The 60,948-nt window shown below is 43.9% G+C and overlaps 1 protein-coding gene across 2 annotated transcripts; it reads right to left on the bottom strand.

Moving 5' to 3' along the window:
* Nucleotides 1–379: 379 nt before the first annotated feature.
* On the bottom strand, nt 380–20,544 carry LOC103091739 (gonadotropin-releasing hormone II receptor). 2 transcript variants are annotated; one of them, XM_032946977.2, is made up of 4 exons: nt 20,235–20,544; nt 12,610–13,235; nt 11,055–11,259; nt 380–6,392 (listed from the first exon to the last, which is right to left on the bottom strand). In XM_032946977.2, the coding sequence occupies exons 2-4, from the start codon at nt 13,162–13,164 to the stop codon at nt 5,770–5,772; spliced, it is 1,383 nt and encodes a 460-aa protein (XP_032802868.1). In that variant the 5' UTR covers nt 13,165–13,235; nt 20,235–20,544; the 3' UTR covers nt 380–5,769. The 2 variants fall into 2 exon arrangements, with proteins under 2 accessions (XP_032802868.1, XP_032802858.1); XM_032946967.2 differs by having other exon boundaries at nt 12,610–13,202.
* Nucleotides 20,545–60,948: the final 40,404 nt, after the last annotated feature.

The raw sequence follows: 60,948 nt of genomic DNA, 5'->3' as shown, positions 1-60,948 counted from the left end.
GAGCAGCAACGTGGCTGGCTTGAATTAATTAATGTATTGCCTGTTATATCTGGATGAAGAATTAACATTTTTTTACCACTAAATCCGAGAGTTGAACTTAATGTGATAACAGGTGCGCTGTTACTGTTAATTATGAAGCAACTAGATACATTTACTGGAAAATACTGGAATTATAAATATATATTTTACAATGCAGATCATTTTTTAAATCTCGGATCGTAGTTATGAATGATGCCACAAATAATCTCTGCATTAGGTAACAAAATGTCTCTTGGGTCTCCTGAAATGAGCTGGCTGTAGTCGTAAATGAGCCGTGCACACTTGCTCAATGCAAGCCATTCGCACGAGTAAATGGTCTATGCATGAATACAAAACAACGTTGCAGGAATTTTGGTTCAATTTATTCGAGCAAAACACAATTGAAATGTGAACAAAATAACGGGAACATTCGAGAAATGATGTGTATAAGCTAAGCTCTGGACTTAGGTTTACGCATTTAACACGTATGTGCATTTGCACCAAGAGCTTCTTGCAAAGCCTAAATGGGTGGAAAACCACAATGTAAGCATATCACATACAGCAAATCTTCCCATTTCAACTTAGTGTCAGTTGCAAACAGACCACTTGTGCAGAGGCTTTAAGTTACCTTGGGTTGTCCGTTTTTTACCTTTTGGTTTAGGTTGGCATGATGTAGCTGCCAAGGACGTGATTTACATGTTGAGGCAAAATGAATATTTTGGCCTGAATTGCTGCTAGACCAAATTCAGTGTCGTGTGTGCTGGGCTTTTTCTTTTGGGTCCATTTTGTACTTTATAGTGACATGGATTAGTTTGCCAGTGTTGGATCAGGATAGATGATCATTTAAAATAAATGAATGTCAAATAAATTCAGACTAAATGGAAGGAAACAAGCCAGGTAAGGGCTCTTTCAATGCACATTACCTCTAGTCCATCATGATATTGGACAAACAGATATACACCAAATACTACCATCATGACCAACATCTCAATTAAAGTGTATGTGTCAATATACAATATATTTTCAACATTAAAGCTAAAAACAATCCATTAACGAAAGCATAACAGGCCTGATTCACATTTGGAAAATATCAATGTAATCAGATTTGTCTAAATTGTGTCATACCAATTACCAACGATGTAAAATTGCGAAAGAAATGTGTGGAAGATATTTCATTGAGATGTAAATCAGACCCATACTGCAATTAACTCGATACATTATATTCCACATATTGGACGAGTGACAGGATGATTATAACTACTTATTGATGATTACAATTCAGAAACCATTGTATGAGGTCGGCTGCTCGGATTTTCTTAATGCCAAGTAATTTACATCAATATTCTGTTCCTCTTCTCTGATTATAAATACTGTGATATAACTAAATAGGTACATCTAATTGAAAGAAAAGGCGCGTGTGACAAAGTTATATACGAATTCTCAGCCACTGCACGAATAAAATACAGGACAGAATTCATTCGTTTTGGACTTGGTATCACCAAAGGAATGGGATTTCCATCGCTGGCTCAGGGCCGCCAAGCAAAAATGAGCACAACCCCACCTCTTGTTGGATGAGCAAGGTGACATTTTAGCTTCACATTCACATTACTACCCTACTGCAGTTTAGGGATTCATTTAATAGCGCAATATTTACACGCACAACGAGGTTCATTCCATCAAAGTAACCACAGACACGTTCGCAGCAGCAGACGCAAAGGTGCCGATGACTGAAGCACACACTCGTGACGTAACGCCGTGCACGACTAACTCCGGAATGACCAAATCACTCGGAATGCACCCGATGCTGTCTCAGTGTGGGTTGAGCCATTCTTCTTGCCTCTTGGTGTCCCTGTATATGTATTTCTGCTACCTTGTACCTCGTATTTGTTCACCCTGTCTATGCTGGTGTGTTCAACCCAGAGGATGAACACGAAATTTAGCACTCTTCTGAAATTCGTAGTCCGCCAGGCAAGTGCCTAACTGTGTTGTTGGCCGACTGGTTTTGCATCACGTAATTTTTTCTTAGGTTTGTTGAATTCTTGTCTCTCATCTTCTTGTTGTATTTACCTCCGTGCAGTTTAACGCTCTCTGTGTTGCGTTGATGTCACCCTATGTGCTCCCTCGCTATTTTGTTTTTTTACACCTGATGAAGATCGCTTGTGTTGCGGTCGAAACGTCGTGATTTATTTTAATATAATTTTATTGTATTTCTACATACGTGACTTTACCGAAAAAAAACAATGAGTAATTTGCATAGTCACGAAATCTTAAATTCTTCATTGAGCCAATCTTTCCCACCACCCGATTCTTCTGGCGCATCTCCGATCAGCACGATTGGCAACGTACTGTGTGAAAGAAGTTCAACATACGTACATACGAGCCTGGGTAGTGCTTGCATGGGTGACCACGCAAAAAAAATTGTTCTTGTAGGCTGCTGCGAGCCTCCACTCTCACCGCCTTCACCAATCCGTTATGACCAGCGTGGTGAAGTATGGTCAAATAACGTGCGGTTGCGAAAGAAGTACAACATACATACATGGATAGCCGATGATCGTGGTGGTGGGGGGGTGGGGGGGGGCTCTCTGCGTGCAAAGTTGTGTTTTGCTCTAGGAAACGGGACAAAGTTTCGAACGTGGCGTGCCGCGCATGATGACATTTTTGCTCAACCACCCTTCCTCTCCATCCCGACAAGTGTGGAGCAGCACGCGACGTGCTAGAGCCACACGGGGGGGGGGGGGGGGGGTTCACATCCGGCAGCTGCAGTGGCGTTTCCAATTTTTTTTGTTATTTAAATTACGTACACCAATTCATTTTGTACACACGTGCCTGGCACGTGCACTGAAATCCTGCGTACAATTCCTAAGGTTATATCCAACGTGGTTCAAATCATGATTGCATTGTGGGAGGGGAGTTAATTTTCTCTTCATCGATTTTGCAAAAAATAATTCGCGTGTTTTAAGCTTGCGGTATGTTGGCAGATAGTTTTTAAGTCTACTTTTAAAATTATATTTTAAAAAAATGTAAAGCCGACAATTAATTTCAATACTGCTTTAAGTCCTCATTACGTTGCGTTGATAACGGGGCGGAGGGGGACGATACACAGGGATGGGTTTCAGATATTACTCTGCCATTCATGTTAACCGTGGCGAGGAGTTCAACTCAGCTTGCCGGGTTTCTTAGTACAGTGGCGAAAACCACTGCACTGCAGCTGCACGACATTTACACTTCCACTATTAAGTTTAAGAGTTCCAAGTTTATTTTTGTTTAACCAAGTGAGAACCTAAGAATGGCCTGGGGCAATAGTCTGCCAGTAAGGGGCTATGTTATAGTTCCAATTAAATACAGTAATTTGTGGGTAGTTCTCAAATTTGGACTCAGTGGCCTACTGTTGCATATTACATCAGGGCATCTCGAACATCCATTGCAAAGCATATGGCGCTTATTGTGATTATTACATGCGCAGTATTAACCCGTGCTGCCGTTGGGACTCAAACCCATGGACTTCTGCAAGAAAGAGTGAATGCACTACTGCTAGGCCGTGTAATTGCCTCATGCGGACACATTAATGCAATGACAATCACACGTGACAGAACTGAAATCTATTTTAGCGGTAACAATTGGCACCCATACTCTTTGGTTATATTCGGTAAAGTCACGTAGGTAAAAAATAAAACAACAAAAATCTAGAATTGGCACCTAATTTGCATGCCATTAATGCACCGTTCAGCTATTCATTCCAGGTGATGTGGGTGTTATTACCTGATACAATGCTCGACTGCAATTTTAATTTTCGCTTCCAAAAAAACCCGAATCATTCATGCTTATTGGGTTTCTTCTTTCACAATGGCAAAGGGGGATCGCTACGATATGGCAATACTTTGATATCTTATGTGATGTAAGATCCACGATATTTGTATCGGCCATTTCGTATAGTATGTCGTGATTATCGTTCTCTCATTTTAAATATCAGTTCCTGACAAAGTATAATTATTAAAGTTCTAAATGAAAAATAGCTGTTACCAATTAAATTAGTGACGTACAACGTTTCTCGATGAGCATTGCAGTTTGCAAAGTTATCACGATCAGAAAAACTCACGACTGGCTCGTGTTGACTGACCTGCAAATTGAATAACTTTTAAACCAATCTCTATTCGGAATTGAAGTACATCAAAGCACAACATGGGGATGTAAACAATGTGAAAGGCAATTACAAAGTGGTTGGAATCTGATAGTGTCACAGTCGTCATGTAGTAAAGCTTAATATCGTTTTGTGAAAAATGATATCGCGGCAATCTTAGCGCAAATACATTTTTATTTTTTATCTGTGTGAAAATTGTACAAAGGTGCTGTGCGTCAGCAGCACACACACGAGTTGGCATTATTGATCCACCGAAAAGTGATGAGTTTTGGATTTTAAAAAAACCTAAGTTTTTATTTATTTCCAAAGGACAATTTATAATTTAAATAAAAAAATGTAGATAATTTACAGGATTTGAATAAACAGCGTCTTAATTTGCTAACAAAAGAGACGTCCAATAGCACGTACCCACTTGGAACTCATGGCGGGAGAAGCACTCACGTGACTTATGATGCGTGATGTCATTTTTGTTTCGGATCATCCTACATTTCGTTTTTCTGCACCCTGATTTTCTGATATATTATTTGATTGATCCCAAAAAATTGCAACACGTCCCTAATATGCACTTATTGTAAACTGCAAAACCTATATATATTTTTTAGCAACTCGAGAGCAATTTATAAACAGAGAGTGCAGGTTTTAATAATCTAATTGTTATAAAAAAATCTCCGTGAAAAATCGATGTTTTATCTTGCACTGTTTTTTTTTAGATGCGTGCCATCAAAACGTGTTATTTAATATCATAGCAATTCAGCTGTCAAACCACACTTCATATATAAAAAAAAAGGTGGCACAGATTGATTATATTAAGTTGGCTTGATAACTTAAAAACTATACAACCTTCAGGCGAGACAAATATACTATACTGCGGTGACATATACAAATGCAAACTGCCTAGCTTATATATTTATTATTTTTTCTATGGCACTAATACGGAGTCTAAATGATGAAACTACATGTTGTAGTTTACATTCTCACATAATCGCTTACATTAAACCTAATTTTGTGCAGTACTCCACTCGAAGTTGAATGTCGAAGAGTTTCTTTACTTGGTGCGCCACGATGGCTGCTGAATAGCTGAACAGTTGTTTTTGATTCACAATTGACATATTTCTATTGCAGTGTTTATCATTATAAAATACCTTTGCTCATTAACTTCAGATAATATACTTTTGAGGAAACATAGTAAATTGTTCATTGATTCATTTCTTTTGATTTCATATAATGTAATATCTTAGATATCACATTTATTTGTAATGTTTTTTTTATTATACTGTATGCTGTGCATGGAAACACATTAAGAAAAATATTTGTAATATATTTACGTATGGTGTCAAGGCATACACAGTGCAATAAAACATAACTATAAATTACTAACATACAGCTTCCATAAATATATTTTTAACTCGCAGTGTCGTGCGTTATTCTCACTAGAAAACAATAACGAAGCTCACTAAGGGGAGGAATGCTACCCACAGATTACATACACAACTACGCAAGTAGTGGCCATGAACTCAAACTTTCAAACCCATCGTGCGTTCTCACGAAATTAACTATCGCAAACACACACACACACTTCTAATAGGCACCACACCACCACCACCACCACCCAGTCAGATGCAGCTTTCAGGACATACGAGAGTTTTCTCAGTGCACCCTTCGCCTCCTCCTCCGCCACCACCAGCGCCACCACCACTGGCATCACAGAACGCCTTCGCACCAGCGGCCATCCCGGCTGCCGCTCTGTTCACGGGGACCCCCGCGACTAAGCAGCCCCTCTGCAGCAGCCTCGTGGCGGGTGTGGGGTGCGCGCCGGTGGCCTCGGGCTGCTCCCCGCACGCGAAGGGCACCCGGCGACTCCGCACGGACGAGGCCGAGTAGCGAAAGGAGCCCGTGACGGGCGTGGATGACGAGTCTCTGTCATGCGCCGCAGTCCGGGGCCAGCGGCAGCAGCGGCGCACCTCGCGGCGAACGTGCGCCGCGAACACGCCGTAGATGACGGGGTCCAGGCACGCGTTCAGCAGCCCGAACGTCAGGGACATCTCCTCGACGAAGTGCGGCACGACCTTGCGTGACACAATGCTCCGGTCGAACCAGTACCAGATGCCGAGGACGTAGTAGGGCGTCCAGCAGACCACGAAGGAGCTGACGATGGCGATGCTCATCTTGAGGGTGCGCATGCGGGCCTTGGGGATGTTGTTGTTTGAGCGGCGAAGGCGGATCTCTTTGGATGAAACTGTCGTGAGCGAAAGGATCGTGTTTTAGAAGCGGTGGATAAAATAAGATTAATAATAACAGCACGTGTGTGACATTGAATAAACTTGAATATGTTTTTTTTGTTATAATGGTTGGTGGGTAGAATATTTGTTTTCTCGTTTTATTCTACCACACTTGTGACGAACATGGAACAGAAGCTGAAAAGTGTACAAAAAAGCACGGAGAGGTGCATAAGAGATAGAAAGAAGAACATGTGGAGAACTTGGTTGGCTGGGGGCAGAGCACAATGCAAAAAGGGTTGATGGCTAAGACGGTTGATGGAGTGGCAGCTAGTGGAGGGTGAGGCTGACCACCAGAAGATGGAGCCATGAGATCCAGCTCGCGTGCAGTAATAATTGATTATCTCGTGTACAGGAATTAAATGGATTGTTGTGGGATGACAACAGTTTTTGGAAGGCTTCTATGCCACATTGAATAGAACATAGATGAGGGTGATATGGATTTTGTGTCTGTGTACCAATGCTGATAAATGAAATAGCTTGCTAAATCTAAGACGTCGTATATTCGTGCACGTGCAGATATATTCGCCATTCCAATGTTGAGTGAGGGCTTCCCCACGCCGTGAATTTTGTGGGAATTGTGTGACCATACTTCTCCACGCTGGTCAATACAGGTTGGCAAAGGTGGAGAGCATAGATGCGGACATATCGAACCACAGTACAATGGTGGATTATGCTGCACTGACCTCTGCTAGCAAAGTGGTCTTGATAATGATTGCTGTGTGGGGCGACTAATTTTATCCTTGCCCGAGGACCCTCTGGAATCCATAAAATCATTAAGCGCACTTGACTTAATTATGGCTTTTGCTATACCTAGACTGATCCCTAAATTTTTCCATATTGACATTTAGAGCATCACATTGCAGTATAATTATTCTCACTTCCTTGGCACTCAAAGATAAAATTGCACCCTTGTAATATTATTGCTCACACTACTGCTGTTGGCAGGGCCTCCACTAGAAGTAGCAACAGGAAGCCCCTCTAGAAGGTAGTTTGACCTACTCTTCTGTGCTGGTCAAGACTAACTATACTGCTTGGGTGGATAAAGGCAGAGGAGCGAATTGAAGAAAATTGGCCGATATTTTAAATCAGCTTAAATTGGTGACCTCTGGATTATAAGGACAGCGTGCTAACCATTACACTAATGGCATCATCTTGACTGCATTGAGCGATATCCTTTGCAATGCTATAGTTGTACATGCGGTGGTAGTGTTATTTATAAGAGGATGGCATCTATGGGAGCCACTATATTTTACGGGGGCAGAGCAAGGATTGGCTTCAGAATTATTGGCAGCAGATACGACGGTGAGATTTTAGGGCCTGGCGCCAGCCTGTATAGAACTACGATCATCAGAGGCCTGCGATCTTCTGGGGGGGGGGAAAAAACTTTCAGAATTTACAAGCTCACTCATCCTTAGAACAGAGATTAAATTCAGCTGGAGCTGTCCGGGGCTGAGCTCCAGAACATATTTACCGGCGTGGGGAGGGGGGAATATTTCTTTCCGTTTATTAAATATAATTTGAGATCCACTTAAGCTTTTTTTAGTGTATGGATCTCAATGCCTTTCAAATGACACTGTCGAAGTCAAGAATGGGCCTTGATTGTAGGTATACGTCACTTGCTAAATTGAGACCATGAAGATGAATTATACTTCATTAGAGTGTCACTCTTGTGTCTCGCTACTTTGATTATGTCACGTGTTGGCTGTCGGGAACGGAGCCGTCCAGTGTTTTTCATACGGCACCACCTTTGCCAAATACATCGGACAACCTCTAAGGACAATGTGGATGGGTCATGATTTAGGGTTAAAATAATTTACATCGCTGATTTAATTATTAGCTGCTACTCATCCCCGTGAATCAGAAAGTGATACTCGAGCCCGTAAAGTTTTGTGCGGATCTGTTGTTATAGCTCTGGTGTGTTTTTTGGGTTGTAACGCATGTTCATATGCTTAGTTCTTTCGGTAAAGTCACGTTGAAGAGAAACAACAAAAGAATAAAATATATATAAAACAATAAAAAAATTCTCACGACGTTTCGACCATAACTCAAACGGTCATCTTCAGGTGTGTTGGTTGCATAAATTTATTTTTAAACGGCGCATTTATTTATTTATAAAGAAAAACGTTAGCGTCACGCGCAGCGATTTGGCAGTTTACCCAGGACTAGTCCATCTATATTTTGAAAAGAGGAGGGGGGAGACGAAATTTTTTTTATAATGTATGCTGTCTGAAAGCCACTATAAGCATGAACAATCAATTAAGAACTGAAATGGTTTATCAAATCTTTCCAATGATTGCTAAGATAGAATCCATCTTCTCGGTTGAAATTGTCTCTGTGCTTGTATATGTGGATAGCCTCATGAACGAATCTCTCATGGAAGCCAGATGGCTTACAAAGAACCTCTGTCTGGGAAAAGTCAATGGCATGTGAGCCTACTGAATTAGAACAATGATCTGCTACGGCCGAGGTGTTGGTCCTACCGTGTTTAAGGTCTGCTTTGTGTTCACGAATACGGTCCGAGACATGGCGTTTGGTTTCTCCAATGTAACTACTACCACAGAGGCAACTTAGTTTGTAGACACCAGGGTATTGTATGTCCGGAATCACATCTTTTACAGACGGAACCAGATCACGGATTTTATGTAATGTGTTGAAACGGACCTGGATCTTGTGTTTATTCAAGATTTTGGAGATCTTTTTTGTGATCCCAGCAATGTAGGGTAAAGTGATGGTTTTGAAAGGCTCCTCAAGAGGGTTCTTCTTCATGGTTTGAGTGATAGCTTTGCGGATTGTATAGTCGGAGTAACCATTAGCCCTAAGAGCTTGGTGTACGTGCTTGAGTTCACTGCTTATGTGTTCCTGGTCGGATATGCATTGGGCTCTATGATACAGAGTCTTGATGAGAGAATTCTTCTGTGATGGATGGTGGTGGGAATCCGGTTATGCTTATCTGAAACCGGATTCCCACCACCATCCATCACAGAAGAATTCTCTCATCAAGACTCTGTATCATAGAGCCCAATGCATATCCGACCAGGAACACATAAGCAGTGAACTCAAGCACGTACACCAAGCTCTTAGGGCTAATGGTTACTCCGACTATACAATCCGCAAAGCTATCACTCAAACCATGAAGAAGAACCCTCTTGAGGAGCCTTTCAAAACCATCACTTTACCCTACATTGCTGGGATCACAAAAAAGATCTCCAAAATCTTGAATAAACACAAGATCCAGGTCCGTTTCAACACATTACATAAAATCCGTGATCTGGTTCCGTCTGTAAAAGATGTGATTCCGGACATACAATACCCTGGTGTCTACAAACTAAGTTGCCTCTGTGGTAGTAGTTACATTGGAGAAACCAAACGCCATGTCTCGGACCGCATTCGTGAACACAAAGCAGACCTTAAACACGGTAGGACCAACACCTCGGCCGTAGCAGATCATTGTTCTAATTCAGTAGGCTCACATGCCATTGACTTTTCCAAGACAGAGGTTCTTTGTAAGCCATCTGGCTTCCATGAGAGATTCGTTCATGAGGCTATCCACATATACAAGCACAGAGACAATTTCAACCGAGAAGATGGATTCTATCTTAGCAATCATTGGAAAGATTTGATAAACCATTTCAGTTCTTAATTGATTGTTCACGCTTACAGTGGCTTTCAGACAGCATACATTATAACAAATTTCGTCTCCCCCCTCCTCTTTTCAAAATATAGATGGACTAGTCCTGGGTAAACTGCCAAATCGCTGCGCGTGACGCTAACGTTTTTTAAATAAATAAATAAATGCGCCGTTTAAAAATACATTTATGCAAACCAACACACCTGAAGATGACCGTTTGAGTTATGGTCGAAACGTCGTGAGAATTTGTTATTGTTTTATATATATTTTATTCTTTTGTTGTTTCTCTTCAACGTGACTTTACCGAAAGAACTAAGAATATGAATTACTGCAGTCACGAAAGCTTTAAATCAAAATGTAACGCATGTTGTTCAGCACGACAGCCAAACGTTTTGCTCCACGTGCTGGGGGGCTTTAGGTACATGTCCGACGGATTCACTCCACCTAGTGGAAGTTCGAGGAAATGAAGCTCCAAAGCAGGTGGAGTGAAACGTCGGGAAAAAAAAATCCTGAAAAAGCTCTCAGCGTGTGGAGCAAAACGGCAGAGATCGTGTGAAACAGCACGCGATACAGCCCGAAAACACATCGGAGAGCTAGGCCAGGAATTAAACTGAATTGTTTTAAGCTGGAATTAAAGTAGACAATAAATACTACTTCTGCCCCCCATTCTACGTAGGTAAACGATTCATATTTTAACGGCCGAATGTAATATGTTTTGCATTATCCATGTTTTTTTTAAATCTGGGCCACATCCCCACATCCCATCACTCCAGATAACAGAGATCTGACAGATAACAGAACAAGTCTGTCATCATACTGTATTTGAGGAATCGCGTTTCGTTCCATTTTTAATGTGCACGCGTCTTTTGTGTGCCGGTTCGCAACACAGCGTGTCTCTCCTGTTGTCAGACTCTAGCCGGCACTCGTGTTCTGAAATGCCGTGTTAAAAAAAAGTGATGAAGTGAAGGCGTATTGAATAAAACCCACTCACTGCTTCCTTCTCGCATCCTCTTGGAGATCTCCAGCAAAATCCGGCAGTAGCAGAATATCATAATGAAGAGTGGCAGTATGAAGAGGAACACGAACGTGAACATGTAGTAGAGATTGTGGTGCCACTGCTCGACGAAGTTGCCGTGGGTGACGCACTGAACGAAGTTTTTGTTTCCTTTGGGACTCTTTACGTGGAACAGAAAGAGCTGTGTGCAGAAGAGAAGGGCATATCAAGCAAATTAGTTAGTCACCGTGAAATGCACCGCGTTGAATTTCGGATGCCGTGCCGTCAAACTATGGGGTTGCCATTTTTCGGGGTATAACGGAAAAAAAAACCCGTATCATGGGAAGAAGAATATGTCAGTAATACTGGAAGAGGGCAGTAGTGCAAGTTAATGCGTTGTCTTGACCGGTGTCATGTTACACAACGGACCAAAAAAAAATCAGGACTTTTAATTGTCGCAGGAAGACTTCGCGTATTTGCCAGGACAAGCTTCCTTTAAAAAGAGAGGACGATTCAGGGAAAACCAGGAGAGGTGGCAATACAAGGGCACCCGGTGCATATATTCTTATTTTTAATTACATGACATCTTGTAATTAGTTTTAGGGCATAATTGGACACGTACACATGACATTCAAACACAAATAGACATTCTGAGTTAATAATTTACACAGCACTGGTGAAGGCACAAAATACACATTTGTTTAATGACATTTTGAAATACTGTACGTCTGCACCGGATGCAAAAGAGGAACTGATAAATCGGCGAAGTTGGTGATAATAACGTAAGTCGTGGTAAGCCAAAAGAGCCCACTTACAAACAATTACTTATGTCTTGGGATACATCATTTAAAAAAATAATATAAATTTTAATGTCATAAATAAATCGGAAAGCAGCTTGAATTTTTCATGAAAATGTATTTCAAGTTTCTTCTGGTGATCATTTCAAAGCATTTCACTGCACTTGTACAATTGTAAAAAAAAAAAATCTGAAACCATCGTTGAACTGCATTGCATTTCAGAATAAAATGTCACTACCCAGGGACGATTTCAATAATGGTCATTGTTATTTAAATCAAAATTTGATGGTCATTGTGTTGAGCAGGATTGAAGATGCGTTGAGCATTTATAAATGTGGTTGTCAATAAACTACCTACGGTTCGAGACTTTAAAACAGCCTTGATATACTTTGGAACACATATAAATGGCACTGAAATATTGCCTTGCCATGTATACGGTAAAGATAAAGGTGTAGTCCCGTGGATCACGTGCTCACACCCGCTGCTAGAGGACGGGTCGCCGCTAGAGGGCGCTCCAGCGAGCCCCTCTCGGGGATATGTTGGCCTACTCGTCCACGTTGGCCATTCATCTTGAAATCGGTGTGATTACCCATACTTTCCTCCACCACACGTAATCTGCCACTTTCCCAACCGGTGTACCCATTTATACTACTGGGAAGACAAAGGATGGGGGATTTAATCAACGTGTTCATTGTTTAAACTGCCACGCCGGTAGATCGAATCGGATTGAACCAGTGACATCTGGAGTGCGTTACCTGCGGGACCGCCAGCAGAACGCTGAGGACCCAGGCCACGCTCAGCATGGTCTTGTTTTTGGCCTTGGCTTTGCCGATGCCCAGCGGATTGAGGATGGCCGAGTGGCGGTCCAAGCTGATGACCACGGTGATGAAGGCGCTGGAGTACATGGCGAGGAGGCGCAGGAACATGAGCAGGCGGCAGGCGAACTCGCCCGCGTACCACTGCGTCGTGATGTGCCACACGGCGTCCAGGGGCATCACGATGAATGTGATGAGCAGGTCGGCCGTCGTCAGGTTCACGATGAGGATGCGCACGTGCGACTTGGTCTTGCGGTGGTTGTGGGAGATGGTGCACAACACGGTCAAGTTGCTTATGGCCGCGAAGATGAAGAGGGCAAAGGTGCTGATGACACGGAACTGCGTGGCTGGCAACCGGATGTCGGAGTTGATGCTGGAGTTGGTGAGTTGCTCGTCGCCTGTGTGGCTGGCGTTCGGAGGGCCCGTCACGTTGTTGAGGAAGGCGGCCCGGGGTGTCATGTTCATGTTGATGGGTTCCATCAAAGCGCACTTCATAGGATGGGACAAATCTCCATCACACGGATGACTCGGTCCTTAAAAAGTTGAAAGCGCTGTAAGGAAAATTGCTACGTGCAAGAAAGAGCATTCAATTAAATGTATTTTCTTAACGTGGGGGATGATGATGATGACGGTGGTGATGTGTGTGGAGTGCTCACAACAGCAGTCGGAAAAGTTGTGCGTGAAATCCCCAGTTCGGGATCAAATCGGCTGTTATCTCTGTGGGGTCTAAACTAAAAAAAACAAATGTATGGCCAGTGAACATCGGTTGATCTCTGGAGAGCTCGGCTCAGGCTTGGGAAGTTATCAAATTGCCACCGCTGGACTGTGGCCCACAAAACAAATATATGCAACCGCTCAATATTCAATTTGAGCCACGAGAGCACTGACTTTTGAACATTCAGATAATATTTTTTTTTATCACATCTGTTTTAAAAAACAAAAGCTGTTTCAAAAGTGCAATACAGGTTAATTTAGTTTCTGGTTTAAAGAGGCGACAGACAATGAGGACACCGCTTACCAGTGTGTGTGACATTTTAAATTATAGAGAGTCAGAATATAATCCCTTGTAACAATAGCAGGTGAAATAAAACTCCATAATCTTTCATTCATATATGAATGAAGTGAGACTTGACATTATGGTTTGATTCAATAAAAATGTCCTCGTGTGGCGGTGCGGTGGTAACGCACCCGGGCCACCTGTATTCAATTCCCGGCCACAGCAAACATCAGTGGCTTAAATATCTGAACCAGTCCTGGGCCACCCACTTCACCAACCCACACTGGTGAATTATAATCAAATATCCTGGCACGGCAGGGGACGCCTTCAACCAGCAATGGATTGACAAAGGATTGAGCTTTATTATGATTGTTATGATCATCACTGTGATACGTCAAGCTATAGCTCATTTGGTGAAGCAACAGGCTCCCAATCATGAAATAATTGATTCAAATTCAGTTTCAGTTTCATTTATTAGGTATAGCCCTGTGAGCCATGCAGCTCTTGACTCGGGTACAACCGCAACAAACAAAAACATGAACAAAAGAACAAATGCCAGCCAGGGTTAATTATTCTCACCAATATCTGCAAAATAAGAAGTAATAATTATATTTAATGGGACCTCCTTTGCCATTACCAAAATATGATAATAGGTTTTTCCCCTTTTTCTGGCAACAAAACAGGTGTTAAGATGTTAAAACACCAAACTGAAACCTTTTACAAGGAACCATGTCTGCATTAACCACAATACTTGTGGTCAGAATGCAAACAAAAAACTCTGATAATATATGCATTGTCTTTGGTTCTTTCGGTAAAGTCACGTAGGTATAAAATAAATCACGACGTTTCGGGCGCAACACAAGCCGAAATGTCGTGATTTATTTTATTTTATACCTACGTGACTTTACCGAAAGAACCAAAGAGTATGGATTTCTGCAGTCACGAAAGCTTCAAATTAATATATGCATTGTCAGTTTAACACGTAGGCTTTCGCGACCAATATCATTCATAATAGAGGTTTTTGGGTTAGATCGCGTTATTTATAAATATGTCGTAACCCTCCACCACCCGACACGGCCAATCAGCAAAAAAGTGTCACGTTGACAAAAGACAATTAGTTCACTACTTTAGCCTACCGGTGTGTTGAAGAGTGAATCCACAACATTTACAGTTTCAATACGACGTTTCGCTGGTAATTACATCCAGCATCATCGGGCAATTCGCCAGAATGTCGGGTGGTGGAGGGTTTCGACACATTTATAAATAACGCGATCTAACCCAAAAACCTTTATTATGAATATGCATTGTCCTTGAAATTGATTGGTCCACACCAGAGACAGCTTTCTTTTGAGCCTCGTCTCAAGCGGTGTTAGACCAGAGGACACAAAAAGGCGTAGTACGCCGTTTGAGACGAGGCTCAAAAGAAAGCTGTCTCTGGTGTGGACCAATCAGTTTCAAGGACAATGCATATAACATCAGAGTATATTTTTTGTTTGCATTCTGACCAAAAGCATTGCGGTGAATGCTGACATGATTCCTTATAAAAGGTTTCAGTTTGGTGTTTAACACCTGTTTCGTTGCCAGAAAAAAGGAGAAAAACCTATTATCAACAATAATATTCTTTGTATAGTCTGGAAATCCTCCAGACTTTTTAGCAGGAAGGGCCTGCATTGGGAAGTTTGGTCAAATCTATTCATTAGTCTGACATCGGTGGAAAGTATCCGTCCGTAATTATGCTTTGGGCATGCCGATCATTCGAGCGCTTGAATGTAATCCCTGGCTGAGTTCTCCCAGCATAGAGTATGAGTGCGGTGACACTACCAATGTTAATAGTGTCACATTTAGACTACATAATACCGTTGGTTACTTTGTTCGAATCCCTTTCAAAGATCAGCAACACATTACATGTCAGGGGGGGGGGGGGGGGGGGAGCGGTAAATAAAATTCGTGCTACATTCAGAAGTAATTAATTGTCTCGTGGCTATATTAGCTCCCAGGATGGAAATGTCAACTTTGTCACAGCTGGGTTTAGTCCTAACAATAGAGATAACCTCTGTGCTGTGATTTTGCTTTCTAAATTGTGATGAAAACGCTGACAATGCATATAGGTGAGACTTACATCTGCATAGATTGTCGTGGTGAAGCTGCTGTGTACAGCTCCCTAATGTGTTTCGGGTCATACGGTGCGCTGTTGGGAATAATGTTCGACATTTCACTCCACATTATGGGAGCTTCTTCAGGAACTAATTCATATTCGCAAGAATCCGATTCTGTTCCTCAATCAGATTCTTTAAAATGGGCATTCAGTTCCTTAAAAGTCTCCCAGCACATGGGTGCGAAACGTCGGACATCATGCCAAACAACACGTGGCACAATCTGAGAACCGAGCAATACATATGCAAAGTAAGCGCCATATGCGTCGGTAAATAAGAGCGATTCTGTGTCCACCGCTAATAGCATGTGAGCTAATACTGTAGCGTTTGAAAAAAACCAGACGGAAAACACATTCTCACTTAACCCACACCTGGGCCTCTCTTCAGCAAAAACACGTGGACACGGCATGCACGCACGCACGTACACACTGCACGCACACACACACTGCACGTACACACATCGCGCACACACACATCGCACACACACACACCACATACACCGCACACACACACACCACACACACACACCGCACACACACACACACACAATGCACACACATACACACACCGCACACACCGCACACACACACACACCGCACACACATACCGCACACACACACCGCACACACACACACCGCACATACACCGCACACAAACACACACCGCACACACACACACACACCGCACACACACACACCGCACACACACACACCGCACACACACACACCGCACACACACACACCGCACACAAACACACACACTGCACACACAAACACTGCACACACACCGCACAACGCACACACACCGCACACACACACCGCACACACACCGCACACACACACACACACACCGCACACACACACAATGCACACACACACAGCGCACACACACCGCACACAAACACACACACACCGCACACACACACGGCACACACACACTGCACACACACACAAACCGCACACACACACAAACCGCACACACACACACTGCACACACACACCGCACACACACACCGCACACACACCGCACACACACCGCACACAAACACACACCGCACACACACACGCACCACACACACACACCGCACACACACACACACACCGCACACACACACGGCACACACACACTGCACACACACACAAACCGCACACACACACAAACCGCACACACACACTGCACACACACACCGCACACACACACCGCACACACACCGCACACACACCGCACACAAACACACACCGCACACACACACGCACCACACACACACACCGCACACAAACCGCACACACACCGCACATAAAACACACACACCGCACTCACACACCGCACACACACCGCACACACACACAAACCGCACACACACACACCGCACACAAACCGCACACACACCGCACATAAAACACACACACACCGCACTCACACACCGCACACACACACTGCACACACACACAAACCGCACACACACACGCCGCACACACACCCCACACACACACCGCACGCACACACCGTGCACACACACACCGCGCACACACACACCGCACACACATACACACTGCACACACACACACACTGCACACACACACACCGCACACACACACAACGTACACACACCGCACACACACACACTGCACACACACACACCGCACACACACACACACCGCACACAACACACAACGCACACACACCGCACACACACACACACCGCACACACACACACACACAATGCACACACACCCCGCACACACACACTGCACACACACCGCACACACGCACACCGCACACACACACACACACCGCACACACCGCACACACCGCACACACACCGCACACACACCGCACACACACAAACTGCACACACACACACACACTGCACTACCGCACAAACACCGCACACACACACACACCGCACACACACACACCGCACACACACACCGCACACACACACTGCACACACACACCACACACACACACCGCACACACACCGCACACACACACACAACGCACAAACACCGCATACACACACCGCATACACACACACCGCACACACACACCGCACACACACACACCGCACACACTGCACACACACACACCGCACACACACACACCGCACACACACACCGCACACACACACCGCACACACACACCGCACACACACACCGCACACACACACCACACACACACACACACCGCACACACACACCACACACACACACACAGCACACACAAACACCGCACACACACACCGCACACACACCACACACACACCGCACACACACACCGCACACACACACCGCACACACACACACACACCGCACACACACACCGCACACACACACACCGCACACACACACACCGCACACACACACACCGCACACACACACCACACACCGCACACACACACCGCACACACACACCGCACACATACACCGCACACACACACACCGCACACACACACCACACACACACACCGCACACACACACCGCACACACACACACCGCACACACACACACCGCACACACACACCGCACACACACACACGGCACACACACACACACACCGCACACACACACACCGCACACACACACCACACAGTCACCGCTTCGAGCGTCTCGTTACGAGACCGTTAAGGCGCCCGCTTTACGCAGCGTTCATCGACATTTTACGCGCGACCACAGCGGCGTTGACATTAAAACGTCGAAAGGACCTCTATTTGACGAGCACGTTATAATCACGTTATACATATATATTGGAGGAATCCGATGAGCTATAAAGCTCTTAAACACTGGGATCGCGCTGCCGTCGCCATCCTATAGAAGAGCCACGCGGACCCGGCACTGAACGCCGGCGGACAGCGGTGCAGAATTATCACCTCCTCCGAAACCCCAACATATCGCAACACTCCGGGCTGACGTTCCTTCTGAAGGGCTGTGACCGTCATCCGCATTAGAACATCGACAGGCGGATGGATGCCGCACCTCGCGTTCGTTCATTGATGACTTTTTGCAAAGACAAAAGCACCGAGAGCGACTGTGGTCATGCACGCACAAACTGTGCACCCGATGGTAAACCGCTGTCGTCTGCGCTCCGTCGACGGAGGTAATAGGAACACTGGAATGAAGTATCTCTCTCTCTCTCTCAAGCCATCTCTCGTCGTGGCTAGCAGACATCGGCGTTTAGCGACCGAGCAAATCGCTGCAATACGCAGGAATATAATGCTTAGACACCGTGCCGGCGACATCGCCACTGCTCATGATGTTAATTGACTGCGCCACGTTTCATGTAAATACAAAGCGTTTATAAACATTAGGGTTAGCCTGGCTCTCGACTTACCAGGCATTGGCAATGCACATTGGACGTAAGCAAAGCAAACTCCGAAACATGTTTATGCCTATGCTTTGGTTCTATTCGGTAAAGCCACGTAGGTAAAAACAGATATATAAAACAACAAAAATCACCACCATGCATAAATCGTGACTTTACTGAATAGGACCAAAGGGTATGGATCCTTGCAGTCACGAAAGCTTCAAATCTAGAAATGTTTATGCCTTCAGGGTCTCGTCAGCAGAGTCGGGCTTGTTATACAAATGCCGCTGTATTTCCCGATATTATTGGAAAGAGCATCGCATATGAAATATGGGAGTCCGTTTAGCGCTAAAAAAAAACACGGCAACATCGCACGCAAACTCGTGCACGCGTTGTGAGTAACGCAGGGTGATCTGCGATACCTCACTAAGAGAAGAGGGATACACGACAGAGAAAGAGCGTCTTATTCCCACACTCCACGTGTCTTCCACCAATCTAGATAATGTACACGCGTTACCGATGTTAACACTCCCTCCGCCCGTGCTCGTTGTGCAACGTAGCTCGGAGCGACTTGCGTAACATTCAATCGCGCTGAGAAGAAACTGGATCATGAGCGTGCTCAGGTGCGTGCTAAGCGCAACACGTGCGCTTTCACAATTTTCTCTTGCGCACGGGAATGTAAGCACCGAGCCCTTGAACAGCCCGTGTTAGATTATTCTTGAAGCTAATCTTTGCAGGGATTGAGCCTTGGGATAGTGCTTGGATGAATGACCCCCCCCCCCCGCACCATGCATAAATCTGGAGCTGTAGGCGGCTGCTGGACTACGTTGTCAGCAGTGGGCAGTTCAACAAATTCCACTATTGTATTATACAGTACTATACACCAACGTCTATGCTCCCCTGGCTTCACCTACCCGGCACTGACCTGCTTGGCGAAGTACAGTCAAACATTTCACAGGGGGAGAACCCTTCCTCCGAACAGCAGCGAATTGACAAAGCTGATATGAATAATGACTACGTTCCAAAGTAAAACAAGGACGTGACACGTGGATTTGACAGGGAGCTGTGCGCACTGAATGAACGAGGAAGGAAGGGGCTTAATAATTCTTACCTGGGCACTCGAGCAAGATGAAGTTCACTGCTGGACTGCGGAGCTCAGATCTTCTCTCCGCGCTGCGAAGCCACGAGTGAAGCTTTGCAAGATGTTTCACTGATAATTCATGCTTTGTTGTGGGTACGGGGTGAGTAGAGGGGGCGGGGGAGTGGGGGGTAGAGTGGAGGGGGTTCGTGGGGGATGTGGTAGAGAGGCAGGGAAATTGGGGAGGGGAGGGGGTAGCGGATTACGCACGGTTGCTGGTGCTGTGTGTGTATATGCGCAGTGGTGCCGGTAGTTGTGAGAGAGAGAGAGAAACAAATGGAGAGCCGGGGCATTTTACGACCCATTTTTGTCATACTTTGCAAAAAAAACCGAGCCCGTGAGTTGGGAGTGCAGGACGATTGGGAACACGATGTAATGAATGTGCTCGGGGGGACATTGTTAAATTCTTTGAGAATAGATGAAGGATCGATTCCGTGGCAACTTTGTGAACTCATCGAGTGTACAATCGCAACATTACGTTATGCTCGAAGTAACCGCTGTCCCGCCACCAATACCGCCACCGCGGAGATGGAGCGATGTGCTCATGTGTAGGAACGGAACGAATCGTTAAGGGTTGGTCGACGTCTCGGAGAGGAAAGAACATTTCATCCGTGACTCATGATGATAAGTTTTATTTAAAATAAATCACATAAGCTTGCAGCTTTGGAGTCACAGAGTTCACGATTATTTTTTCTCTGAACGTTTTGATCGTCGTGCTGCGAAAGTAGTGAGACAGTGGTGGTAATTCCTCATTCATATGACGGTTACAGGTATAGCCACACAAGACGGGGAGCTGTGTTACACAACAGGGTTTTATGTATCGTGGGGATGGGGGGAGAATATTTTCCGAAGCACAGTTCCGGCCAGCTCTGACTGATATTAATCCCTGGGTTTACAGCTGGAAAAAAGATGAGTTAATTTTGTGTTCGTTCTGTTTTTTTATTCTCTCAGTAACATACTAAACCTGTGGCTGAATTTGTCATATCAGTTACACACACTCACAGTGACGCGGATACCTTCATAAACTCGTTATCTGTCAATATGTAACGCCTGGTAGCTGCATAATTTAAAGATAGCTGTCAAACGAATCAAGGACGACGGCGGTGATTGCCATCAGCCGCTGTAAATGAAGAAGGTTCTCTCCAAATGTGTGCGCTTCGAGGGAGCGGTGCGCAGTGCGTCGTGAATGAACTCCCGGCGTTCTACGCGTAATACACGAAACACCTCTTCCAGCGTGTGATCAACGCGGAAGAGTTATGGCAACATTCCACTTAGGGTCTTGAGCTCGCTGTCGCGTGGACCCTTGCCCCGCAGCAGTGGTTTGAGCAAGTAATTGGCAGGGCTGCACCTTTTGCAAAATTCGTGCAAGTCAAGGTTGTTCTCAGCCCCTCCAGTTACCCGTCCTTTTAAGTAATGGTGGCAAGTTTCACGTGGCTGGATAGGGTTGTTGGGAGGTGGAATGACTTAAATATTTAAGACAATTGTGATAGGAGGATGGGTGGCGGCGGTGTTTTAGGCGCGCTTCGCTATGAACACCGGCGACTGACGTTCGATTCCCGGCCACGGCTAACATCAGTGGCAAAGTGGTATCTGAACTGGCCCTGGGTCCCCCTTTCACCATGCATGTACGTATGTGTGTTGAACTTCTTTCACACCGTACATAGCCAACCGTGCAAATCGAAGGTGCAGTGGGAAGGACAACAACATAAACACAAAAAGCCGTTTCTCAAGAAATTAGTTTTCAAGCTAGATGATTTAAAAGCGCGTGGCTTCCAGTGGCTTCCTAATATCCGAAGGAAGAACGTTCCAGACGGCCGCAGAAGCGCATCTGAAAGCGCGCGATGCAGTGACCATCTTTGTTCGATGGTTAGCCAAGAGCCGCTGCTGAAAACCCCAGATGACCGACATGGCTTAAGAAAGCCTTTATCCAGCAGTAGATTGACAAAGGGCTGTGTACATTCTGATTACTAAATGCTGTGCAACCGTGCAAAATAAAACGTAAGATACAACATCGTAAACACTTGTGCTTAACAGGTTTTTAGTTTTTTTTAAAGCTCTGCTTTCTCCAAGGAATCCTTTAAAATCCGAATATACGACAAAAATAATAATGTACTGTACAGCCTTTTTGCCAATCCACCGCTGGATGAAGGCCTCCCCGCACACCATGCCAGGTGGGGGTTGTTTGACCATGTTGATCCACCCTGGTTCGTGGCGTGGGACCAAGACCGTTAGCCGTGGCCAGCAATCAAACTCGCGTGGCCAGGTTTTAAAGCGCAGTGCGTCAACCACTGCGCCACCGCTCCCCCCCCCCGCCACCTCCCATTATCCTCACCATGGGATAATGTTGCTCTCCACGTGGACATTAAATCAAGAAATCGCGATAATTTACCTTGGAGTGGAAGGCGAGGGACGGCGTCGACGTGGCATTATACACTCCATAAGGGCAATTACGAAAATTGTCGGGGTTAATTTTCCATAATGGACTCCATAAAACGAGTGACTACGTGTATATATATGGAGGATGGTTTGCAGTCTTGTGTGTGTGTGAGATGCATGGAATAGAGCCAGGGCTGCCCCGGGCTCTAAAGCGCGAGGCCCGGGGCAATCGCCCCGGTTCGCCCATACCCGAGGGACGGGCCCTGAATCGACCGGCGGGGGCAGTCGTCCGTACACTTCGCTACGAACCCGATCCAGTTGAGATTGATTCCCGGCCACGGCTGTGAGTGGCAAGCGATGTGTGCGCATGGTGCTGGCACCCGCGCCACCTCCTTCTCTCCTCCCTTCAACGTCACGGTTTGGATGGTCTCTGTAAATATTCCACGAGAAATGAAGCCCTGATATGGCCACGTGTACAAAATCCTACACATCCCAACTATGATACGTTTATTTCGAGTCGTTTAACTTAAGAGGAACTTTAAATTAAAACGGCCGTTGCAGTTACCCATATAAAGGCTGAGCGCCCTAGACTGCCAATACAACTTAAAAGCGGGGTTAATGAGAAAATGATGGGTCAGGCACTCCATCATCGCGCTTTGCCGACTTCGTGAGCTATATTGAAGAGTACGGACGGGATGCCTCTGTAGCCTAATAGTGTCACACTTTAATACATTTTAAAATAGACAATGCGGCATTATTAATGATTATTGTGCTGTATTCTAGTATGTCCTGCGCACATTATATTTGATCAGGGGTGCAGCCCCAACCTAATGTTCTTTAAACACCCAGGTTTTTTCGAGAGTCCTCTATATTGAGGCTGCCACATGTCCGGGAGCCTCAACCAGGACATACAATGAGCTGGCATTCCCTCCCTATATCATTACCGCCCACTTTTACATAAACACATTCCTGCGGAGGGAGCTGGTAGGAACGTTGGGTTGCTCGGTCAATGGCCAGGGTCAACGGCGGCACCACGTGGTGTATTCCGCAAATATGCCCGACTGTGAGGGCGGGCACAAGCCGGCGTGAGTAGGTTAAACGTTGAGTTTTATAAGGGCACCACGGGGTGACCAGTCCCTCCCTACCCAGCCCCACCCCTCCCACCCCTCCCACCCCCCACCCAGCCCCACCCTCCCCACCCAGCCCCTCCCCACCCTCCCCACCCAGCCCCTCCCCACCCTCTCCTCACCACCCAGCCCCTCCCCAACCAGCCCCACCCTCCCCACCCAGCCCCTCCCCACCCTCCCCACCCTACCCAGCCCCTACCTCCCCACCCAGCCCCTCCCCACCCTCCCCTCTCCACCCAGCCCCACCCCTCCCATTGTTGGATGCACGACGGACGGACGGACACAATAATCCCCTGTGGGCTAGTGTAACAAGGAGGTTCCTACCAATACTATGCCAACTCAGCCATTCACCCAAACCGTGAGTGACCCCTCCCTTCCTCTTATGATATTGGTTGCCGACTACTCCTCTGCCAGCCACGTTCAATACTCAAATAGCCTAGCCATGTGCCATTATCATTAGTCACGCATGAAGTCAGAACATTTTAACCCAACGACATTACTTTATTTGGACAATGTTAAGCAACTAGTCTATTGCTCAAAATGCATTATTACCCGTGATCTATTTTTTTAATGGTGGAACAACTTGATCGTGTTCTATGGAGGGACTGGCCAGTGTCACATCCTGGCTATGAGAATGGGTAATATATTCGTCCTGCTTATGGTGTTGCAGTTGTGATCTCTGATGTGTTTCTGGTTGAACCGCGTGTTGTTGTGTGATGAAGCTCCCAGCACGTACAGCGAAACGTCGGACATCATTTGGGATTGAATGCTTGGTCACTCAGATGTGCCGGTAGGAAAAAGGAGATGCACTCGTCTGAGTAGACCTTGGCTTTTTTGACTCGAACACACACACACAAAAATCCGTGTCTACTTCCACGCCCAGTAATGTGCGTTGCTCTGCGTCCGTACTTTGTCACGGGCAACGATACCGTGGCCACACCCCAATTGAATGTAGAGCCCAGGGAGTTAACCAACATATATTACGCAACAACAACAAAAAGCGACAACATTGATTTCTCAGTGAAACAAATATAAGTAACATACGCAAAACTCACAAATCGTTGTTTTCGTAGATTTGTTTTCGTAGTCATGAGCTAACGGCCCAATGCGGCTTTAAAAAAAAATATTCTTTCAGAATGCTCTTAGGACTAATATAATACCAAAAAAAAACAAGTATCGTGTATTTTCGAAAAATTCATAATAAGTAGTCTAATTTGTGGTCTCCGTCAGACACTGAATTCCTGCTCAATGAGCATCAATAGTGCTGCTCATCTCATGCTCACAGTCCTGAGGCAGTGGTGGAAACTGAGAATTTCTATGGGGCAGGTGAGTCTCAATATAGAGGCGCCGCAGTGGCGAGATGTCCACTGCCTGGCCTGGTATACAGGAGGTCGTGGGTTTCCATCTCGACCCTAACGCCTGCTGTATATTTGGAGTTTGCATGTTCTCCCCATGGTCGTGTTGATTTTTCTCAGGGTCCTCCAGGGTTTCCCCCCCTCCACATTTAGAATCAACATGCGTTTAGAGTATGTGGCGGCTCTACATTTCCACTTGATAAGCCACTTCGCTGAGCTATCACTTGTGCTCAGGTCGCTTCTAAAAAAGAGTCACTTAGCACAGTGGGTCTTACCTGGTAAAATACAAAGTTTAGTTTAGTTTAATATATATGGTAACCATGGAGAGATGCATACTTGACATTAGACTAAGTTACTGAAATTGAATCATATTAGAGAAAACGTATTGAGCTTGGGAAAAAAACACAACACGATAAGGGATGATGATGGATCAGGCTTATGAATGAATGGCAGCCAAAGGAGCGAAATACAATGAAGAGGATGACCGCCACGGAGATGGAGGTATTTGGTCATCTTATTTGCAGCGCTAGAGAAGGAATGGTTGATGATGACGTTGGGAGGAGACCTTCATCCAGCAGTGGATAGGCAATCGCTGACGATTGTGATGGCTTCGAAGAGACTTGACAGTATAAAAAAAACACCTTGGCAAAGAAGCGTTTTCCAAATTGTCTGCCCTCAACTTGTCCAACAAACATCGACATTAGCATGTAACGGTGTTATTCATTGTTCTGTACGCAATAATAAGCATTAAGCAGAAGCCACGTAACATTTGGAACGTTGCGTAACACGAAATGGATATCACTACACCTCTATGTATGCATTTCCCAAATACAAAAAATTACCACCGAGGTGGCACAGAGGTCAGAGCCCTGAGCGAGCAACGCCGAGGATCCTGGGGCCTAGTCCCGTGATTCAACTGGGTTCTGGAGTATGGCTTATCGATAGCCTCAGCTGTGGCCTCAAGTGACTGACTTAATGTGATTCAACTGGGTTCTGGAGTATGGCGAATCGATAGTCTCAGCTGTGGCCTCAAGTGACTGAATTAACACAAAAAGTCGTGACATTCAATTTGATCTTCTGGGTTCTTTCGGTAAAGTCACGTAGAATGGAGATTAAATAATAATAAAAAATAATAACAGAATAAAATTCTCACGACGTTTCGGTCACAACACAAGTAGCCTTCCTCAGGTGAAGAAACAGGATTGTCCGGAAGACAGCGCTGGAGTGAACCCTGCCAAGCTTGGCAGTGTCTTTTATGCTGTGTGGGAGGAACAGAGCTATTTGACAAAGGAGTTTACATATACATTAGCATGTAACTGGGAGATTAGCATGATGTTGGTGTGAGGGATAAGCACCACGGAGAGCGACGAGCTTTGTTCAGACGGACGAGTCCATCTAATTTGATTTAAAGCTTTCGTGACTGCAGTAATTAATATTCTTAGCTCTTTCGGTAAAGTCACGTTGAAGGGAAACAATAAAATAATAAAATATAGTGTTTTATATATTTTTTATTTTATTGTTTCCCTTCAACGTGACTTTACCGAAAGAGCTAAGAATATGAGTCCATCTATGTTTGGAACGGAGGAGGGGGGAGAGGAGTTTACATACAATTGAGCATGTAACTGGGGGATTAGCCTGCTGTTGGTGTGAGGGACTAGCACCACCCCTCCTCTCCCCCCTCCTCCGTTCCGAACATAGATGGATTCGTCCGTCTGAACAAAGCTCGTCGCTCTCCGTGGTGCTTATCCCTCACACCAACATCATGCTAATCTCCCAGTTACATGCTAATTTATATGTAAACTCCTTTGTCAAGGTGCTCTGTTCCTCCCACACAGCTTGAAAGACGCTGCCAAGCTTGACAGGGTTCACTCAAGCGCTGTCTTCCGGACAGTCCTGTTTCTTCACCTGAGGAAGGCTACTTGTGTTGTGGCCGAAACGTCGTGAGAATTTTATTCTGTTATTATTTTTATTATTTTATCTCCATTCTACGTGACTTTACCGAAAGAACCCAGAAGATGAATCCCTGCAGTCACGAAAGCTTTAAATCGACATTCAATTTGATTTTGCCCTTAATTTGGATAAGCGCCAGCTCTGAACATGACAATTGTTGGTGTGACTGTCATGTTACACGCATTTTTTCTCTGTAAGAGGAAATTGCTGATCTCCCGTTCGGAGAAGTCACTTGAAGAACGTCATAAGCATTGGGAAGGCAGCAGAAAGGCGGTGAGCAGGCAAAAGCAACAATTACCCAAGCTCTGTAGCTCTCTATACATGAGGGTATCTTTTCAGCAAAATCATAAGTGTTTATGAGTAAGAAAAGAAACCAGAGCACCCGGAGAAAACCCAAACGCGCGAGGTAGAAACGCTGTATCCCGTACAGAAAGAACAGATGTAGATGAGTCCATGCTGTACCACCCTACTACTCTGAAGCCAGGGTCAAAGCCCCTCGATACCCTCCGGAAGCAAGTTTTACAACATATTTGCGATCCACCCACCCTTACTGCCTCCACAGTGCTGGATTACAGGCGTGCGCACACCTCCGCCAAGTTTAATAAAGCACATATAGACTCGTTGTGGGCATTAGAGCTGTTTAATGTATTTTATTGTGTGTTTTGCAAATATAATAATCTACAGTGAGTGTTTTTTTTTGTAATACAATTCTGTTTACGCTGAGCAATTGATTATGTAATGTTACTAAAAGCTGATGCAATTTAATAGCTTGTTGGTATATGGATAAAACTTGCTTGCAGCTTTATCCCCATCTCTCTGCGATTGAGCTTCTGGATTATAGACGCATCTGCATCAACATCTACCATCTAATAGCGTACACATACTATCCAAACGTGAATGGAATGCGGAGATACAGTTAAAACATCATCAGAAACAGCGACAAAAATATCTGTTTCACCGTTGAATAACGGCTTCTTAATGCAGTCGCCAGCCCTCGTGGACTTACGATGCCACAGTCCACGTCTGTCCATCTCGGCAGCAGTCGTCCATTCGAGCTCGTTCCCTCCTTTGGCTGCCATTCTGTCACGAGTCTCATCATTTCTATTACACACTTTTATTTAACTTGCCCGTTTATATTCTTGCAAATCTTTGACGCTTAATATCTTCGGATCTACGAAGCATAACGAGCTTAAATGTTGTACACACGGACACGTCGTCGTCCCACGCGACAAATTCAAGATTTCATTAAAAGAACCGGTCCCGCCGATACTGGGTCTTTTCGTGTTTTTAGTTTTACTTGAACATGTTTATTGCACTATTGTTTTGTGCTTGTTTAGTTCCTTGTCCTTCTCCCGCACCTGAGATGAGCACAGCCGGCTACGTATGGTGTGAAATTTGTTCAACATACAGTGAAGGAAAAAAGTATTTGATCCCCTGCTGATTTTGTACGTTTGCCCACTGACAAAGAAATGATCAGTCTATAATTTTAATGGTAGGTTTATTTGAACAGTGAGAGACAGAATAACAACAACAAATTCCAGAAAAACGCATGTCAAAAATGTTATAAATTGATTTGCATTTTAATGAGGGAAATAAGTATTTGACCCTTCTGCAAAACATGACTTAGTACTTGGTGGCAAAACCCTTGTTGGCAATCACAGAGGTCAGACGTTTCTTGTAGTTGGCCATCAGGTTTGCACACATCTCAGGAGGGATTTGGTCCCACTCCTCTTTGCAGATCTTCTCCAAGTCATTAAGGTTTCGAGGCTGACGTTTGGCAACTCGAACATTCAGCTCCCTCCACAGATTTCTATGGGATTAAGGTCTGGAGACTGGCTAGGCCACTCCAGGACCTTAATCTGCTTCTTCTTGAGCCACTCCTTTGTTGCCTTGGCCGTGTGTTTTGGGTCATTGTCATGCTGGAATACCCATCCACGACCCATTTTCAATGCCCTGGCTGAGGGAAGGAGGTTCTCACCCAAGATTTGATGGTACATGGCCCCGTCCATCGTCCCTATGATGCGGTGAATTTGTCCTGTCCCCTTAGCAGAAAAACATCCCCAAAGCATAATGTTTCCACCTCCATGTTTGACGGTGGGGATGGTGTTCTTGGAGTCATAGGCAGCATTCCTCCTCCTCCTCCTCCAAACACAGCGAGTTGAGTTGATGCGAAAGAGCTCCATTTTGGTCTCATCTGACCACAACACTTTCACCCAGTTGTCCTCTGAATCATTCAGATGTTCATTGGCAAACTTCAGACGGGCATGTATATGTGCTTTCTTGAGCAGGGGGACCTTGCGGGCGCTGCAGGATTTCAGTCCTTCACGGCGTAGTGTGTTACCAATTGTTTTCTTGGTGACTATGGTCCCAATTGCCTTGAGATCATTGACAAGATCCTCCGTGTAGTTCTGGGCTGATTCCTCACCGTTTTCATGATTATTGCAACTCCGCGAGGTGAGATCTTGCATGGAGCCCCAGGCCGAGGGAGATTGACAGTTCTTGTGTGTTTCTTCCATTTGCGATTAATCGCACCGACTGTTGTCACCTTCTCACCAAGCTGCTTGGCAATGGTCTTGTAGCCCATTCCAGCCTTGTGTAGGTCTACAATCTTGTCCCTGACATCCTTGGAGAGCTCTTTGGTCTTGGCCAAGGTGGAGAGTTTGGAATCTGATTGATTGATTGCTTCTGTGGACAGGTGCCTTTTATACAGGTAACAAGCTGAGATTTCGAGCACTCCCTTTAAGAGTGTGCTCCTAATCTCAGCTCGATACCTGTATAAAAGACACCTGAGAGCCAGAAATCTTTCTTATTGAGAGGGGGTCAAATACTTATTTCGCTCATTAAAAGCAAATCAATGTATAACATTTTTTACATGCGTTTTTCCGGATTTTTGTTGTTGTTATTCTGTCTCTCACTGTTAAAACAAACCTACCATTATAATTATAGACTGATCATTTCTTTGTCAGTGGGCAAACGTACAAAATCAGCAGGGGATCAATTACTTTTTCCCTCACTGTACATGCAACGGGTTAAAGCTGGTGGGAAGGTGTCATAAACAGCATATGGCCATCTTTTGATGTCGCTGATTAGAATGTATAAAGTGCCACACCGAGAGTCTATTGTGCTTTGCCTATTCACATCAGATCAGCCTTGATAATTCCATTTCATATGTACTGATAATTAGATTGGCTTCCGAAAAAGGCTGTGTTTTTTTTTTAATCTCGGGGATCATCTTTGTTGTTATTGTTGTTGCAATTGTAGTGATTGTAGCGTCACTACTGTGTACACACGCACACGTGTGACGTCACTATGCGGGGGAGCATCACTACCATGCGGGTCTACACACACACATGACGTCATCCCCACTGGAGGCGGGAATGACGTTAGGGCCGGTTCTGGACTCGGGAGGCCACGGGGGTGGTGTGAGGTCGTGGCACTCTCTGTGACCCCAGCTGGACACGTGACCCAGTGGGGGCCAGGGGCCCAGGGGGCACCTCGGGGGTCACGTGGACAGCAGGGGGGCTTCGAGAGGGTTCTCGGGCGGGGCCTGGGCACGCCGAGGCCCATATAAGCAGCCTCCTCACGAGGTTCAAGGCTGCCCGTGTCAAGAATGAAGATGCATCGTGAAGACGCCAAGAAGAGTCAAGCCTCCAGTCAGCGGACCTGCCAGTAGCCCACCTGGCTGGGTCACGCTAGAGTATCTGAGAAGTGCGTGTTAGCTAGAGTAAGTCGGTGGTCACCACCCTATCCGTAATGTAAGAGTTAACTATTGTGTTCATTAATAAATAAGTGTTGCCTCCCAAGAAGTTGTGTGCGCCTAAATTCGAACTCACTACATCTGGTGTCAGAAGTGGTTAACGTTAGGTGTTATCCTAGTCAGTATAATATGCGCACGATTACTACAACTTACCTGGTCGCTTTCACACGACCGGGACGGCGGGAAGATCATCTTCCGGGCAGCCCCGGGGTCTGCAGCCCCGGTGAAGGAAGGAGATGGCGCTGCAGGAGGGGCAGCAGGACGCACAACACGTCGCTGCTTCGCCGCCATAGGGAGAGAGAGTGCGCCGGAACTGGATGGGGAAAGGACACCGCCGCTGGTGCGGGTGCCTGGGCGGGAAATTCGCGCGCGCATCGTGCATGTGTATGCGCGGCCGCCATTTTACCGGCCGGTCAGGACGCGGTTCCCGCCATTTTCAACACCTGCGGAGGGAGATCTTGGGCCGTCTTGGTGGCATCCTGTCGCAAGAGGATGCCGTGCTAACCATCCAAGATTCTTCAAGTTCCACCCTGCCATCCTCCGTTCCTCACAGCCTCTAAGGCGAGTCGTGACACAATGCACCCGGCCCTAAAACACACACCTCACCCATCTTGCGCACACCAGGTTGCTTTTGCGTGTGGTTTTTTTTCTTTCTCGCTGGGCTGCAGAACGTGTTTTTCTGGCCGTGTGAGTGTAGGATGAACGCGGTGTCCGTGCTCGTGTATTGCTGTGGCATTTTTTTGTGTGCGGTTACGGCATCGGGATTGTTATCTTGATGGGGCTGTTCATGACGAATTCGGTTGTGTCGAGTGTCCCGAGGCCCCTTAATGTCCCCCGGTTTTTGTTGTTGTTCAGATCTAGGTTTTGTTGTTGTGATTGCGATGTGCCACATTTGTTAACGATGTGTTGATTGTATGGGGCTTTTCTCGAGATTGCGATGTGTGGACTGTATGTACTGCATAGATGTCTCTCTGCACTGATACGGGTTGTGATGTACATTGTTGTGATCCTTGGTACGGATCGTTAAATTGTGATGGTGTCATATGGTGCCAGTGATTTTGATTGTGCTACTGGCTGTGGCTTATCTGGGCCAAAGATCCTGACCAGAATGCCCCCTGTCATTGTTGCGTGTTGACACGAGTGTGGTCCCGTCATGCTGTGGCTGATGGCTTGACCTGATGGCCCGGAGCTTGAGACACTCCGAGGTGCGTTGAAACAGTGGGCTGGAGATTCGTAGTGTTCGGCTATAGTTGTCCCGTTACGTTGGGACTGTATCCCACAGTTGTTAGGGTGCATGTTGTGCAGTGAGTGAGCGATGGGTCTTCTCAGCTCGGTCGGTACAGCTATATGCTGCGATGCGAGTCTTAGAGAGGGACTGGGTTAAAATTCCCCCGATACGGCCGACACGTGCACGTCGGAAAGGCGGCGGGTGCTACCGAGTGGCATGAGATGTCTGGGTTGGCCTTCAAGGGAGGGCTACTAAGTTGTGCGAGCGCGGGAAACCGCCAAAATGCGGTTCGCAACGTGCGGCCGCCATTTTGTACGTGCGCGGGAACCGCAGTGATTGTTGCGCTGCCATTTTTTATTGACGCGCGCGGGAAATGGTGGAGATGTTCGCACGTTCGGCCTCCATTTTGTGCACGCGCAGGAGACCACAGCGATGTTCACGCGCTGGGCCGCCATTTTTGTGCGCGCGCGGGAAGCCGTGGAGACGCGGGTCGCGCATGCGGCCGCCATTTTGTTCGTGCATGGGTATTTGTGTGAACCATTTCTGGGCAAGAGCAGGCACTTTTTTTGTTGTGGCACGTCGATTTAACATATTTTTTGCGAAAAATGTAGATACTGGGGCAACCCTGAAGTGCGACTTCTTTGCCCAGTACATGGATCAACCTGGAAGCATGACTTCCTTGACCTGGGATGTTGTACAACATCCAACGTTGTACCCTTGGGTGCAGCATACTGGCTCGACCTTGAAGCGTGACTTCCTTGAGCCAGTACATGAGTCGACCCTGAAGTGTGACTTCTCGACCTGAGGCGCAGGGAGACGTCCGGAATGTTAAGTGGTGTGTGTAGGTGGGTGTTAGACTTTCGGTCTTCGCCCTATTGCCACCTGTGGGGTGGAACGGTAGCAGAGCGGTGTGAGACCCTGCACCTATGGGGTGGTTGTGTGATTTTGGTTTGATCACCGGTGTTGGTTGTGCATCCAACACTTCGGAATCTATGTATTTTTCTTTCTTCCGCTGGGCGGAATACGATATTCTCCACTTCCCTGGGCCGGGTGGCTGTCATGTCTGATGAGATGAGGCGTGGCCTTGTGGTGCTGTGCCTCAGGAGGTGGTTTCTTCTCGTCACAGGATTCCTGCACCGGATGTGGACTTGAAGGGGGGAGTGGAGCGCCCGTACGTCACTCCTGCTCATCCTGTTGCCCAACTCCTGGGGAGGGGCCGTGCCCTTTTTGGGCCTTTTTCAAGTTCCCCCAGGACCTCCAGGGAGAGCAAGCTCGCCTCCCCTGGAGGCTCGGCCACGCGAATTCGTTTGAAGACTGGCCGCTGTCCATGACTCTCACACCTTGTTGATTGCCTACACCGTTGTCAAACAGTCACATTCATATGTCGGTGCGTGCGTACAAATTCACATTGATGGGCTGTGCTGAGGGACAAGTGGGTTGACCAGTTCTTTTAGTGTACATGGGTTGTTAAATTTTGATTTAAAGCTTTCGTGACTGCAGTAATTCATATTCTTAGTTTTTTCGGTAAAGTCACGTTGAAGAGAAACAACAAAATAATAAAATATATAAAACAATAAAAAAAAATCTCACGACGTTTCGACCATAACTCAAACGGTCATCTTCAGGTGTGTTGGTTTGCATGAATTTATTTTTAAACGGCGCATTTATTTATTTATAAAAAAACGTTAGCGTCACGCGCAGCGATTTGGCAGTTTACCCAGGACTAGTCCATCTATATTTTTTGAAAAGAGGAGGGGGGAGACGAAATTTTTTATATTGTATGCTGTCTGAAAGCCAATGTAAGCGTGAACAATCAATTAAGAACTGAAATGGTTTATCAAATCTTTCCAATGATTGCTAAGATAGAATCCATCTTCTTGGTTGAAATTGTCTCTGTGCTTGTATATGTGGATAGCCTCATGAACGAATCTCTCATGGAAGCCAGATGGCTTACAAAGAACCTCTGTCTTGGAAAAGTCAATGGCATGTGAGCCTACTGAATTAGAACAATGATCTGCTACGGCCGAGGTGTTGATCCTACCGTGTTTAAGGTCTGCTTTGTGTTCACGAATGCGGTCCGAGACATGGCGTTTGGTTTCTCCAATGTAACTACTACCACAGAGGCAACTTAGTTTGTAGACACCAGGGTATTGTATGTCCGGAATCACATCTTTTACAGATGGAACCAGATCACGGATTTTATGTAATGTGTTGAAACGGACCTGGATCTTGTGTTTATTCAAGATTTTGGAGATCTTTTTTGTGATCCCAGCAATGTAGGGTAAAGTGATGGTTTTGAAAGGCTCCTCAAGAGGGTTCTTCTTCATGGTTTAAGTGATAGCTTTGCGGATTGTATAGTCGGAGTAACCATTAGCCCTAAGAGCTTGGTGTACGTGCTTGAGTTCACTGCTTATGTGTTCCTGGTCGGATATGCATTGGGCTCTATGATACAGAGTCTTGATGAGAGAATTCTTCTGTGATGGATGGTGGTGGGAATCCGGTTTCAGATAAGCATCCGTATGGGTAGCTTTCCTGTAGACAGAGTGGCTCATTGAACCATCAGGTCTCTTTTTAATTAGGACATCCAAAAAAGGTATCTTGCCATCTATTTCGACTTCCATGGTAAATCTGATGGCTGGGTGTATGGAATTGATGTGGTCGAAGAATTGGTCTAGAGCAGGCCGGCCATGTGGCCAGATGACAAAAGTGTCATCCACGTACCTCTTCCATAAGGTTGGGCGCAGAGTGGCAGTCTGGATGGCGTCAGTCTCAAATTTCTCCATGAAAATGTTAGCTATAACTGGAGAAAGGGGGGAGCCCATTGGGGTGCCCTCAGTTTGTTTGTAGAAAGTTCCATTCCAAGTGAAGTATGTATTGGTTAAACAGTGTCTCACCAGGGGGGGTACCTCAGTGTTTAGTCCTTGATGAACCAAGTCTTCAATGATTGCAATGGTGTCAGGTACAGGAACCTTGGTGAATAAGGAAACTACATCAAAACTGACAAGCAGGTCGTCTGGGGACAGGGAAATACCCTTGATTGTCGATACCAGGTGAGTAGAATTTTGTACCGCAGAGGTGGTCTTTCCAGTGAAAGGACGCAGGATTTCAGACAAAAAACGAGCTAGTTTGTAGGTGGGGGAGCTGATAGTAGAGACTATGGGGTAATACCAATCGCATTTACACTGACCTCTGCTGCTGTAACTTCTTCTAATGCGAAACGAATTCTTTTCAAAACTAGCTTAGCTCTTATCTCAGAAAAAATCAGACTTATACGCACAGAACTAGATCAGTTAGACAAGACACTCTACAAATCACACTTATCATTGACGGCAATAATGTCCACATCGGATTGGGAACATGTAGACAATATGACTGCCTCTTCAGCTGCTACTATGTCGACCAAATGTAAGGAAAACCTGATTTCCAAATTTAATCTCCTCTTCAACAAAAGACCGGACCCACACACCAAAAAGTTAGACGTTAATAAAGTCGTAATTAATCGCAGTAACAGTTCTATTTCCGATGGTCTGAAATCCGTTTTAGCTAAAGGTCTAAACTTTGCAGTCACACCTAAACACATACCAGTTAATGATATAATTGCCCAAGTAGACGTTGCTCTCAGGGGCCTGGGTCACATCGCTGCAGACGTAGCAAGATCTGAAATCGCTGCAACCCTCAAAAACGCTAAGATGCCAGCTAGCAACCTCAGCAAAGATGAGCGTTTTGAATTATATAAATTAAAAAGGAGGAATGATATTGTAGTTCTCTCAGCTGACAAAGGCAATGCTACTGTCATGGATAAAATAGAATACAACAACAAAATTAAAGAATTACTCGACGATGGTAGTTATACAAAAATAAAAAGAGATCCCACCAACAGCCTCGTCACACAAACCAACAAATTAATTTCTGATTCAACCGCATTAATTGATCAATCTAAACAGTTTTCGTTGAAACCTTCTGCTGCCAGGCCACCAAGATTATACGGCTTACCAAAAATACATAAAGTTGATACACCTCTTCGTCCCATAGTCTCTACTATCAGCTCCCCCACCTACAAACTAGCTCGTTTTTTGTCTGAAATCCTGCGTCCTTTCACTGGAAAGACCACCTCTGCGGTACAAAATTCTACTCACCTGGTATCGACAATCAAGGGTATTTCCCTGTCCCCAGACGACCTGCTTGTCAGTTTTGATGTAGTTCCCTTATTCACCAAGGTTCCTGTACCTGACACCATTGCAATCATTGAAGACTTGGTTCATCAAGGACTAAACACTGAGGTACCCCCCCCTGGTGAGACACTGTTTAACCAATACATACTTCACTTGGAATGGAACTTTCTACAAACAAACTGAGGGCACCCCAATGGGCTCCCCCCTTTCTCCAGTTATAGCTAACATTTTCATGGAGAAATTTGAGACTGACGCCATCCAGACTGCCACTCTGCGCCCAACCTTATGGAAGAGGTACGTGGATGACACTTTTGTCATCTGGCCACATGGCCGGCCTGCTCTAGACCAATTCTTCGACCACATCAATTCCATACACCCAGCCATCAGATTTACCATGGAAGTCGAAATAGATGGCAAGATACCTTTTTTGGATGTCCTAATTAAAAAGAGACCTGATGGTTCAATGAGCCACTCTGTCTACAGGAAAGCTACCCATACGGATGCTTATCTGAAACCGGATTCCCACCACCATCCATCACAGAAGAATTCTCTCATCAAGACTCTGTATCATAGAGCCCAATGCATATCCGACCAGGAACACATAAGCAGTGAACTCAAGCACGTACACCAAGCTCTTAGGGCTAATGGTTACTCCGACTATACAATCCGCAAAGCTATCACTCAAACCATGAAGAAGAACCCTCTTGAGGAGCCTTTCAAAACCATCACTTTACCCTACATTGCTGGGATCACAAAAAAGATCTCCAAAATCTTGAATAAACACAAGATCCAGGTCCGTTTCAACACATTACATAAAATCCGTGATCTGGTTCCGTCTGTAAAAGATGTGATTCCGGACATACAATACCCTGGTGTCTACAAACTAAGTTGCCTCTGTGGTAGTAGTTACATTGGAGAAACCAAACGCCATGTCTCGGACCGCATTCGTGAACACAAAGCAGACCTTAAACACGGTAGGACCAACACCTCGGCCGTAGCAGATCAATGTTCTAATTCAGTAGGCTCACATGCCATTGACTTTTCCAAGACAGAGGTTCTTTGTAAGCCATCTGGCTTCCATGAGAGATTCGTTCATGAGGCTATCCACATATACAAGCACAGAGACAATTTCAACCGAGAAGATGGATTCTATCTTAGCAATCATTGGAAATATTTGATAAACCATTTCAGTTCTTAATTGATTATTCACGCTTACATTGGCTTTCAGACAGCATACATTATACAAAATTTCGTCTCCCCCCTCCTCTTTTCAAAAAATATAGATGGACTAGTCCTGGGTAAACTGCCAAATCGCTGCGCGTGACGCTAACGTTTTTTTATAAATAAATAAATGCGCCGTTTAAAAATAAATTCATGCAAACCAACACACCTGAAGATGACCGTTTGAGTTATGGTCGAAACGTGATAATTTTTTATTGTTTTATATATTTTATTATTTTGTTGTTTCTCTTCAACGTGACTTTACCGAAAAAACTAAGAATATACATGGGTTGTTGTTGGTTCCCCTCGTTTCATACGTTCTTCCTTTCCCCCCTCTCGGTGTGTGTACATGTGTTTCTCGCGGTAATTATCGGTCGCCGGTTATTTATTAACATTGTTGTTGGAGGCACACTGTGTTTTTTTTCGTATTTTCACAGCCGGGACGGCTGTTTTTTACATGGGGGAGGGTGATGTAGTGATTGTAGCATTACTACTGTGTACACACGCACACGTGTGACGTCACTATGCGGGGGAGCGTCACTACCACGCGGGTCTATACACACATGACGTCATCCCGGCTGGAGGCGGGAATGACGTCAGGGCCGGTTCTGGATTCGGGAGGCCACGGGGGTGGTGTGAGGTCATGGCACTCTCTGTGACCCCAGCTAGACACGTGACCCAGTGGGGGCTGGGGGCCCAAGGGGCACCTCGGGGGGCACGTGGACAGCAGGGGGGCTTCGAGAGGGTTCTCGAAGGGAGGCGTGGCCGGGGCAGGGCCCGGGCACGCCGAAGCCCATATAAGCAGCCTTCTAACGAGGTTGGAGGCTGCCCGTATCAAGAATGAAGATGCATCGTGAAGACGCCAAGAAGAGTCAAGCCTCCAGTCAGCGGACCTGCCAGTAGCCCACCTGGCTGGGTCACGCTAGAGTATCTGAGAAGTGTGTGTTAGCTAGAGTAGGTCGGTGGTCACCACCCTATGCGTAATGTAAGAGTTAACTGTTGTGTTCATTAATAAACAAGTGTTGCATCCCATTTAGTTGTGTGCGCCTAAATTCGAACCCACTACACAGTGAACACTCTCCATTATCTGCAGATATTGTTGGGCTAAGGGACAACAACGACAACATTGTCCTGCTATTTTTGAGTACGCGTTATTCTTCTCTCCAATAAGGTGACATAAATGCTGATTATGCTCATGACGGAACATTTAAATACACAGTAGCGCATGAATAGTCGGCTTTGTGCTTAGCCAGTAGCCAGGAGTTGTGTAGATTTAATTTCATTATAGTACGATCACCACAATGAGGCTTTCTGTCCGTAGGCAGGTCCGTTGCACACGTGTCTTTCACTTGCTCTCATCACGTGGCTTGTACGGCCTTCCTTGATGATCATCATCGGGTGTCGTGGTTCTTCTCTTTCCCTCTTGTTTATTTCGCAAACTTGGAATCTCCCCATGATCAGCTCCTTCAGCATAGCCATTCCCACTCAACAGCACCTGTCCAATCCAGATCAGTTCAGTTCAGTTTATTTTGGTATAGTCCTGTGAGCCATTCGGCTCTTGAATTGGGTGCAACCACAACAAACAAAAAAACACGAACAAGAAAAACATCTTAAAGTGACTATGTGACTGTGCAAACAGAAAATCCATGGGGAAAAAAACAGCAAAAATATTCCTGAAAAAAACACCGTACACCAACGCTGTGTGCAAAAAATCCCAGTGGGATGCAAGTCAAACAACAACAACCACAAGAAAGCTTAGATAAAGGCCATCAGTCTAACTCCGTACTACAACAAAACAAACATGTCCAAACCAAAAAACTTTTCCAAATCACCAAAAAATAAAGCCATAATTGCAACGTAACAGTGATCACAGATCTCTTCCTCATCGATTGAACGAGTTCATGTTCTTCGACAACCTGATGAAGCACCTCATCAATCGTTTATTCTTTCTGTCCCGTTTATTTTCATAACTACAAATCCACGTTTTGAAAACCTTCAATCGTCGTACATTCATTTTGCATCGTTCACGTCTCATAGACACTCTTTGTCAAACTCCAAACATGGCTCGTGATTCATTGTTATTTTCCTTAATTGGCCATCAGAGCTTTTGTTTATTTTACAAGCTCTCTTTTTCTTTCCAAAGGTTTACTTGGTGGGAATCCCAATCCTGGTTCTAAGTTCTGGAACCCAAGTTGCAAAACTTTTTCACTTAATACAGTGGAAGTCATGTTATCCACGCCCGTATATTTGGAGTTTGAATGTTCTCCACTTAGATTATTTTGCTGCAATGAATGTCCACGTGATAAGAAACTTCGTCGAACTCTCCTTTGTGGCCAAGTCGCATCTGAAAAAGAGCGAGTACATCGCTTAGTCGGCCTTACCTAGTGAAATATATATAAAAAATTTAGTTTTTACTTACAAAGCGCGACTGAGCTCGAGTCTACACATGCTCCTGCTGCAGCTCAGCTTAGCCCAAGCCGTGAGTGGCCATGGATGGATTTTCATCCTCAGTCCCCCTGGTAAAGTGTCCCTACGTGACATCTCGGAGTGAAACAAACAAGAAGCCTTGACCTTGCAGGGGTAAAATAGGCTTAGAAATCCGTTGCCATCACCGCATTGCAACATTCATGACATTAAAAGTATCGCACTTCGACTTTATTCTGGAATAAAATGTTCTCAAATAAACATAGATTAGCGCTCACCCTCCCTTAAGGAAAACCAGCCTCTGTGTCCCCCCCGTGTGCTCCCGTGCATCTGAATTTTTATGCGTCAGCTATTGGCATTGCAGGAATCGCCAATTCAGGGTCATGGTCAGGGTTCTTGATAACCTAATAGATAACCGTGTACTTACCGGTTGTGGCAATTGCTACATTGTGATACGGTGAAGTAAATTACATAGCATGAGCCAAGGTTAGGGTTATGCCTATGGTGCTATTGTTGTGAGCACTGCGTGTTTTTTGTTAGTTACACAGATCGTAACTTGACATAAGGGACACCTCTCATAAAGAACGTGATGACCTTTCCCTTTATGTGGCACGCAGGCAAAGGCAAAGACCCCCCATATAACCTTCACAGACTTTTGGGGCAAGTGCTGTTGCCGAGCAGCACCTATGAAGGCCACACACACACACACGTGTCATGTGACGACGAATGCCACACTACCGGACTGCTTTTTATGCAGTTGTTTTGGATCTGGGGGGTATAAAGGGGATCGATCAAAGAGTAACCTTCGTGAAATGTGATAATAACTTGGTGAATTGGAGATGGGGTAGGTGGACCACATAGAGATGGAGCCGCTCCGTGCGTTCGACGCTTGCCTGTGGGGAAAGACGTCTGTATCAGTATAACACACGATTTACTACTGTGTCAGTATAACACACGAGTTACTACTGTGTCAGTATAACACACGAGTTACTGCTATGTCAGTATACCACACCAGTTACTGCTGTGTCAGTATTACACACGAGTTACTGCTGTGTCAGTATAACACGCGAGTTATTGCTGTGTCAGTATAACACACGAGTTACTACTGTGTCAGTATAGCACGCGAGTTACTGCTGTCAGTATAACACACGAGTTATTGCTGTGTCAGTATAACACACGAGTTACTGCTGTATCAGTATAACACGCGAGTTACTGCTGTGTCAGTATAACACACGAGTTACTGCTGTGTCAGTATAATACACGTGTTACTGTTGTGTCAGTATAACACACGAGTTACTAGTGTGTCAGTATAACACACGAGTTACTGCTGTGTCAGTATAACACACGAGTTACTGCTGTGTCAGTATCACACGCGAGTTACTACTGTGTTAGAATAATACACGAGTTACTACTGTGTCAGTATAACACACGTGTTACTGCTGTGTCAGTATAACACGCGAGTTACTACTGTGTCAGTATAACACGCGAGTTACTGCTGTGTCAGTATAACACACGAGTTAGTGCTGTGTCAGTATAACACACGAGTTACTAGTGTGTAAGTATAACACAGGAGTTACTGCTGTGTCAGTATAACACACGAGTTACTGCTGTGTCAGTATAACACACGAGTTACTGCTGAGTCAGTATAACACACGAGTTACTGCTGTGTTAGTATAACACACGAGTTACTGCTGTGTCAGTATAACACACGAGTTACTGCTGTGTCAGTATAACACACGAGTTACTGCTGTGTCAGTATAACACACGAGTTACTACTGTGTCAGTATAACACACGAGTTATTACTGTGTCAGTATAACACACGAGTTACTCATGTGTGAGTATAACACACGAGTTACTGCTGTGTCAGTATAACACACGAGTTACTGCTGTGTCAGTATAACACACGAGTTACTACTGTGTTAGTATAACACACGAGTTACTACTGTGTCAGTATAACACACGAATTACTGCTGTGTCAGTATACCACACGAGTTACTGCTGTGTCAGTATAACACGCGAGTTACTGCTGTGTCAGTATAACACGCGAGTTACTACTGTGTTAGCATAACACACGAGTTACTACTGTGTCAGTATAACACACGAGTTACTGCTGTGTCAGTATACCACGCGAGTTACTGCTGTGTCAGTATAACACACGAGTTATTACTGTGTCAGTATAACACACGAGTTACTACTGTGTCAGTATAACACACGAGTTACTCATGTGTCAGTATAACACACGAGTTACTGCTGTGTTAGTATAACACACGAGTTACTACTGTGTTAGTATAACACGCGAGTTACTGCTGTGTCAGTATAACACACGAGTTACTACTGTGTCAGCATAACACACGAGTTACTGCTGTATCAGTATAACACGCGAGTTACTGCTGTGTCAGTATAACACACGAGTTACTACTGTGTCAGTATAACACACGAGTTACTGCTGTGTCAGTATAATACACGAGTTACTACTGTGTCAGTATAACACACGAGTTACTACAGTGTCAGTATAACACAAGAGTTACTGCTGTGTCAGTATAACACAAGAGTTACTAGTGTGTCAGTATAACACACGAGTTACTGCTGTGTCAGTATAACACACGAGTTACTGCTGTGTCAGTATAACACACGAGTTACTACTGTGTCAGTATATCACACTAGTTACTACTGTGTCAGTATAACACACGAGTTACTCATGTGTGAGTATAACACACGAGTTACTGCTGTATCAGTATAACACACGAGTTATTACTGTGTCAGTATAACACACGAGTTACTACTGTGTCAGTATAACACACGAGTTACTCATGTGTCAGTATAACACACGAGTTACTGCTGTGTTAGTATAACACACGAGTTACTACTGTGTTAGTATAACACGCGAGTTACTGCTGTGTCAGCATAACACACGAGTTACTACTGTGTCAGCATAACACACGAGTTACTGCTGTATCAGTATAACACGCGAGTTACTGCTGTGTCAGTATAACACACGAGTTACTACTGTGTCAGTATAACACACGAGTTACTGCTGTGTCAGTATAATACACGAGTTACTACTGTGTCAGTATAACACACGAGTTACTACAGTGTCAGTATAACACAAGAGTTACTGCTGTGTCAGTATAACACAAGAGTTACTAGTGTGTCAGTATAACACACGAGTTACTGCTGTGTCAGTATAACACACGAGTTATTACTGTGTCAGTATAACACACGAGTTACTACTGTGTCAGTATATCACACTAGTTACTACTGTGTCAGTATAACACACGAGCTACTGCTGTGTCAGCATAACACACGAGTTACTGCTGTCAGTATAACACACGAGTTACTGCTGTGTCAGCATACCAGACGAGTTACTGCTGTGTCAGTATAACACACGAGTTATTACTGTGTCAGTATATCACACTAGTTACTACTGTGTCAGTATAACACACGAGTTACTGCTGTGTCAGCATAACACACGAGTTACTGCTGTCAGTATAACACACGAGTTACTGCTGTGTCAGCATACCAGACGAGTTACTGCTGTGTCAGTATAACACACGAGTTATTACTGTGTCAGTATAACACACGAGTTACTGCTGTGTCAGTATAACACACGAGTTATTACTGTGTCAGTATAACACACGAGTTACTGCTATCAGTATAACACACGAGTTACTACTGTGTCAGTATAACACACGAGTTACTACTGTGTCAGTATAACACACGAGTTACTGCTGTGTCAGTATAACACACGAGTTACTGCTGTGTCAGTATAACACACGAGTTACTGCGTCAGTATAACACACGAGTTACTGCTGTCAGTATAACACACGAGTTACTGCTGTGTCAGTATAACACACGAGTTACTGCTGTGTCAGTATGACACACGAGTTACTACTGTGTCAGTATAACACACGAGTTACTGCTGTATCAGTATGACACGTTAGTTACTTCTGTGTCAGTATAACACACGCGTTATTACTGTGTCAGTATAACACACGAGTTACTGCTGTATCAGTATATCACACTAGTTACTGCTGTGTCAGTATAACACCGGAGTTACTACTGTGTCAGTATATCACACTAGTTACTACTGTGTCAGTATATCACACTAGTTACTGCTGTGTCAGTATAACACACGAGTTACTACTGTGTCAGTATAACACACGAGTTACTGCGGTGTCAGTATATCACACTAGTTACTACTGTGTCAGTATATCACACTAGTTACTACTGTGTCAGTATAACACACGAGTTACTGCTGTGTCAGCATAACACACGAGTTACTGCTGTCAGTATAACACACGAGTTACTGCTGTGTCAGCATACCAGACGAGTTACTGCTGTGTCAGTATAACACACGAGTTATTACTGTGTCAGTATAACACACGAGTTACTGCTGTGTCAGTATAACACGCGAGTTACTGCTGTGTCAGTATAACACACGAGTTATTACTGTGTCAGTATAACACACGAGTTACTGCTATCAGTATAACACACGAGTTACTACTGTGTCAGTATAACAAACGAGTTACTGCTGTGTCAGTATAACACACGAGTTACCACTGTGTTAGTATAACACGCGAGTTACTGCTGTGTCAGTATAACACACGCGATACTGCTGTCAGTATAACACACGAGTTACTACTGTGTCAGTATATCACAGGAGTTATTACTGTGTCAGTATAACACACGAGTTATTACTGTGTCAGTATAACACACGAGTGACTACTGTGTCAGTATAACACACGAGTTACTACTGTGTCAGTATAACACACGAGTTACTGCTGTGTTAGTATAACACACGAGTTACTGCTGTGTCAGTATAACACACGAGTTACTGCTGTGTCAGTATAACACACGTACTACTGTGTCAGTATAACACGCGAGTTACTGCTTTGTCAGTATAACACACGAGTTACTACTGTGTCAGTATGACACACGAGTTACTGCTGTGTCAGTATAATACACGAGTTACTGCTATGTCAGTATAACACACGAGTTACTACTGTGTCAGTATATCACACGAGTTATTACTGTGTCAGTATAACACACGAGTTATTACTGGGTCATTATAACACACGAGTTACTACTGTGTCAGTATAACACACGAGTTACTACTGTGTCAGTATAACATGCGAGTTACTGCTGTGTTAGTATAACACACGAGTTACTGCTGTGTCAGTATGACACACGAGTTACTGCTGTGTCAGTATATCACACTAGTTACTACTGTGTCAGTATAACAAACGAGTTACTGCTGTGTCAGTATAAAACACGAGTTATTACTGTGTCAGTATAACACACGAGTTACTGCTGTGTCAGTATAACACACGAGTTACTACTGTGTTAGTATAACACACGAGTTACTACTGTGTCAGTATAACACACGAATTACTGCTGTGTCAGTATACCACACGAGTTACTGCTGTGTCAGTATAACACGCGAGTTACTGCTGTGTCAGTATAACACGCGAGTTACTACTGTGTTAGCATAACACACGAGTTACTACTGTGTCAGTATAACACACGAGTTACTGCTGTGTCAGTATACCACGCGAGTTACTGCTGTGTCAGTATAACACACGAGTTATTACTGTGTCAGTATAACACACGAGTTACTACTGTGTCAGTATAACACACGAGTTACTCATGTGTCAGTATAACACACGAGTTACTGCTGTGTTAGTATAACACACGAGTTACTACTGTGTTAGTATAACACGCGAGTTACTGCTGTGTCAGTATAACACACGAGTTACTACTGTGTCAGCATAACACACGAGTTACTGCTGTATCAGTATAACACGCGAGTTACTGCTGTGTCAGTATAACACACGAGTTACTACTGTGTCAGTATAACACACAAGTTACTGCTGTGTCAGTATAATACACGAGTTACTACTGTGTCAGTATAACACACGAGTTACTACAGTGTCAGTATAACACGAGAGTTACTGCTGTGTCAGTATAACACAAAAGTTACTAGTGTGTCAGTATAACACACGAGTTACTGCTGTGTCAGTATAACACACGAGTTACTGCTGTGTCAGTATAACACACGAGTTACTACTGTGTCAGTATATCACACTAGTTACTACTGTGTCAGTATAACACACGAGTTACTCATGTGTGAGTATAACACACGAGTTACTGCTGTATCAGTATAACACACGAGTTATTACTGTGTCAGTATAACACACGAGTTACTACTGTGTCAGTATAACACAAGAGTTACTGCTGTGTCAGTATAACACAAGAGTTACTAGTGTGTCAGTATAACACACGAGTTACTGCTGTGTCAGTATAACACACGAGTTATTACTGTGTCAGTATAACACACGAGTTACTACTGTGTCAGTATATCACACTAGTTACTACTGTGTCAGTATAACACACGAGTTACTGCTGTGTCAGCATAACACACGAGTTACTGCTGTCAGTATAACACACGAGTTACTGCTGTGTCAGCATACCAGACGAGTTACTGCTGTGTCAGTATAACACACGAGTTATTACTGTGTCAGTATATCACACTAGTTACTACTGTGTCAGTATAACACACGAGTTACTGCTGTGTCAGCATAACACACGAGTTACTGCTGTCAGTATAACACACGAGTTACTGCTGTGTCAGCATACCAGACGAGTTACTGCTGTGTCAGTATAACACACGAGTTATTACTGTGTCAGTATAACACACGAGTTACTGCTGTGTCAGTATAACACGCGAGTTATTACTGTGTCAGTATAACACACGAGTTACTGCTATCAGTATAACACACGAGTTACTACTGTGTCAGTATAACACACGAGTTACTACTGTGTCAGTATAACACACGAGTTACTGCTGTGTCAGTATAACACACGAGTTACTGCTGTGTCAGTATAACACACGAGTTACTGCGTCAGTATAACACACGAGTTACTGCTGTCAGTATAACACACGAGTTACTGCTGTGTCAGTATAACACACGAGTTACTGCTGTGTCGGTATGACACACGAGTTACTACTGTGTCAGTATAACACACGAGTTACTGCTGTATCAGTATGACACGTTAGTTACTTCTGTGTCAGTATAACACACGCGTTATTACTGTATCAGTATAACACACGAGTTACTGCTGTGTCAGTATATCACACTAGTTACTGCTGTGTCAGTATAACACCGGAGTTACTACTGTGTCAGTATATCACACTAGTTACTACTGTGTCAGTATATCACACTAGTTACTGCTGTGTCAGTATAACACACGAGTTACTACTGTGTCAGTATAACACACGAGTTACTGCTGTGTCAGTATATCACACTAGTTACTACTGTGTCAGTATATCACACTAGTTACTACTGTGTCAGTATAACACACGAGTTACTGCTGTGTCAGCATAACACACGAGTTACTGCTGTCAGTATAACACACGAGTTACTGCTGTGTCAGCATACCAGACGAGTTACTGCTGTGTCAGTATAACACACGAGTTATTACTGTGTCAGTATAACACACGAGTTACCGCTGTGTCAGTATAACACGCGATTTACTGCTGTGTCAGTATAACACACGAGTTATTACTGTGTCAGTATAACACACGAGTTACTGCTATCAGTATAACACACGAGTTACTACTGTGTCAGTATAACAAACGAGTTACTGCTGTGTCAGTATAACACACGAGTTACCACTGTGTTAGTATAACACGCGAGTTACTGCTGTGTCAGTATAACACACGCGATACTGCTGTCAGTATAACACACGAGTTACTACTGTGTCAGTATATCACAGGAGTTATTACTGTGTCAGTATAACACACGAGTTATTACTGTGTCAGTATAACACACGAGTGACTACTGTGTCAGTATAACACACGAGTTACTACTGTGTCAGTATAACACACGAGTTACTGCTGTGTTAGTATAACACACGAGTTACTGCTGTGTCAGTATAACACACGAGTTACTGCTGTGTCAGTATAACACACGTACTACTGTGTCAGTATAACACGCGAGTTACTGCTTTGTCAGTATAACACACGAGTTACTACTGTGTCAGTATGACACACGAGTTACTGCTGTGTCAGTATAATACACGAGTTACTGCTATGTCAGTATAACACACGAGTTACTATTGTGTCAGTATATCACACGAGTTATTACTGTGTCAGTATAACACACGAGTTATTACTGGGTCATTATAACACACGAGTTACTACTGTGTCAGTATAACACACGAGTTACTACTGTGTCAGTATAACATGCGAGTTACTGCTGTGTTAGTATAACACACGAGTTACTGCTGTGTCAGTATGACACACGAGTTACTGCTGTGTCAGTATATCACACTAGTTACTACTGTGTCAGTATAACAAACGAGTTACTGCTGTGTCAGTATAAAACACGAGTTATTACTGTGTCAGTATAACACACGAGTTACTGCTGTGTCAGTATAACACACGAGTTACTGCTGTGTCAGTATATCACTCGAGTTACTGCTGTGTTAGTATAACACATGCGTTACTGCTGTCAGTATAACACACGAGTTACTACTGTGTCAGTATAACACACGAGTTACTACTGTGTCAGTATAACACACGAGTTATTACTGTGTCAGTATAACACACGAGTTACTCATGTGTGAGTATAACACACGAGTTACTGCTGTATCAGTATAACACACGAGTTATTACTGTGTCAGTATAACACACGAGTTACTACTGTGTCAGTATAACACACGAGTTACTCATGTGTCAGTATAACACACGAGTTACTGCTGTGTTAGTATAACACACGAGTTACTACTGTGTTAGTATAACACACGAGTTACTGCTGTGTCAGCATAACACACGAGTTACTACTGTGTCAGCATAACACACGAGTTACTGCTGTATCAGTATAACACGCGAGTTACTGCTGTGTCAGTATAGCACACGAGTTACTACTGTGTCAGTATAACACACGAGTTACTGCTGTGTCAGTATAATACACGAGTTACTACTGTGTCAGTATAACAAACGAGTTACTATAGTGTCAGTATAACACAAGAGTTACTGCTGTGTCAGTATAACACAAGAGTTACTAGTGTGTCAGTATAACACACGAGTTACTGCTGTATCAGTATAACACACGAGTTACTGCTGTGTCAGTATAACACACGAGTTACTGCGTCAGTATAACACACGAGTTACTGCTGTCAGTATAACACACGAGTTACTGCTGTGTCAGTATAACACACGAGTTACTGCTGTGTCAGTATAACACACGAGTTACTGCTGTGTCAGTATAACACAGGAGTTACTGCTGTGTCAGTATAACACACGAGTTACTACTGTGTCAGTATAACACACGAGTTACTGCTGTGTCAGTATAACACACGAGTTACTGCTGTGTCAGTATAACACACGACTTACTGCGTCAGTATAACACACGAGTTACTGCTGTCAGTATAACACACGAGTTACTGCTGTGTCAGTATAACACACGAGTTACTGCTGTGTCAGTATGACACACGAGTTACTACTGTGTCAGTATAACACACGAGTTACTGCTGTATCAGTATGACACGTTAGTTACTTCTGTGTCAGTATAACACACGCGTTATTACTGTGTCAGTATAACACACGAGTTACTGCTGTGTCAGTATATCACACTAGTTACTACTGTGTCAGTATATCACACTAGTTACTACTGTGTCAGTATATCACACTAGTTACTGCTGTGTCAGTATAACACACGAGTTACTACTGTGTCACTATAACACACGAGTTACTGCTGTGTCAGTATATCACACTAGTTACTACTGTGTCAGTATATCACACTAGTTACTACTGTGTCAGTATAACACACGAGTTACTGCTGTGTCAGCATAACACACGAGTACTGCTGTCAGTATAACACACGAGTTACTGCTGTGTCAGCATACCAGACGAGTTACTGCTGTGTCAGAATAGCACACGAGTTATTACTGTGTCAGTATAACACACGAGTTACTGCTGTGTCAGTATAACACGCGAGTTACTGCTGTGTCAGTATAACACACGAGTTATTACTGTGTCAGTATAACTCACGAGTTACTGCTATCAGTATAACACACGAGTTACTACTGTGTCAGTATAACACACGAGTTACTGCTGTGTCAGTATAACACACGAGTTACCACTGTGTTAGTATAACACGCGAGTTACTGCTGTGTCAGTATAACACATGCGATACTGCTGTCAGTATAACACACGAGTTACTACTGTGTCAGTATATCACAGGAGTTATTACTGTGTCAGTATAACACACGAGTTATTACTGTGTCAGTATAACACACGAGTGACTACTGTGTCAGTATAACACACGAGTTACTACTGTGTCAGTATAACACACGAGTTACTGCTGTGTTAGTATAACACACGAGTTACTTCTGTGTCAGTATAACACACGAGTTGCTGCTGAGTCAGTATAACACACGTACTACTGTGTCAGTATAACACGCGAGTTACTGCTTTGTCAGTATAACACACGAGTTACTACTGTGTCAGTATGACACACGAGTTACTGCTGTGCCAGTATAATACACGAGTTACTGCTATGTCAGTATAACACACGAGTTACTACTGTGTCAGTATATCACACGAGTTATTACTGTGTCAGTATAACACACGAGTTATTACTGGGTCATTATAACACACGAGTTACTACTGTGTCAGTATAACACACGAGTTACTACTGTGTCAGTATAACATGCGAGTTACTGCTGTGTTAGTATAACACACGAGTTACTGCTGTGTCAGTATGACACACGAGTTACTGCTGTGTCAGGATATCACACTAGTTACTGCTGTGTCAGTATAACAAACGAGTTACTACTGTGTCAGTATAACAAACGAGTTACTGCTGTGTCCGTATAAAACACGAGTTATTACTGTGTCAGTATAACACACGAGTTACTGCTTTGTCAGTATAACACACGAGTTACTGCTGTGTCAGTATATCACTCGAGTTACTGCTGTGTTAGTATAACACATGCGTTACTGCTGTCAGTATAACACACGAGTTACTACTGTGTCAGTATAACACACGAATTACTGCTGTCAGTATAACACGAGTTACTACTGTGTCAGTATAACACACGTACCACTGTGTCAGTATAACACACGAGTTACCACTGTGTCAGTAGAACACACGAGTTACTACTGTGTCAGTATAACACACGTACTACTGTGTCAGTATAACACACGAGTTACCACTGTGTCAATATAACACACGAGTTACTGCTGTGTCAGTATAACACACGCGTTACTGCTGTCAGTATAACACACGAGTTACTACTGTGTCAGTATATCACACGAGTTATTACTGTGTCAGTATAACACACGAGTTATTACTGTGTCAGTATAACACACGAGTTACTGATGTGTCAGTATAACACACGATTTACTGCTGTGTCAGTATAACACACGAGTTACTGCTGTGTTAGTATAACGCACGAGTTATTGCTATGTCAGTATAACACACGATTTACTACTGTGTCAGTATAACACGCGAGTTACTGCTGTGTCAGTATAACACACGAGTTACTGCTGTGTCAGTATAACACGCGAGTTATTGCTGTGTCAGTATAACACGCGAGTTACTACTGTGTCAGTATAACACACGAGTTACTGCTGTGTCGGTATAACACGCGAGTTACTGCTGTGTTAGTATAACACACGAGTTACTACTGTGTCAGTATAACACACGAGTTACTACTGTGTCAGTATAACACACGAGTTACTACTGTGTCAGTATAACACGCGAGTTACTACTGTGTCAGTATAACACACGAGTTACTGCTGTGTCAGTATAACACGCGAGTTACTGCTTTGTCAGTATAACACACGAGTTACTAGTGTGTCAGTATAACACACGAGTTACTACTGTGTCAATATAACACGCGAGTTACTGATGTGTTAGTATAACACACGAGTTACTGCTGTGTCAGTATAACACACGAGTTACTACTGTGTCAATATAACACGCGAGTTACTGATGTGTTAGTATAACACACGAGTTACTGCTGTGTTAGTATAACACACGAGTTACTACTGTGTCAGTATAACACACGAGTTACTACTGTGTCAGCATAACACACGATTTACTACTGTGTCAGTATAACACGCGAGTTACTACTGTGTCAGTATAACACACGAGTTACTGCTGTGTCAGTATAACATGCGAGTTACTGCTGTGTCAGTATAACACACGAGTTACTGCTGTGTCAGTATAACACACGAGTTACTGCTGTGTCAGTATAACACACGAGTTATTACTGTGTCAGTATAACACACGAGTTACTCATCTGTCAGTATAACACACGAGTTACTCATGTGTCAGTATAACACGCGAGTTTTTACTGTGTCAGTATAACACACGAGTTACTACTGTGTCAGTATAACACACGAGTTACTCATGTGTCCATATAACACACGAGTTACTGTTGTGTCAGTATAACACACGAGTTACTGCTGTATCAGTATAACACACGAGGTACTACTGTGTCAGTATAACACACGAGTTACTACTGTGTCAGTATAACACACGAGTTACTACTGTGTCAGTGTAACACACGAGTTGCCACTGTGTCAGTATAACACACGGGTTACTGCTGTGTCAGTATAACACGCGAGTTACTGCTGTGTCAGTATAACACACGATTTACTACTGTGTCAGTATAACACACGAGTTACTGCTGTGTCAGTATAACACAGGAGTTACTGCTGTGTCAGTATAACACACGAGTTACTACTGTGTCAGTATAACACACGAGTTACTGCTGTGTCAGTATAACACACGAGTTACTGCTGTGTCAGTATAACACACGACTTACTGCGTCAGTATAACACACGAGTTACTGCTGTCAGTATAACACACGAGTTACTGCTGTGTCAGTATAACACACGAGTTACTGCTGTGTCAGTATGACACACGAGTTACTACTGTGTCAGTATAACACACGAGTTACTGCTGTATCAGTATGACACGTTAGTTACTTCTGTGTCAGTATAACACACGCGTTATTACTGTGTCAGTATAACACACGAGTTACTGCTGTGTCAGTATATCACACTAGTTACTACTGTGTCAGTATATCACACTAGTTACTACTGTGTCAGTATATCACACTAGTTACTGCTGTGTCAGTATAACACACGAGTTACTACTGTGTCAGTATAACACACGAGTTACTGCTGTGTCAGTATATCACACTAGTTACTACTGTGTCAGTATATCACACTAGTTACTACTGTGTCAGTATAACACACGAGTTACTGCTGTGTCAGCATAACACACGAGTACTGCTGTCAGTATAACACACGAGTTACTGCTGTGTCAGCATACCAGACGAGTTACTGCTGTGTCAGAATAGCACACGAGTTATTACTGTGTCAGTATAACACACGAGTTACTGCTGTGTCAGTATAACACGCGAGTTACTGCTGTGTCAGTATAACACACGAGTTATTACTGTGTCAGTATAACTCACGAGTTACTGCTATCAGTATAACACACGAGTTACTACTGTGTCAGTATAACACACGAGTTACTGCTGTGTCAGTATAACACACGAGTTACCACTGTGTTAGTATAACACGCGAGTTACTGCTGTGTCAGTATAACACATGCGATACTGCTGTCAGTATAACACACGAGTTACTACTGTGTCAGTATATCACAGGAGTTATTACTGTGTCAGTATAACACACGAGTTATTACTGTGTCAGTATAACACACGAGTGACTACTGTGTCAGTATAACACACGAGTTACTACTGTGTCAGTATAACACACGAGTTACTGCTGTGTTAGTATAACACACGAGTTACTTCTGTGTCAGTATAACACACGAGTTGCTGCTGAGTCAGTATAACACACGTACTACTGTGTCAGTATAACACGCGAGTTACTGCTTTGTCAGTATAACACACGAGTTACTACTGTGTCAGTATGACACACGAGTTACTGCTGTGCCAGTATAATACACGAGTTACTACTGTGTCAGTATAACACACGAGTTACTGCTGTGTTAGTATAACACACGAGTTACTTCTGTGTCAGTATAACACACGAGTTGCTGCTGAGTCAGTATAACACACGTACTACTGTGTCAGTATAACACGCGAGTTACTGCTTTGTCAGTATAACACACGAGTTACTACTGTGTCAGTATAACACACGAGTTATTACTGGGTCATTATAACACACGAGTTACTACTGTGTCAGTATAACACACGAGTTACTACTGTGTCAGTATAACATGCGAGTTACTGCTGTGTTAGTATAACACACGAGTTACTGCTGTGTCAGTATGACACACGAGTTACTGCTGTGTCAGTATATCACACTAGTTACTGCTGTGTCAGTATAACAAACGAGTTACTACTGTGTCAGTATAACAAACGAGTTACTGCTGTGTCCGTATAAAACACGAGTTATTACTGTGTCAGTATAACACACGAGTTACTGCTTTGTCAGTATAACACACGAGTTACTGCTGTGTCAGTATATCACTCGAGTTACTGCTGTGTTAGTATAACACATGCGTTACTGCTGTCAGTATAACACACGAGTTACTACTGTGTCAGTATAACACACGAATTACTGCTGTCAGTATAACACGAGTTACTACTGTGTCAGTATAACACACGTACCACTGTGTCAGTATAACACACGAGTTACCACTGTGTCAGTAGAACACACGAGTTACTACTGTGTCAGTATAACACACGTACTACTGTGTCAGTATAACACACGAGTTACCACTGTGTCAATATAACACACGAGTTACTGCTGTGTCAGTATAACACACGCGTTACTGCTGTCAGTATAACACACGAGTTACTACTGTGTCAGTATATCACACGAGTTATTACTGTGTCAGTATAACACACGAGTTATTACTGTGTCAGTATAACACACGAGTTACTGCTGTGTCAGTATAACACACGATTTACTGCTGTGTCAGTATAACACACGAGTTACTGCTGTGTTAGTATAACGCACGAGTTATTGCTATGTCAGTATAACACACGATTTACTACTGTGTCAGTATAACACGCGAGTTACTGCTGTGTCAGTATAACACACGAGTTACTGCTGTGTCAGTATAACACGCGAGTTATTGCTGTGTCAGTATAACACGCGAGTTACTACTGTGTCAGTATAACACACGAGTTACTGCTGTGTCGGTATAACACGCGAGTTACTGCTGTGTTAGTATAACACACGAGTTACTACTGTGTCAGTATAACACACGAGTTACTACTGTGTCAGTATAACACACGAGTTACTACTGTGTCAGTATAACACGCGAGTTACTACTGTGTCAGTATAACACACGAGTTACTGCTGTGTCAGTATAACACGCGAGTTACTGCTTTGTCAGTATAACACACGAGTTACTAGTGTGTCAGTATAACACACGAGTTACTACTGTGTCAATATAACACGCGAGTTACTGATGTGTTAGTATAACACACGAGTTACTGCTGTGTCAGTATAACACACGAGTTACTACTGTGTCAATATAACACGCGAGTTACTGATGTGTTAGTATAACACACGAGTTACTGCTGTGTTAGTATAACACACGAGTTACTACTGTGTCAGTATAACACACGAGTTACTACTGTGTCAGCATAACACACGATTTACTACTGTGTCAGTATAACACGCGAGTTACTACTGTGTCAGTATAACACACGAGTTACTGCTGTGTCAGTATAACACGCGAGTTACTGCTGTGTCAGTATAACACACGAGTTACTGCTGTGTCAGTATAACACACGAGTTACTGCTGTGTCAGTATAACACACGAGTTATTACTGTGTCAGTATAACACACGAGTTACTCATCTGTCAGTATAACACACGAGTTACTCATGTGTCAGTATAACACGCGAGTTTTTACTGTGTCAGTATAACACACGAGTTACTACTGTGTCAGTATAACACACGAGTTACTCATGTGTCCATATAACACACGAGTTACTGTTGTGTCAGTATAACACACGAGTTACTGCTGTATCAGTATAACACACGAGGTACTACTGTGTCAGTATAACACACGAGTTACTACTGTGTCAGTATAACACACGAGTTACTACTGTGTCAGTGTAACACACGAGTTGCCACTGTGTCAGTATAACACACGGGTTACTGCTGTGTCAGTATAACACGCGAGTTACTGCTGTGTCAGTATAACACACGATTTACTACTGTGTCAGTATAACACACGAGTTACTGCTGTGTCAGTATAACACACAAGTTACTACTGTGTCAGTATAACAAACGAGTTACTACTGTGTCAGTATAACAGACGAGTTACTACTGTGTCAGTATAACACACGAGTTACTGCTGTGTTAGTATAACACACGAGTTACTACTGTGTCAGTATAACACACGAGTTACTGCTGTGTCAGTATAGCACACGAGTTACTGCTGTCAGTATAACACACGAGTTACTGCTGTATCAGTATAACACACGAGTTACTACTATGTCAATATAACACGCGAGTTACTGCTGTGTTAGTATAACACACGAGTTACTGCTGTGTCAGTATATCACGCGAGTTACTGCTGTGTCAGTATAACACACGATTTACTGCTGTGTCAGTATAACACACGAGTTACTGCTGTGTCAGTATAACACACAAGTTACTACTGTGTCAGTATAACACGCGAGTTACTAGTGTGTCAGTATAACACACGAGTTACTGCTGTGTTAGTATAACACACGAGTTACTACTGTGTCAGTATAACACACGAGTTACTGCTGTGTCAGTATAACACACGAGTTACTGCTGTGTCAGTATAACACGCGAGTTACTGCTCTATCAGTATAACACACGAGTTACTGCTGTCAGTATAACACACGAGTTACTGCTGTATCAGTATAACAAACGAGTTACTACTGTGTCAATATAACACGCGAGTTACTGCTGTATTAGTATAACACACGAGTTACTGCCGTGTCAGTATAACACACGAGTTACTGCTGTCAGTATAACACACGTACTACTTTGTCAGTATAACACACGAGTTACCACTGTGTCAATATAACACACGAGTTACTGCTGTGTCAGTATAACACACGCGTTACTGCTGTCAGTATAACACACGAGTTACTACTGTGTCAGTATATCACACGAGTTATTACTGTGTCAGTATAACACACGAGTTATTACTGTGTCAGTATAACACACGAGTTACTGCTGTGTCAGTATAACACACGATTTACTGCTGTGTCAGTATAACACACGAGTTACTGCTGTGTTAGTATAACGCACGAGTTATTGCTATGTCAGTATAACACAAGATTTACTACTGTGTCAGTATAACACGCGAGTTACTGCTGTGTCAGTATAACACACGAGTTACTGCTGTGTCAGTATAACACGCGAGTTATTGCTGTGTCAGTATAACACGCGAGTTACTACTGTGTCAGTATAACACACGAGTTACTGCTGTGTCGGTATAACACGCGAGTTACTGCTGTGTTAGTATAACACACGAGTTACTACTGTGTCAGTATAACACACGAGTTACTACTGTGTCAGTATAACACACGAGTTACTACTGTGTCAGTATAACACGCGAGTTACTACTGTGTCAGTATAACACACGAGTTACTGCTGTGTCAGTATAACACGCGAGTTACTGCTTTGTCAGTATAACACACGAGTTACTAGTGTGTCAGTATAACACACGAGTTACTACTGTGTCAATATAACACGCGAGTTACTGATGTGTTAGTATAACACATGAGTCACTGCTGTGTCAGTATAACACGCGAGTTACTGCTGTGTTAGTATAACACACGAGTTACTACTGTGTCAGTATAACACACGAGTTACTACTGTGTCAGCATAACACACGATTTACTACTGTGTCAGTATAACACGCGAGTTACTACTGTGTCAGTATAACACACGAGTTACTGCTGTGTCAGTATAACACGCGAGTTACTGCTGTGTCAGTATAACACACGAGTTACTGCTGTGTCAGTATAACACACGAGTTACTGCTGTGTCAGTATAACACACGAGTTATTACTGTGTCAGTATAACACACGAGTTACTCATCTGTCAGTATAACACACGAGTTACTCATGTGTCAGTATAACACGCGAGTTTTTACTGTGTCAGTATAACACACGAGTTACTACTGTGTCAGTATAACACACGAGTTACTCATGTGTCCATATAACACACGAGTTACTGTTGTGTCAGTATAACACACGAGTTACTGCTGTATCAGTATAACACACGAGGTACTACTGTGTCAGTATAACACACGAGTTACTACTGTGTCAGTATAACACACGAGTTACTACTGTGTCAGTGTAACACACGAGTTGCCACTGTGTCAGTATAACACACGGGTTACTGCTGTGTCAGTATAACACGCGAGTTACTGCTGTGTCAGTATAACACACGATTTACTACTGTGTCAGTATAACACACGAGTTACTGCTGTGTCAGTATAACACACAAGTTACTACTGTGTCAGTATAACACACGAGTTACTACTGTGTCAGTATAACAGACGAGTTACTACTGTGTCAGTATAACACACGAGTTACTGCTGTGTTAGTATAACACACGAGTTACTACTGTGTCAGTATAACACACGAGTTACTGCTGTGTCAGTATAGCACACGAGTTACTGCTGTCAGTATAACACACGAGTTACTGCTGTATCAGTATAACACACGAGTTACTACTATGTCAATATAACACGCGAGTTACTGCTGTGTTAGTATAACACACGAGTTACTGCTGTGTCAGTATATCACGCGAGTTACTGCTGTGTCAGTATAACACACGATTTACTGCTGTGTCAGTATAACACACGAGTTACTGCTGTGTCAGTATAACACACAAGTTACTACTGTGTCAGTATAACACGCGAGTTACTACTGTGTCAGGATAACACACGAGTTACTGCTGTGTTAGTATAACACACGAGTTACTACTGTGTCAGTATAACACACGAGTTACTGCTTTGTCAGTATAACACACGAGTTACTGCTGTGTCAGTATAACACGCGAGTTACTGCTCTATCAGTATAACACACGAGTTACTGCTGTCAGTATAACACACGAGTTACTGCTGTATCAGTATAACAAACGAGTTACTACTGTGTCAATATAACACGCGAGTTACTGCTGTATTAGTATAACACACGAGTTACTGCCGTGTCAGTATAACACACGAGTTACTGCTGTCAGTATAACACACGAGTTATTGCTGCCAGTATACCACACGAGTTACTGCTGTGTCAGTATAACACACGAGTTACTACTGTGTCAGTGTAACACACGAGTTACTGCTGTGTCAGTATAACACACGAGTTACTGCTGTGTCAGTATAACACACGAGTTACTACTGTGTCAGTATAACACACGAGTTACTGCTGTGTCAGTATAACACACGAGTTACTGCTGTGTCAGAATAACGCACGAGTTACTGCTGTGTCAGTATAACACACGAGTTACTGCTGTGTCAGTATAGCACACGAGTTACTGCTGTGTTTGTATAACACACGATTCAGTATAGCACGCGAGTTACTACTGTGTCAGTATAACACACGAGTTACTGCTGTGTTAGTATAACACACGAGTTACTGCTGTGTCATTATAACACACGAGTTACTGCTGTGTCAGTATAACACACGAGTTACTAGTGTGTCAGTATAACACACGAGTTATTACTGTGTCAGTATAACACACGAGTTACTACTGTGTCAGTATAACACATGAGTTACTGCTGTGTCATTATAACACACGAGTTACTGCTGTGTCAGTATAACACACGAGTTACTGCTGTGTCAGTATAACACACGAGTTATTACTGTGTCAGTATAACACACGAGTTACTCATCTGTCAGTATAACACACGAGTTACTCATGTGTCAGTATAACACACGAGTTATTACTGTGTCAGCATAACACACGAGTTACTACTGTTTCAGTATAACACACGAGTTACTCATGTGTCTGTATAACACACGAGTTACTGCTGTGTCAGTATAACACACGAGTTACTGCTGTATCAGTATAACACACGAGTTACTACTGTGTCAGTATAACACACGAGTTACTACTGTGTCAGTATAACACACGAGTTACTAGTTTGTCAGTATAACACACGAGTTACTGCTGTGTCAGTATAACACACGAGTTACTACTGTGTCAGTGTAACACACGAGTTGCCACTGTGTCAGTATAACACACTGGTTACCGCTGTGTCAGTATAACACGCGAGTTACTGCTGTGTCAGTATAACACACGATTTACTACTGTGTCAGTATAACACACGAGTTACTGCTCTGTCAGTATAACACACAAGTTACTACTGTGTCAGTATAACACACGAGTTACTACTGTGTCAGTATAACACACGAGTTACTACTGTCAGTATAACACACGAGTTACTGCTGTGTTAGTTTAACACACGAGTTACTACTGTGTCAGTATAACACACGAGTTACTGCTGTGTCAGTATAACACACGAGTTACTGCTGTGTCAGTATAACACACGAGTTACTGCTGTATCAGTATAACACACGAGTTACTGCTGTCAGTATAACACACGAGTTACTGCTGTATCAGTATAACACACGAGTTACTACTGTGTCAACATAACACGCGAGTTACTACTGTGTCAGTATAACACACGAGTTACCACTGTGTCAGTATAACACACGAGTTACTGCTGTGTTAGTATAACACACGAGTTACTGCTGTGTCAGTATAACACACGAGTTACTGCTGTGTCAGTATAACAAACGAGTTACTGCTGTGTCAGTATAACACACGAGTTACTGCTGTGTCAGTATAACACACGAGTTACTACTGTGTCAGCATAACACACGAGTTACTGCTGTGTCAGTATAACACACGAGTTACTGCTGTGTCAGTATAACACACGAGTTACTGCTGTGTCAGTATAACACACGAGTTACTGCTGTCAGTACAACACACGAGTTACTGCTGTGTCAGTATACCACACGAGTTACTGCAGTGTCAGTATAACACACGAGTTACTACTGTGTCAGAATGA

Source organism: Petromyzon marinus, chromosome 1 (genome assembly GCF_048934315.1).
Source record: "Petromyzon marinus isolate PM22_M1 ecotype Great Lakes invasive population chromosome 1, UKy_Petmar_22M1.pri1.0, whole genome shotgun sequence".
Classification (NCBI taxonomy): Eukaryota; Metazoa; Chordata; class Hyperoartia; order Petromyzontiformes; family Petromyzontidae; genus Petromyzon; species Petromyzon marinus.
The sequence above is the reverse complement of the archived record's forward strand: the minus strand, read 5'-3'. Positions and strand labels throughout refer to the sequence as shown.

Excerpts from the sequence above, each read along its gene's own strand:
- LOC103091739 (XM_032946977.2), bottom strand. The coding sequence starts at position 13,164 with ATGAAGTGCGCTTTGATGGAACCCATCAACATGAACATGACACCCCGG. Across the intron at positions 11,260-12,609 it reads TTCTGCTGGCGGTCCCGCAG|CTCTTTCTGTTCCACGTAAA; the intron begins GTAACGCACTCC and ends TTCTGCACACAG. Across the intron at positions 6,393-11,054 it reads GAGGATGCGAGAAGGAAGCA|TTTCATCCAAAGAGATCCGC; the intron begins GTGAGTGGGTTT and ends CGCTCACGACAG.